The sequence below is a fragment of the Salvelinus namaycush genome, unplaced genomic scaffold (assembly GCF_016432855.1).
Source record: "Salvelinus namaycush isolate Seneca unplaced genomic scaffold, SaNama_1.0 Scaffold303, whole genome shotgun sequence".
In the NCBI taxonomy this organism is placed as follows: Eukaryota; Metazoa; Chordata; class Actinopteri; order Salmoniformes; family Salmonidae; genus Salvelinus; species Salvelinus namaycush.
The window spans coordinates 151,904-223,992 of record NW_024059931.1 but is presented as its reverse complement, the minus strand read 5'-3'; the positions used below and the strand labels follow the sequence as shown (position 1 = coordinate 223,992).

Sequence of the window (72,089 nt, the reverse complement as noted above, 5' to 3'; positions counted from 1 at the left end):
TACACTGTCTGTATGGATACTAATAGTATACACTGTCTGTATAGATACTAATAGTATACACTGTCTGCATGGATACTAATAGTATACACTGTCTGTATGGATACTAATAGTATACACTGTCTGGATGGATACTAATAGTATACACTGTCTGTATGGATACTAATAGTGAACACTGTCTGTATGGATACTAATAGTGTACACTGTCTGTATAGATACTAATAGTATACACTGTCTGTATGGATACTAATAGTGAACACTGTCTGTATGGATACTAATAGTGTACACTGTCTGTATAGATACTAATAGTATACACTGTCTGTATGGATACTAATAGTGTACACTGTCTGGATGGTGGAAATATAGAACTGTATATTTTCTTTCTTTCTCTCTCTCTGTCCATCCCCCTCTCTCTGTCCATCTCTCTCTCTGTCCATTTTCTTTGTCCATCACTCTCTGATCATCTCTCTCTCTCTGTCCACCCCTCTCTCTCTGTCCACCCCTCTCTCTCTGTCCATCCCTCTCTCTCTGTCCATCCCTCTCTCTCTGTTCATCCCCCTCTCTCTGTCCATCTCTCTCTCTGTCCATTTTTCTTTGTCCATCACTCTCTGATCATCTCTCTCTCTCTGTCCACCCCTCTCTCTCTGTCCACCCCTCTCTCTCTGTCCATCCCTCTTTCTCTGTCCACCCCTCTCTCTCTGTCCATCCCTCTTTCTCTGTCCATCTCTCTCTGTCCATCTCTCTCTCTGTCCATCTCTCTCTCTACACAGTTCATTAAAATTCACTATAGCAGCAACACTACTGTCTCCATCATTACTGTTGTTTGTATTTCTGTCTTTATTAGGTTTTATTACACTGACATAAACACTGCATGACAGAAAGACCATGGCCTTCCTGTTTCCCTGCATCTTCTGAGAACAAAAAGGTTGAACGTAGAGGACTAGAAACAGTCCTGTAAATGTTGTTGAAAACACTTGAAATATGGTGAGACTGATGGAGTTTAGATTTGGACCCACAGAAACAAACACACACCCTAATGAACATGTACTAGGTTTTCCCAAGAGAATCCTGGTCAGTCATCGTCTCAGCGGTGTACATTCCCCCTCAAACAGACACCAAGACGGCCCTTAAGGAACTTCACTGGACTCTATGTAAACTGGAAACCATATATCCTGAGGATGCATTTATTGTAGCTGGGGATTTTAACAAAGCAAGTTTGAGAACAAGGCTACCTAAATTCTATCAGCATATTTATTGCACTATACGCCGGGGTAATACACTCTATCACTGCTACTCTAACTTCCACGATGAGTTATGACATTATGACAATAACCGAAGGAGATATCCACACACATGTAGCTGTGTAATATATAGTCCTTATAACTATTCATATTGTCCTAACTATATTTATCTGGTTGATTCTGTATCTACAGACTGTCTACAGACTCTATATCGTTGTATAAGATCACATTCTGTCAGTTCAGGGACTTTTAACCCTTTATGTCCTGGAGTGAATAGGTATTGCAGGGTTTAGTTCCAACCAAGCACCACACCTGACTTCACTAATCATCTCACACATTGTTCTATAGAGAAACTGGTAGCAGGAGTCCACCTTCTGGAAGACAAGTTGATGATGAGTGAGACGAGAGCTGGACAAAAAATACTGGATCAGGTCAAAATGTGTGACGTCTGCTTTTTTGAATATTCAGAAGATAATATTTAGTGTGTTATCTTTCTTCATGGCCAACATGGCAGGTTGATTCGTTAACTCTTTACTTGAAGGGGGTACAGAAGTCATCTGGGCTTCCGAGTGGTGCAGTTGTCTAAGGCACCACATTTCAGTGCAAGAGAGGTCACTACAGTCCCTGGTTCAAATCCAGGCTGCATCACATCTGGCTGTGATTGACAGCACCATAGGGTGATACACAATTGGTCCAGGTTTGACCGGGGTAGGTCGTCGTTGTAAATAAGAATTTGTTCTTAACTGAATAGCCTGGTAAATAAAACATTATTTGAAGTAGAAAGAGGAGGATGTACTCCCTGACGAAGGCCATGCAGCCGAAACGCGTCGGTTTTTAAACAACTTTGTTTCTATTGAACATGCCATACTAATAAAGGCATTTTAATTAATTATATGAAGAGTGCCTTGGTCCTCCTTTCTTTTTGATGACATTATTTGAAGTGTTGTGGTTGCAGGTTCACTTGGCACATCTAAAGCCCATTGTTTTGGGGTGTTGCTATAGGCCACCAGAGCTAACAGTCAGAATCTAAATAATGTGTGTGAAATGCTTGATACTGTATGTGATGTAAACAGAGAGGTCTACTTTCTTGGGGACCTGAATATTGACTGGTTTTCATCAAGCTGTCCGCTTGTGTTTTATACAGAACCCTGTCTAAGGCCTTGTGTTCTATATAGAACCCTGTCTAAGGCATTGTGTTCTATACAGAACCCCGACAACCGGCCTTGTGTTCTATACAGAACCCTGTCAAACAGCATTGTGTTCTTTACAGAACCCTGTCAAACGGCATTGTGTTCTTTACAGAACCCTGACAACCGGCCTTGTGTTCTATACAGAACCCTGACAAACAATCTTGAAATCTATACGGAACACCGACAAAAGGCCTTGTGTTCTATACAGAACCCCGACAAACAGCCTCGTGTTTTACATAGAACCCTAACAAACGTCCTTGTGTTCTATACAGAACACTGTCTAAGGCCTTGTGTTCAATACAGAACCCTGACAAACGGCCTAGTGTACTTTACAGAACCCTGTCAAACGGCCTTGTGTTTTACATAGAACCCTAACAAACGTCCTTGTGTTCTATACAGAACACTGTCAAAGGCCTTGTGTTCTATACAGAACCCTGAAAAATGGCCTTGTGTTATATACAGAAACCTGACAAACGATCTTGAAATCTATACGGAACCCTGACAAAAGGCTGTGTGTTCTATGCAGAACCCTGACAAATGGCCTTCTGTTCTATACAGAAACTAGAAAAAGGCCTTGTTTTCTATACAGAACCCTGACAAACAACCTTGTGTTCTGTACAGAACCCTGACAAACGGCCTTGTGTTCTATTCAGAACCCTGACAAACGGCCTTGTGTTCTATTCAGAACCCTGACAAAAGGCCTTGTGTTCTATTCAGAAACCTGACAAAAGGATGTGTGTTCTTTGCAGAACCCTGACAATTGGCCTTGTGTTCTATACAGAAACCAGAAAAACGGCCTTGTGTTCTATACAGAACCCCAACAAACGGCCTTGTGTTCTATACAGAACCCCAACAAAAGGCCTTGTGTTCTATACAGAACCCCGACAAAAGGCCTTGTGTTCTATACAGAACCCTGACAAATTGCATTGTGTTCTAAACAGAACCCTGACAAACGGATTGTGTTCTATTCAGAACCCTGACAAACGGCCTTGTGTTCTACACAGAACCCTGACAAACGGCATTGTGTTCTATACAGAACCCTGACAAACAGCCTTGTGTTCTATACAGAACCCTGACAAACGGCATTGTGTTCTAAACAGAACCCTGACAAACGGCCTTGTGTTCTATACAGAACCCTGACAAACGGCCTTGTGTTCTATACAGAACCCTGACAAACGGCCTTGTGTTCTATACAGAACCCTGACAAACGGCATTGTGTTCTAAACAGAACCCTGACAAACGGCCTTGTGTTCTATACAGAACCCTGACAAACGGCATTGTGTTCTATACAGAACCCTGACAAACGGCATTGTGTTCTATACAGAACCCTGACAAACGGCCTTGTGTTCTATACAGAACCCTGACAAACGGCCTTGTGTTCTATACAGAACCCTGACAAACGGCATTGTGTTCTAAACAGAACCCTGACAAACGGCCTTGTGTTCTATACAGAACCCTGACAAACGGCCTTGTGTTCTATACAGAACCCTGACAAACGGCCTTGTGTTCTATACAGAACCCTGACAAATGGCCTTGTGTTCTAAACAGAACCCTGACAAATGGCCTTGTGTTCTAAACAGAACCCTGACAAACGGCCTTGTGTTCTATACAGAACCCTGACAAATGGCCTTGTGTTCTAAACAGAACCCTGACAAACGGCCTTGTGTTCTAAACAGAACCCTGACAAACGGCCTTGTGTTCTATACAGAACCCTGACAAATGGCCTTGTGTTCTATACAGAACCCTGACAAATGGCCTTGTGTTCTATACAGAACCCTGACAAACGGCATTGTGTTCTATACAGAACCCTGACAAATGGCCTTGTGTTCTATACAGAACCCTGACAAATGGCCTTGTGTTCTATACAGAACCCTGACAAATGGCCTTGTGTTCTATACAGAACCCTGACAAACGGCCTTGTGTTCTATACAGAACCCTGACAAACGGCCTTGTGTTCTAAACAGAACCCTGACAAATGGCCTTGTGTTCTAAACAGAACCCTGACAAATGGCCTTGTGTTCTAAACAGAACCCTGACAAACGGCATTGTGTTCTATACAGAACCCTGACAAACGGCCTCATGTCAACGATGACATTTGAATGGAAACAGAAGGAAGAGGATCTTTGAGAACTCCAACCTTTGCAGCATCATTATAGACACAGTTAGAAACATGACCTTCTAGATGCCATTTAAATATCTTCTCCAGCTAATATTTATTTCCCCCCCTTTTACAGCAGGTGTGAGTCTTGGTGAATCAAACACTACAGGCAGAAATACTACAGGCAATGTCAACCTGCCTGAAATGTGCAACAGACTGCAAGGGTGCAGTGGGAGGTTCACTGAGCAACGGGAATGAGGGGATGAAAGAGGTCATAAATAGTTAAAAGCATCAAAGCCTTTTTTTGGTTCATTGTATATCCATGTCTTTACTGAAGTCTGTGCTAGAAATGCATGTTGTTGTCTTGTACATCTATTTTATGGTGCAATAAAGGTGTTCATTTAATTGCATATCATCTTTTACACGGACAGAGGTTTACACGATGCTGTTCCACGATACAGCTCTAATTGTGTTACACATCATGACAGTAGCCAACAGTAGTACAGACCCTTAGTCTGGAAGATACATGTTGCATCTTGGGTAGAATGGTATTATACATATCGGGTTTCTTTTCAAGTGTGGGCAACATCAAAGGTCCTGGTTGATACACTACATTACCAAAAGTATGTGGACACCTGTTCGTCGAACATCTCATTTCAAAATCATGGGCATTAATATGGAGTTGGTCCCCCATTTGCTGCTAAAACAGCTTCCACTCTTCTGGGAAGGCTTTCCACTAGATGTTGGAACATTGCTGCAGGGACTTGCTTCCATTCAGCGACAAGAAGTGAGGTTGGGCACTGATGTTGGGCGATTAGGCCTGGCTCACAGTCGGCGTTACAATTCACTCCAAAGTTGTTCCATTGGGTTGAGGTCAGGTTCTTCCACACCGATCTGGACAAACCATTTCTGTATGGACCTCGCCTTGTGCATGGTGGCATTGTCATGTTAAAAAAGGAAAGGGCCCAAACTGTTGCCTCAAAGTTGGAAGCACAGAATCGTCTAGAATGTCATTGGATGCTGTAGCATTAAGATTTCTCTTCGCAATGCCAGATGGTGAAGCGTGATTCATCACTCCAGACAATGCATTTCCACTGCTCCAGAGTCCAATGGCGATGGGCTTTACACCACTCCAGCCGACGCTTGGCATTGAGTGTGGTGATCTTAGGCTTGTGTGCGGCTGCTCGGCCATGGAAACCCATTTCATGAAGCTCCTGACGAACAGTTTTTATGTTGATGTTGCTTCCAGTGGCAGTTTGGAACTCGGTAGTGAGTGTTGCAACCGAGGATGCCTGATGTGTGATGCCTGATGTGACCCATGCCTCAAACAAAAGAGATCTCAGAAGACCTAAGACTAAGAATTGTTGACTTGTATAAAGCTGGAAAGGGTTACAAATGTATCTCTAAAAGCCTTGATGTTCATCAGTCCATGGTAAGACAAATTGTCTATAAATGAAGAAAGTTCAGCACTGTTGCTACTCTCCCTAGGAGTGGCCGTCCTGCAAAGATGACTGCAAGAGCACAGCGCAGAATGCTCAATGAGGTTTAGAAGAATCCTACAGTGTCAGCTGAAGACTTAAAGATATCTCTGGAACATTCTAAAATCTCTGTTGACGAGGCTACGATACGTAAAACACTAAACAAGAATGGTGTTCATGGGAGGACACCACGGAAGAAGCCACTGCTGTACAAAAAAAACATTGCTGCACGTCTGAAGTTTGCAAAAGAGCACCTGGATGTTCCACAGAACTACTGGCAAAATACTCTGTGGACAGATGAAACTACAGTTGAGTTGTTTGGAAGGAACACACAACACTATGTGTGGAGAGAAAAGGCACAGGACATCAACATAAAAAACTCATCCCAACAGTAAAGTATGGTGGAGGGAGCATCATGGTTTGGAGCTGCTTTGCTGCCTCAGGGTCTGGACAGCTCGCTATCATCAACAGAAAAATGAATTCCCGAGTTTATCAAGACATTTTGCAGGATAATGTTCGGCTATCTGTCCACCAATTGAAGCTCGACAGAATTTGGGTGACACAGCAGGACAACGACCCAAAACACAGAAGTAAATCAACAACAGAAGAAAATACACCTTCTGGAGTGGCCCAGCTAGAGTCCTGACCTCAACCCGATTGAGATGCTGTGGCATGATCTCAATATGTCACACCTCAATAAGTGATCTGTTTCACCTGTCCTTGTGATTGTCTCCAGGCAAGAAGGCATCACTTATGTTCCCTGGTGTATATGTCCCTGTGTTTCCTGTCTCTCTGTAACAGTTCGTCTTGTTGTTTTTCATGTCAACCAGCGGTTTTCCCGTTTTCCTGCTTCTATTCTCTTTTTCTAGTCCTCCCAGTTTTGACCCTTGCCTGTTTCTGGACTCTGTACCCACCTGCCGGACCATTCTGCCTGCCCTGACCTCAAGCCTGTCTGCCACTCTGTACCTCCTGGCCTCTGAACTGGTTTTGACCTTTTGCCTGTCCACAACCATTTCCTGCCTACCAATTTTGGATGATTTAATAAATATCAAAGACTCAAACCATCTGCATCTGGGTCTCGTCTTGCGCCCATATACAATAGAGCAGTTCACACCAGACATCCCAAGAATATTGCTGAACTGAAACAGTTTTGGAAAGAAGAATGATCCAAATTTCCTCCTGACCGTTGTGCAGGTCTGATCCACAACTACAGGACATGTTTGGTTGAGGTTATTGCTGCCAAAGGAGGGTCAACCAGTTATTAAATTCAAGGGTTCACATACTTTTCCCACCCTGCACTGTGAATGTTTACACGGTGTGTTCAATAAAGACATGATAACGTATAGTTGTTTGTGTGTTATTAGTTTAAGTAGACTGTGTTAGTCTATTGTTGTGACCTAGATGAAGATCAGATCAAATGTTATGACCAATTCATGCAGAAATCCAGGTATTTCCAAAGGGTTCACATACTTTTTCTAGCCACTGTAGTGTAGTTTGTTTTCTAGTCTTAGCTCAGGTTATTATCCTTATTTTATGTAAAGAAGCCTACATTACAAAATTGAAACTACTTCAAATCATATTGTAATGGGTGTCGTCATCGGATGAAGAGGAATCGGACCAAAGCGCAGTGTGGTAAGTGTTCATGACTTTTTATTTAAACTGAACACTAAACAAAAATAACAAAGTGATTAACCGAAACCGAAACAGTCCTGTCAGGTGCAAAACACTAAACAGAAAACAACTACCACAAAAACCATGTGAGAAAACGCTACCTAAGAATGGTTCCCAATCAATCGTAGTGATGGTAAGAATGCCCACCCAAATCAAACCCTGACCAAACCAAAATAAAGACATAAAAAGCTCTCTACGGTCAGGGCGTGACACATATAATCAACAAACTTCATGGATTGGTGATAATCCCTGTTGAATTCATGGATTGGTGAAAATCCCTGTTGAGTTCATGGATTGGTGATAATCCCTGTTGAGTTCATGGATTGGTGATAATCCCTGTTGAGTTCATGGATTGATGATAATCCCTGTTGAATTCATGGATTTGTGATAATCCCTGTTGAATTCATGGATTGGTGATAATCCCTGTTGAGTTCATGGATTGGTGATAATCCCTGTTGAATTCATGGATTGATGATAATCCCTGTTGAATTCATGGATTGGTGATAATCCCTGTTGAATTCATGGATTGGTGATAATCCCTGTTGAGTTCATGGATTGGTGACAATCCCTGTTGAATTCATGGATTGGTGATAATCCCTGTTGAGTTCATGGATTGATGATAATCCCTGTTGAATTCATGGATTGTGATAATCCCTGTTGAATTCATGGATTGGTGATAATCCCTGTTGAGTTCATGGATTGGTGATAATCCCTGTTGAATTCATGGATTGGTGATAATCCCTGTTGAGTTCATGGATTGGTGACAATCCCTGTTGAATTCATGGATTGGTGATAATCCCTGTTGAGTTCATGGATTGGTGATAATCCCTGTTGAATTCATGGATTGGTGATAATCCAAGTTGAGTTCATGGATTGGTGATAATCCCTGTTGAGTTCATGGATTGGTGTCACGCCCTGGCCTTATTTCTCTTTGTTTTATGTATTATTTTGGTTAGGTCAGGGTGTGACAGGGGGGATGTTTGTGTATAGTTGTCTCGTCTGGGGTGGTTGTATGGATTAGGGGGTGTTGGTAGAGGCTATGGGTTTGTGTAGGTGTCTAGGTAAGTCTATGGTTGCCTGAATGGTTCTCAATCAGAGACAGCTGTCATTCATTGTCTCTGATTGGGAGCCATATTTAAGGCAGCCATAGGCAGTAGGCTTTTGTGGGTAATTGTCTATGTGTAGTGTTTAGTGTCAGCACTATTTGTTTGAATAGCTTCACGGTCGTCTGTTTGTTGTTTTTGTTCATTTGTTTCGTCTTCATAATAAAGAAGATGTCTTTCTATCACGCTGCGCCTTGGTCCACTCTGCATCATTACGACGATCGTGACAATTGGTGATAATCCCTGTTGAATTCATTGATGGATGATAATCCCTGTTGAATTCATGGATGGATGATAATCCCTGTTGAATTCATGGATGGATGATAATCCCTGTTGAATTCATGGATTGGTGATGATTCCTGTTGAATTCATGGATGGATGATAATCCCTGTTGATTTCATGGATTGATGATAATCCCTGTTGAATTAATGGTGTGTTCTGGTCAAATCAGATCACAATGTGTCCTCAATCTCACTCTAATTTTTAAATGTTGTTGCTTATTGATTATTAGTCGAGTACAGTTTTTAAACGGGATATCACCAAAATTAAACTGGCTTGAGTCGGATAAAGTTAATCTCATTGATCAATTTCTCAAGCAAATATTACTCACATTTCCACATTGAATGAGAACTTGTTCTCAACCTGCCTACCTGGTTAAATAAAGGTGAAAATAAATAAATAAATACATTGAATTGACGTGGTATGCACAGTGGTTATCTAATAACATTGGAGTAAACTTGGATGGGCTCAGTGAATTGTTCTTTACTTCCTATGGAATGTAGATAAATGTGACTGCACTAACAAGAAGAAGACGTCTGTTGAAACACTGGTTTGCGCGCTCTTCGTTATTTTTCTTTCCTATTGAATACGCTATTGTCCGGTTGAAATATTATCGTTTATTTAGATATTTGACAACCCGAGGAAACATCGTTTGACTTGTTTCAACGAACTTTACTGGTACTTTTGGAATTTATTTCTCTGCGTGTTTGAACGCCTTTGAACAGGTGGATTACTGAACAAAACGCGCAACCAAACAGAGTTTTTGGGATATAAAGAGGGACTTTATCAAACAAAACAACCATTTATTGTGTAGCTGGGACCCTTGGGTTTGCCAACAGAGGAAGATCTTCAAAGGTAAGTGATTTATTTTATCGCTATTATTGAGATTTGTGACACCTGTGCTGGTTATGAAATTATGTTAATTGAGGAAGTATGCAGGGCGCTGTCTTCAGACAATCAAATGCTAAGTGGGGGTCTGACTTTTTTGGTTTAAGGATCCGCCCTTTTTTTTTTCAATTTTCGCCTAAAACAACCAAATCTAACCGCCTGTACCTCAGGACCTAGGATACGCAGGATATGCGTATTCTTGATACCATTTGATTGGAAACATTTCGAAGTTTGTGGAAATGTGAAATGAATGTAGGAGAATATAGCACATTAGATCTGGTAAAAGATAATACAAAGAAAAAACCATGAGTTTATTTTTAAAAAATTGTTCCATCATCTTTGAAATGCAAGAGAAAGGCCACAATGTATTATTCCAGCCCAGGTGCAATTTAGATTTTGGCCACTAGATGCCAGCAGTGTATTTGCAATGTTTTAGACTGATCCAATGAACCATTTCATTTCTATTCAAAATGTTGTATCAAGACTGCCCAAATGTGCCTATTTGGTTTATTAATAACTTTTCAAGGTCATAACTGTGCACTCTCCTCAAACAATAGCCTGCTATTATTTCACTGTAATAGCTACTGTAAATTGGACAGTGCAGTTAGATTAACAAGAATGTAAGCTTTCTGCCAATATCAGATATGTCTATGTCCTGGGAAATGTTCTTGTTACTTACAACCTCATGCTAAACGCATTAGCCTACGTTAGCACATGTTGGTAGCAACACAGGGTTAACGCTTAGTGACTGTAACATGTTGGTAGTGTGAGAGAAAAATTACATATTTAACTGATTTGTTTGATAATAATAGTTAGCAATTAATACTTAACGAACAGCAAGACATTTCTGTCCTGTTAGTGTCTGTGTTTCATGGTCTCCACTCTAGTTCCCTGCAGCTAATCTGGGCGTATGGTCACCAGAGATGGATTGAGCTGACAAATGGGTTAAAGACTGCATTACGTAGACAATAATGTGTTTTACTAGAGATAGCTTAGGAGTAGAACAATCCCTCATTGCCTCAAAATCATCCTTGCATCTGGGAAACTAAGCCTGGGTAGGATTAACCTCTAATTCCTCCCAATCCCGGATCCGGGAGCACCCCCATCAGTAAAAAAGCTGACTAGCATAGCCTAGCATAGCGTCACAAGTAAATACTAGCATCTAAATATCATTAAATCACAAGTCCAAGACACCAGATGAAAGATACACATCTTGTGAATCCAGCCATCATTTCTGATTTTTAAAATGTTTTACAGGGAGGACACAATATGTAAATCTATTAGCTAACCACGTTAGCAAAAGACACCACTTTTTTTACTCCACCATTTTTTCCCTGCATAGGTAGCTATCACAAATTCGACCAAATAAAGATATAAATAGCCACTAACCAAGAAACAACTTCATCAGATGACAGTCTGATAACATATTTATTGTATAGCATATGTTTTGTTAGAAAAATGTGCATATTTCAGGTATAAATCATAGTTTACCATTGCAGCCACCATCACAACTCTCACCAAAGCGACTAGAATAACTACAGAGAGCAACGTGAATTACCTAAATACTCATCATAAAACATTTCTGAAAAATACACAGCGTACAGCAAATGAAAGACCAACATCTTGTGAATCCAGCCAATATTTCAGATTTTTTAAGTGTTTTACAGCGAAAACACAATATAGCATTATATTAGCTTACCACAATAGCCAGAAACACAAGCCATTAACCAGCAGCAAAGGTTAGCGATCGTAAGAAACAAGCAAAAGATATATAATTTTTGACTAACCTTCATAAACTTCTTCAGATGACAGTCCTGTAACATCATATTACACAATGCATATAGGGTTTGTTCGAAAATGTGCATATTTAGCGGCACAAATCGTGGTTATACAATGTGATTAGTGGCCAAACTTCAAGCAATCTGTCCGGCGCCATCTTGGAGAGGCACCTAATCTAATCGATAACTATTCATAAACTTGACAAAAAAATACAGGTTGGACAGCAAATGAAAGATACATTAGTTCTTAATGCAACCGCTGTGTTAGATTTTTTAAATTAACGTTACTATGCATACAGCATGCGCTAAAGCGAGACCGCACCGAAATTCATGGCGGAATTATTGTTTAACATTTGTCAACATAAATACGAATTAACAGCATAAAGACTTCTTACTATTTGCTGAGCTTCCATCAGAATCTTGGGCAAGGTGTCCTTTCTCCAGAACAATCGTCTTTTGGTTGAAAGATGTCCTCTTCTCCTGTAGAAATAGCAGCTAATGCTAGCCATGTGCCGGAGAGGTGTCCAACTAGCGATAGCGCGTGACAAAGAAATTCCAGAAAATCGCAATAAACTGATATAAACTGCTATAAGTCAGTTTAAATGAACTACCTTATGAAGTTTTTAAGACAAAAATCAAATTAAATCAGAGCCGGAGATATAGAACTGCTAAAACGAAAGCTTTTCAGGACGCCATTGTAATGTCCCTCCTGCGTCAGGCGCCCCGTTGAAAAGAACGGACCTTCCGTTCCAAGAGCTTTTATAGTGCCCCAGATGGTGCAATCCACTCCATTCAAATGCTCACCGCTTACTGACATCTAGAGGAAGGCGTATGCAGTGCATGTAGCCCCATAGCTTACATGGGAATTTATAAACTGACCCTAGAACAGAGACCTCGATTTCAGAAATCTCACTCCTTGACAGGAAGTGTGCTGCAGAATGAGTTCTGTTTCACTCAGAGAAATAATTCAAACGGTTTTAGAAACTAGAGAGTGTTTTCTATCCAATAGTAATAATAATATGCATATTGTACGAGCAAGAATTGAGTACGAGGCAGTTTAATTTGGGAACGAATTGTTACAAAGTCGAAATGGCGCCCCCCTAATGACAAGAAAGACAGCAACTCACAGGCAGATAACGACAAGATGAAGCCAGAGTGGTTATGATGCTCCTTGGTCTGCATGAAGGGGGTTGAACCAACCATGACTGAGCATTGTTAGTGTCAGCTATATATAGAACTCTGCATTTGTGTGAAGGTTAGGTTACTCGGTCCAACACCCAAAGGTGGGGGGTCGACCAGCCTCATTATTGCAATAATTAATCGATATTGAATAAAGGTGATTTTTTGAAGAAATGACAAAGTCTCTCTCACTTGGTTAAAATTTCTAACACAGGAGCAACATGGGTTAACAGTTAGTGACTGTAACATGTTGGTATCAGCACAGGGTTACCAGTTTGTGACTGTAACATGTTGGTAGCAACACAGGGTTAACTGTTACTGACTGTAACATGTTGGTGTCAACACAGGGTTATTGGTTAGTGACTGTAACATGTTGGTAGCAACACAGGGTTAATGGTTAGTGACTGTAACATGTTGGTAGCAACACAGGGTTAATGGTTAGTGACTGTAACATGTTGGTATCAACACAGGGTTAATGGTTAGTGACTGTAACATGTTGGTATCAACACAGGGTTAATGGTTAGTGACTGTAACATGTTGGTAGTAACACAGGGTTAACAGTTAGTGACTGTAACATGTTGGTAGTAACACAGGGTTAACGGTTAGTGACTGTAACATGTTGGTAGCAACACAGGGTTAATGGTTAGTGACTGTAACATGTTGGTAACAACACAGGGTTAATGGTTAGTGACTGTAACATGTTGGTATCAACACAGGGTTAATGGTTAGTGACTGTAACATGTTGGTATCAACACAGGGTTAATGGTTACTGACTGTAACATGTTGGTATAAACACGGGGTTATTGGTTAGTGACTGTAACATGTTGGTATCAACAAAGGGTTAACAGTTAGTGACTGTAACATGTTGGTATCAACACAGGGTTAACAGTTAGTGACTGTAACATGTTGGTATCAACACAGGGTTAATGGTTAGTGACTGTAACATGTTGGTAGCAACACAGGGTTAGAGGTTAGTGACTGTAACATGTTGGTATCAACACAGGGTTAATGGTTAGTGACTGTAACATGTTGGTATCAACACAGGGTTAACAGTTAGTGACTGTAACATGTTGGTAGCAGCACAGGGTTAAAGGTTAGTGACTCTAACATGTTGGTATCAACACAGGGTTAACTGTTAGTGACTGTAACATGTTGGTGTCAACACAGGGTTATTGGTTAGTGACTGTAACATGTTGGTAGCAACACAGGGTTAATGGTTAGTGACTGTAACATGTTGGTAGCAACACAGGGTTAATGGTTAGTGACTGTAACATGTTGGTATCAACACAGGGTTAATGGTTAGTGACTGTAACATGTTGGTATCAACACAGGGTTAATGGTTAGTGACTGTAACATGTTGGTAGTAACACAGGGTTAACAGTTAGTGACTGTAACATGTTGGTAGTAACACAGGGTTAACGGTTAGTGACTGTAACATGTTGGTAACAACACAGGGTTAATGGTTAGTGACTGTAACATGTTGGTATCAACACAGGGTTAATGGTTAGTGACTGTAACATGTTGGTATCAACACAGGGTTAATGGTTAGTGACTGTAACATGTTGGTATAAACACGGGGTTATTGGTTAGTGACTGTAACATGTTGGTATCAACAAAGGGTTAACAGTTAGTGACTGTAACATGTTGGTATCAACACAGGGTTAACAGTTAGTGACTGTAACATGTTGGTATCAACACAGGGTTAATGGTTAGTGACTGTAACATGTTGGTAGCAACACAGGGTTAAAGGTTAGTGACTGTAACATGTTGGTATCAACACAGGGTTAATGGTTAGTGACTGTAACATGTTGGTATCAACACAGGGTTAACAGTTAGTGACTGTAACATGTTGGTAGCAGCACAGGGTTAAAGGTTAGTGACTCTAACATGTTGGTATCAACACAGGGTTAATGGTTAGTGACTGTAACATGTTGGTAGCAACACAGGGTTAATGGTTAGTGACTGTAACATGTTGGTAGCAACACAGGGTTAATGGTTAGTGACTGTAACATGTTGGTAGCAACACAGGGTGAAAGGTTAGTGACTGTAACATGTTGGTAGCAACACAGGGTTAACGGTTAGTGACTAACATGTTGGTAACAACACAGGGTTAACAGTTAGTGACTGTAACATGTTGGTATCAACACAGGGTTAACAGTTAGTGACTGTAACATGTTGGTAGTAGCACAGGGTTAAAGGTTAGTGACTGTAACATGTTGATAGCAACACAGGGTTAATGGTTAGTGACTGTAACATATTGGTAGTAACACAGGGTTAATGGTTAGTGACTGTAACATATTGGTATCAACACAGGGTTAATGGTTAGTGACTGTAACATATTGGTATCAACACAGGGTTAATGGTTAGTGACTGTAACATGTTGTTAACAACACAGGGTTAACGGTTAGTGACTATAATGTGTTTGTAGCAACACAGTGTTAATGGTTAGTGACTGTAACATGCTGTTAGCAACACAGGTTTAAAGTTAGTGACTGTAACATGTTGGTATTAACACAGGGTTAATGGTTACTGACTGTAACATGTTGATATTAACACAGGGTTAATGGTTAGTGACTGTAACATGTTGGTAGCAACACAGGGTTAACTGTTAGTGACTGTAACATGTTGGTAGCAACACAGGTTTAACAGTTAGTGACTGTAACATGTTGGTAGCAACACAGGGTTAATGGTTAGTGACTGTAACATGTTGGTAGCAACACAGGGTTAATGGTTAGTGACTGTAACATGTTGGTAACAACACAGGGTTAATGGTTAGTGACTGTAACATGTTGGTAGCAACACAGGGTTAACAGTTAGTGACTGTAACATGTTGGTATCAACACAGGGTTAACAGTTAGTGACTGTAACATGTTGGTAGCAACACAGGGTTAACAGTTAGTGACTGTAACATGTTGGTAGCAACACAGGGTTAACAGTTAGTGACTGTAACATGTTGGTAGCAACACAGGGTTAATGGTTAGTGACTGTAACATGTTGGTAGCAACACAGGGTTAAAGGTTAGTGACTGTAACATGTTGGTAACAAGACAGGGTTAATGGTTAGTGACTGTAACATGTTGGTAACAACACAGGGTTAATGGTTAGTGACTGTAACATGTTGGTAACAACACAGGGTTAATGGTTAGTGACTGTAACATGTTGGTAGCAACACAGGGTTAATGGTTAGTGACTAACATGTTGGTATCAACACAGGGTTAATGGTTAGTGACTGTAACATGTCGGTATCAAGACAGGGTTAATGGTTAGTGACTGTAACATGTTGGTATCAACACGGGGTTAACAGTTAGTGACTGTAACATGTCGGTATCAACACAGGGTTAATGGTTAGTGACTGTAACATGTTGGTATCAACACAGGGTTAATGGTTAGTGACTGTAACATATTGGTATCAACACAGGGTTAACAGTTAGTGACTGTAACATGTTGGTAGCAACACAGGGTTAATGGTTACTGACTGTAAAATGTTGGTATCAACACAGGGTTAATGGTTAGTGACTGTAACATATTGGTATCAACACAGGGTTAACAGTTAGTGACTGTAACATGTTGGTAGCAACACAGGGTTAATGGTTAGTGACTGTAACATGTTGGTATCAACACAGGGTTAACAGTTAGTGACTGTAACATGTTGGTAGTAACACAGGGTTAATGGTTAGTGACTGTAACATGTTGGTATCAACACAGGGTTAACAGTTAGTGACTGTAACATGTTGGTAACAACACAGGGTTAATGGTTAGTGACTGTAACATGTTGGTATCAACACAGGGTTAATGGTTAGTGACTGTAACATGTTGGTAGCAACACAGGGTTAATGGTTAGTGACTGTAACATGTTGGTATCAACACAGGGTTAACAGTTAGTGACTGTAACATGTTGGTAGTAACACAGGGTTAATGGTTAGTGACTGTAACATGTTGGTATCAACACAGGGTTAACAGTTAGTGACTGTAACATGTTGGTAACAACACAGGGTTAATGGTTAGTGACTGTAACATGTTGGTATCAACACAGGGTTAATGGTTAGTGACTGTAACATGTTGGTAGCAACACAGGGTTAATGGTTAGTGACTGTAACATGTTGGTAGCAACACAGGGTTAATGGTTAGTGACTGTAACATGTTGGTATCAACACAGGGTTAATGGTTAGTGACTGTAACATGTTGGTACCAACACAGGGTTAATGGTTAGTGACTGTAACATATTGGTATCAACACAGGGTTAATGGTTAGTGACTGTAACATGTTGGTATCAACACAGGGTTAATGGTTAGTGACTGTAACATGTTGGTATCAACACAGGGTTAATGGTTAGTGACTGTAACATGTTGGTATCAACACAGGGTTAATGGTTAGTGACTGTAACATGTTGGTATCAACACAGGGTTAACGGTTAGTGACTGTAACATGTTGGTATCAACACAGGGTTAATGGTTAGTGACTGTAACATGTTGGTAGCAACACAGGGTTAATGGTTAGTGACTGTAACATGTTGGTAGTAACACATGGTTAATGGTTAGTGACTGTAACATGTCGGTATCAACACAGGGTTAATGGTTAGTGACTGTAACATGTTGGTAGTAACACAGGATTAACGGTTAGTGACTGTAACATGTTGGTAGCAACACAGGGTTAATGGTTAGTGACTGTAACATGTTGGTAGTAACACATGGTTAATGGTTAGTGACTGTAACATGTCGGTATCAACACAGGGTTAATGGTTAGTGACTGTAACATGTTGGTAGTAACACAGGATTAACGGTTAGTGACTGTAACATGTTGGTAGCAACACAGGGTTAATGGTTAGTGACTGTAACATGTTGGTAGTAACACATGGTTAATGGTTAGTGACTGTAACATGTTGGTAGCAACACAGGGTTAATGGTTAGTGACTGTAACATGTTGGTAGTAACACATGGTTAATGGTTAGTGACTGTAACATGTCGGTATCAACACAGGGTTAATGGTTAGTGACTGTAACATGTTGGTAGTAACACAGGATTAACGGTTAGTGACTGTAACATGTTGGTAGCAACAGGGTTAACAGAGACTACTGTTCTGTCCTGCTGATAGAGTGTATAACCCACCACCCCGTGTCTTACCAGAGACTGCTGTTCTGTCCTGCTGATAGAGTGTATAACCCACCACCCCGTGTCTTACCAGAGGCTGCTGTTCTGTCCTGCTGATAGAGTGTATAACCCACCACCCCGTGTCTTACCAGAGGCTGCTGTTCTGTCCTGCTGATAGAGTGTATAACCCACCACCCCGTGTCTTACCAGAGGCTGCTGTTCTGTCCTGCTGATAGAGTGTATAATCCGACAGCTGTGTGTTCTTAGAATCGTCGTTCAGCCACGACTTGGTGAAACACAAGATATTACAGTTTTTAATGTCCCGTTGGTAGTATATACGTGCTTTCAGTCATGTGGTCAGGTGCCACAAAGAGGGACTTTTGCTAATTGCAATTTGCTCAGAACAGAGCTACACGGATTGCCCTTGGATGTACACAGAGAGATAACATTAATAATATGCATGTCAATCTCTCCTGGCTCAAAGTGGAGGAGAGATCGACTTCATCACTACTTGTATTTGTAGCTGTCTGTTTAAACGACTAGCGCTCAGCTCAGACACCCATGCATATCCCACAAGACATGCCACCAGGGGTCTCTTCACAGTCCCCAAGTCCAGAACAGACTATGGGAGGCGCACAGTACTACATAGAGCCATGACTACATGGAACTCTAATCCAAATCAAGTAACTGATGCAGCAGTAGAATCAGATTTAAAAAACAGAAAATACACCTTATGGAACAGAGGGGACTGTGAAGCAACACTAACATAGGCACAGACACGTACACACACGCACGATAGCATACGCACTATACACACACGTACACATTGATTTTGTAGTGTAGATATGTGGCAGTGGAGTATGGACCTGAGGACACACACTTAGTATGTTATGTAATGTTTTTAAAATTGTATAACTGCTGTAATGCCCGGGGTGTAGTGGAGGAAGGAGTCAGACGCAGGAGACAGAGAGTTCAGAGTAGCGTTCCAAATTGAATTCCCCACACGGGTGAAAACACGACGCTACTCTAAAAGTAATGCTCCACCACAAATAAAGTGAGAAACACGAAAATCACAAGAACCAACGTACACGTACCGTGACACACAAGAATGTACTACCTGTACACACAACAATCCCGCACACCCAGCAGGCCGGGCTGCTGGGTAATAAAGCCCCGCAAATCACCCTAACCACAAACAGGTGTAACCACTAAACAAAAAGGGAGGGGGAGGAAAAGTCAGTAGCAGCTAGTAGGCCGGTGACGACGACCGCCGAGCGCCACCCTAACAGGAAGGGGAGCCACCTTCGGTGGGAGTCATTACAACTGCCTTAATTTTGCCAGACCCCAGGAAGAGTAGCTGCTGCCTTAGAAGGAACTAATGGGGGTCCATAATAAATACAAATACAAATACAAATGCAGGGTTAATGGTTAGTGACTGTAACATGTTGGTAGCAACACAGGGTTAATGGTTAGTGACTGTAACATGTTGGTAGCAACACAGGGTTAATGGTTAGTGACTGTAACATGTTGGTAACAACACAGGGTTAACAGTTAGTGACTGTAACATGTTGGTATCAACACAGGGTTATTGGTTAGTGACTGTAACATGTTGGTATCAACACAGGGTTATTGGTTAGTGACTGTAACATGTTGGTATCAACACAGGGTTAACAGTTAGTGACTGTAACATGTTGGTATCAACACAGGGTTAATGGTTAGTGACTGTAACATGTTGGTATCAACACAGGGTTAATGGTTAGTGACTGTAACATGTTGGTATCAACACAGGGTTAACGGTTAGTGACTGTAACATGTTGGTAACAACACAGGGTTAATGGTTAGTGACTGTAACATGTTGGTAGCAACACAGGGTTAACGGTTAGTGACTGTAACATGTTGGTAGCAACACAGGGTTAATGGTTAGTGACTGTAACATGTTGGTATCAACACAGGGTTAATGGTTAGTGACTGTAACATGTTGGTAGCAACACAGGGTTAATGGTTAGTGACTGTAACATGTTGGTAGCAACACAGGGTTAACGGTTAGTGACTGTAACATGTTGGTAGCAACACAGGGTTAATGGTTAGTGACTGTAACATGTTGGTATCAACACAGGGTTAATGGTTAGTGACTGTAACATGTTGGTAGCAACACAGGGTTAATGGTTAGTGACTGTAACATGTTGGTAGCAACACAGGGTTAATGGTTAGTGACTGTAACATGTTGGTATCAACACAGGGTTAATGGTTAGTGACTGTAACATGTTGGTATCAACACAGGGTTAATGGTTAGTGACTGTAACATGTTGGTAGCAACACAGGTTTAACAGTTAGTGACTGTAACATGTTGGTATCAACACAGGATTAATGGTTAGTGACTGTAACATGTTGGTAGCAACACAGGGTTAATGGTTAGTGACTGTAACATGTTGGTAGCAACACAGGGTTAATGGTTAGTGACTGTAACATGTTGGTAGCAACACAGGGTTAATGGTTAGTGACTGTAACATGTTGGTAACAACACAGGGTTAACAGTTAGTGACTGTAACATGTTGGTATCAACACAGGGTTATTGGTTAGTGACTGTAACATGTTGGTATCAACACAGGGTTATTGGTTAGTGACTGTAACATGTTGGTATCAACACAGGGTTAACAGTTAGTGACTGTAACATGTTGGTATCAACACAGGGTTAATGGTTAGTGACTGTAACATGTTGGTAGCAACACAGGGTTAATGGTTAGTGACTGTAACATGTTGGTAGCAACACAGGGTTAATGGTTAGTGACTGTAACATGTTGGTATCAACACAGGGTTAATGGTTAGTGACTGTAACATGTTGGTAGCAACACAGGGTTAATGGTTAGTGACTGTAACATGTTGGTAGCAACACAGGGTTAACGGTTAGTGACTGTAACATGTTGGTAACAACACAGGGTTAATGGTTAGTGACTGTAACATGTTGGTAGCAACACAGGGTTAACGGTTAGTGACTGTAACATGTTGGTAGCAACACAGGGTTAATGGTTAGTGACTGTAACATGTTGGTATCAACACAGGGTTAATGGTTAGTGACTGTAACATGTTGGTAGCAACACAGGGTTAATGGTTAGTGACTGTAACATGTTGGTAGCAACACAGGGTTAACGGTTAGTGACTGTAACATGTTGGTAGCAACACAGGGTTAATGGTTAGTGACTGTAACATGTTGGTATCAACACAGGGTTAATGGTTAGTGACTGTAACATGTTGGTAGCAACACAGGGTTAATGGTTAGTGACTGTAACATGTTGGTAGCAACACAGGGTTAATGGTTAGTGACTGTAACATGTTGGTATCAACACAGGGTTAATGGTTAGTGACTGTAACATGTTGGTATCAACACAGGGTTAATGGTTAGTGACTGTAACATGTTGGTAGTAACACAGGGTTAACAGTTAGTGACTGTAACATGTTGGTAGTAACACAGGGTTAACGGTTAGTGACTGTAACATGTTGGTAGCAACACAGGGTTAATGGTTAGTGACTGTAACATGTTGGTAGCAACACAGGGTTAACAGTTAGTGACTGTAACATGTTGGTAGCAACACAGGGTTAATGGTTAGTGACTGTAACATGTTGGTATCAACACAGGGTTAATGGTTAGTGACTGTAACATGTTGGTATCAGCACAGGGTTAATGGTTAGTGACTGTAACATGTTGGTAGCAACACAGGGTTAATGGTTAGTGACTGTAACATGTTGGTAACAACACAGGGTTAATGGTTAGTGACTGTAACATGTTGGTAGCAACACAGGGTTAATGGTTAGTGACTGTAACATGTTGGTAGCAACACAGGGTTAACGGTTAGTGACTGTGTGCATTAAGTGCGGTGTATCCTGTCTTGTGATCTTTCAATGTTGCATGACGTTACTTGGTAAACAGTTCTTAGATTTATTGTGAATTTCTAAGTGAATAATGACGTTTTAATTCCGTAGAAGACAGAAGAAGGCGGGTCTCAAGTAAACAGAGTGTATTTGGAAAGTATTCATACCCCTCCAGTGTTTACACATGTTGTTTCGTTACAGCCTTATTCTAAAATTAATGTAATTTTTATATATATACACATTTGCTAACATTTTCTAAAAAACTGCTTTGTCATTAGGTTTTATTGTATGTAGATTTACAAAAAAAAAAACAATTTAATCAATTTTAGAATAAGTCTGAAACATAACAACATGTGGAAAATGTCAAGGGGTCTGAATACTTTCTAAATGCATTGTTCCTGTCCCGTTGGCTAGTGCAGTGATCCTTTAGAGAACATGTCATGAACCTCTCTCTAAATGCACTGTTCCTGTCCCGTTGGCTAGTGCAGTGATCCTTTAGAGAACATGTCATGAACCTCTCAAAATGCACTGTATATTTCACTCCCATCTTTAATGTTTATTGTACTGTTTCCCCCCTTGTTGGTGCTGTTGGAATGATGTATTTGTATTCATGTATGTTTGTGCAGAGGACCATAATGGAAAAGAAGTTGTAAAACATTATTGTGTTATCCTCAATAATTTAAATGCAGTGTATCACTTGTCCACCAATGGTTAGTGGTTGATCATTCTTAAATTGAAGAATCTTGGAACCACCAAGATTCTTCCTAGAGCTGGTCACCCAGCCAAACGGAGCAATCGGGGTTAGAAGGGCCTTGGTCAGGGAGGTGACCAAGAACCCGATGGTCACTCTGACAGAGCTCTAGAATTCTGCTGTGGAGATGGGAGAACCTTCCCGAAGGACAACCATCTCTGCAGCACTCTGCCGATCAGGCCATTATGGTAGAGTGGCCAGACAAAAGACACTCCTCAGTAAAAGGCACATGACAGCCTGCTTGGAGTTTGCCAAAAGGCACCTAAAGACTCTCAGACGTGAGAAACAAGATTCTCTGGTCTGGTGAAACCAAGATTGAACCCTTTGGCCTGAATGCCAAGAGTCACATCTGGAGGAAACCTGGCACCACCCTGACGGTGAAACATTGGGGTGGCAGCATCAGTCTGTGGGGATGTATTTCAGCGGCAGGGACTGGGAGACTAGTCAGGATCGAGGGAAAGATGAAGCAAAGTATAGAAAGATCCTTGATGAAAACCTGCTCCAGAGCTCTCAGGACCTCAGACTGGGGCGAAGGTTCCCCTTCCAACAGGACAACGACCCTAAACACACAGCCAAGACAATGCTGGAGTTGCTTCGGGACAAGTCTCTGAATGTCCTTGAGTGGCCCAGCCAGAGCTCAGACTTGATCGCGATCAAACATCCCTGGAGAGACAATAACTGTGCAGCAACACTCCCCATCCAACCTGAGACCTTGAGAGGATCCGCAGAGAAGAATGGGAGAAACTCCCCAAATACAGGTGTGCCAAGCTGGTAGTGTCAAACCCAAGACGACTCAATGCTGTAATCACTGCCAATGTTTCTTTAATAAAGCACTGAGTAAAGGGTCTGGAGGTCTTTATTTCTAATACATTTGCAAACATTTCTAAAAAAACAGTTTTTGCTTTGTCATTAGGGGTTATTGTGTCTAGATTGATGAGGGGAAAAAACAAGTTAATCCATTTTAGATGTGAAATACTTTCCTAAGGCACCGTATATATAATTTATTTCTAAGTGGCAGACCTGGCATTTTACTTGGAGGTACATAAGGCTGTCATGTTTTTATTAACCATTTCATATTAAACATATAAATAACTCCTGGGATTGACAGAGACAATAGACTTTACATTCAACATATTTTGCAGATGTATGAAAGAGATAATATATGAATAAAACAAAACATAAATCAAAAGAAACTAGCAAGAAATGAACAGCAACGATGTGAACAGGTCAATTTATTTATTTTATTTATTTACCCTTTATTGATCTAGAACAAATTCAGGGTCAATAATAACAGTCTATTTCCAGTAAAGTTATTGCATCACCTGTCCCTCCCTCTGCCCTCCCTGGATAAATATGGTAATGATGCCAGCAGCCTCTGTCTCTCCCTCTGTCCTCCCTGGATAAATATGGTAATGATACCAGCAGCCTCTGTCTCTCCCTCTGTCCTCCCTGGATAAATATGGTAATGATACCAGCAGCCTCTGTCTCTCCCTCTGCCCTCCCTTCTACTGGATAAATATGGTAATGATGCCAACAGCCTCTGTCTCTCCCTCTGTCCTCCCTGGATAAATATGGTAATGATGTCAGCAGCCTCTGTCTCTCCCTCTGCCCTCCCTTCTACTGGATAAATATGGTAATGATGCCAGCAGCCTCTGTCTCTCCCTCTGTCCTCCCTGGATAAATATGGTAATGATGCCAGCAGCCTCTGTCTCTCCCTCTGCCCTCCCTTCCCCTGATTAATATTAACACATAAATCCCTATAAAGCGCTGCTCACATGGACATAGCAACAACACTTCAACAGGTACCTGGTGAATTAGTACCTTCTCTCCTAACTAAATGTGATAACTGTTGTTCTGCTGATTTAAATAAAGTAAATGTCTAAGTTTGTTTTAGATGTTTTCCATAACTTGAGTTAATTAACCTTTATCTGTTTTGTCTTGGATAGAGGACATAAACCAGCCATCTACAACCTAGAGGACATCAGCCAGCCATCTACAATCTAGAGGACATAAACCAATCATCTACAACCTAGAGGACATAAACCAGCCATCTACAATCTAGAGGACATAAACCAGCCATCTACAATCTCTGTAAGTGTCTTCTACTTGACTTGTATCTAATGTTATTTTCTACTGCTCATCAACATTGTTGATTTTATATAATCAAGACCTTTGTAGCCCTCCATGAGCTCCTAAACAGAATACGTAAATACTGAGTATACAAAACATTAAGAACACCTTAATACTGAGTTACCCCGGTTTCCCTCAGAACAGCCTCAATTCATCAGGACATGGACTCTACAAGGTGGCAAAAGCGTTCCACAGGGATGCTGGCCCATGTTGACTCCAATGCTTCCCAGAGTTGTGTCAAGTTGGCTGGATGTCCTTTGGGTGGTGAACCATTCTTGATAGACACAGGAAACTGTTGAGTGTGAAAAACCCAGCAGCGTTGAAGTTCTTGACACACTCAAACCAGTGTGCCTGGCAACTACTACCATACCCTGTTTAAAGGCACTTCATCTGAATGGCACAGATACACAATCCATGTCTCAATTGTCTCAAGGTTTAAAAATCCTTCCTTCTTAACCTGACTCCTCCCCTTCATCTACACTGATTGGATTTAACAGGTGACATCAATTAAGGGATCATAGCTTTCAGCTGGATTCACCTGGTCAGTCTGTGGTCAGTCTGTGGTCAGTCTGTGGTCAGTCTGTGGTCAGTCTGTGGCCAGTCTGTGGTCAGTCTGTGGTCAGTCTGTGGCCAGTCTGTGGCCAGTCTATGGTCAGTCTGTGGTCAGTCTGTGGTCAGTCTGTGGTCAGTCTGTGGCCAGTCTGTGGTCAGTCTATGGTCAGTCTGTGGTCAGTCTGTGGTCAGTCTGTGGTCAGTCTGTGGTCAGTCTATGTGGTGGAAGGAGTAGGTGTTCATAATGTTTTGTATTGTCGGTGTGTATATAGTGTGTTTCAGCTGTGTGTGTATATATAGTGTGTTCCTGTGTGTTTCAGCTGTGTGTGTGTATATATAGTGTGTTCCTGTGTGTTCCTGTGTGTGTATATATAGTGTGTTCCTGTGTGTTTCAGCTGTGTGTATATATAGTGTGTTCCTGTGTGTTTCAGCTGTGTGTATATATAGTGTGTTCCTGTGTGTTCCTGTGTGTGTATATATAGTGTGTTCCTGTGTGTTTCAGCTGTGTGTATATATAGTGTGTTCCTGTGTGTTTCAGCTGTGTATATATAGTGTGTTCCTGTGTAATATGTCGTGGAAAATCATCTCAGAAATATAACACTCGTAAGAACTTGTGAAATCAAATAGACTTTTTAATACAATTTGTATAGCAAGCCGGAATGTCCCGCGGAACACCCAATTTCCCAGCACCCTAGCTGTTATATTTATACACACATAGTATTATGTCCATCCCTTATGCAAATGACCTTTCTTTTCTTAAGTCTTTCACCACCATTATCTTTTAGTTCAAGCTTCCTACTTGTTCACGCCCCAATAACGCCCATATCTGTTTTCAGTTAGATTATAATGGTGGCTGGACCCTCTATCTTTTAGTGTGTCATCATAATGTCTCAATTCCTTTCATTAATGTGTCAATGTACTCTTTGTTCAGTTTGCCTTTATTGGAATCAGCAGATTCGGTCCTAGAAACCTCTGTTTAGAAGCAGCTGACTATGAATCTCTTTATCATTAGTGCCAGGTCATCAGACCATGTGTCTCTTTATCATTAGTGTCAGGTCAGCTGTTCATGTGTTTCTCTATCCTTAGTGTCAGGTCAGCTGTTCATGTGTTTCTCTATCCTTAGTGTCAGGTCATCAGACCATGTGTCTCTTTATCATTAGTGTCAGGTCAGCTGTTCAGTTTGCCTTTATTGGAATCAGCAGATTCGGTCCTAGAAGCCTCTGTTTAGAAGCAGCTGACTATGAATCTCTTTATCATTAGTGTCAGGTCAGCAGACCATGTGTCTCTCCCTTTCATTACTGTGATCTATTTTTAATGTTCAGCCATTTTATACATCTATGTGCTGTCCTATACATCTCATTTACTCCTACAGTTTCAGCTGTGTGTGTATATAGTGTGTTCCTGTGTGTTTCAGCTGTGTATATATATAGTGTGTTCCTGTGTGTTTCAGCTGTGTGTGTAGCTATGAGGGGAGTTGTCATTCTCTTTCTGCTGTCTCTCTGGCCTGGAGGCCAGGTGGATGCTATCGATCAAGAGGTCTTGGCTAATGTGGTACAAGAGATGAGAAGGTGGGTGTTTCTCTGTTCATTCAGACTCTAAGAACTCCTAAATTACTTTTAGACAGAATTATTAGCCATTATTAGAAACATTTTTGGGGAACATTTGAAGTTTATATTCCTCTTAATTAACATTCGTACGATATTTTTGTTCTGTCCTGACTCTTTGATCGACTGTTAAAAACACTGGTTCAAACCGTGTACACGGGACAAACGCTTAGCCTAGTAAATGAAGTCCCTGGACTGCAGACAAGACAAGATGCTAGTATAGACTATATTGTTAGTATAGACTGTATTGTTAATATAGACTGTATTGCTAGTAAAGACTGTATTGTTAGTATAGACTGTATTGTTAATATAGACTGTATTGCTAGTAAAGACTGTATTGTTAGTATAGACTGTATTGCTAGTATAGACTGTATTGCTAATATAGACTATATTGCTAGTATAGACTGTATTGTTAGTATAGACTGTATTGTTAGTATAGACTGTATTGTTAGTATAGACTGTATTGCTAGTATAGACTGTATTGCTAGTGTAGCCTGTATTGTTAGTATAGACTGTATTGCTAGTATAGACTGTATTGTTAGTATAGCCTGTATTGCTAGTATAGACTGTATTGCTAATCTAGACTGTATTGCTAGTATAGACTGCATTGCTAGTATAGACTGTATTGCTAGTATAGACTGTATTGCTAGTATAGACTGTATTGCTAATATAGACTGTATTGTTAGTATAAACTGTATTGCTAGTATAGACTGTATTGCTAGTATAGACTGTAGCATTTTGAATATTATAATAATTACAGAGGGCACTATCTCAGACCTCTCTTAACTTTGTCCATGAGATGGCGGTGATAATTTATGCAAAAGTAACAGTGCACATATTCATATCTTCAAACTTTAGTTTCTGTCAAATAGTTGGGAGTTTCCTCCTCCTGTCTGTTTCTACTGTTTCAGAAAGATCCCGTGTTTCTGATCCTCTGTGTTCTGTCTCTTCTGTCTCCTGTCTGTTTGTAATGTTTCTGATCCTGTGTTCTGTCTCTTCTGTCTCCTGTCTGTTTGTAATGTTTCTGATCCTCTGTGTTCTGTCTCTTCTGTCTCCTGTCTGTTTATAATGTTTCTGATCCTGTGTTCTGTCTCTTCTGTCTCCTGTCTGTTTGTAATGTTTCTGATCCACTGTGTTCTGTCTCCTGTCTGTTTGTAATGTTTCTGATCCTCTGTGTTCTGTCTCTTCTGTCTCCTGTCTGTTTGTAATGTTTCTGATCCTCTGTGTTCTGTCTCTTCTGTCTCCTGTCTGTTTGTAATGTTTCTGATCCTCTGTGTTCTGTCTCTTCTGTCTCCTGTCTGTTTGTAATGTTTCTGATCCTCTGTGTTCTGTCTCTTCTGTCTCCTGTCTGTTTGTAATGTTTCTGATCCTCTGTGTTCTGTCTCTTCTGTCTCCTGTCTGTTTGTAATGTTTCTGATCCTCTGTGTTCTGTCTCTTCTGTCTCCTGTCTGTTTGTAATGTTTCTGATCCTGTGTTCTGTCTCTTCTGTCTCCTGTCTGTTTGTAATGTTTCTGATCCTCTGTGTTCTGTCTCTTCTGTCTCCTGTCTGTTTATAATGTTTCTGATCCTGTGTTCTGTCTCTTCTGTCTCCTGCCTGTTTGTAATGTTTCTGATCCACTGTGTTCTGTCTCCTGTCTGTTTGTAATGTTTCTGATCCTCTGTGTTCTGTCTCTTCTGTCTCCTGTCTGTTTATAATGTTTCTGATCCTCTGTGTTCTGTCTCTTCTGTCTCCTGTCTGTTTATAATGTTTCTGATCCTGTGTTCTGTCTCTTTTGTCTCCTGTCTGTTTGTAATGTTTCTGATCCTCTGTGTTCTGTCTCTTCTGTCTCCTGTCTGTTTGTAATGTTTATGATCCTCTGTGTTCTGTCTCTTCTGTCTCCTGTCTGTTAGTAATGTTTCTGATCCTGTGTTCTGTCTCTTCTGTCTCCTGTCTGTTTATAATGTTTCTGATCCTGTGTTCTGTCTCTTCTGTCTCCTGTCTGTTTGTAATGTTTCTGATCCTCTGTGTTCTGTCTCTTCTGTCTCCTGTCTGTTTATAATGTTTCTGATCCTCTGTGTTCTGTCTCTTCTGTCTCCTGTCTGTTTGTAATGTTTCTGATCCTCTGTGTTCTGTCTCTTCTGTCTCCTGTCTGTTTGTAATGTTTCTGATCCTGTGTTCTGTCTCTTCTGTCTCCTGTCTGTTTGTAATGTGTCTGATCCTCTGTGTTTCTGTCTCTTCTGTCTCCTGTCTGTTTGTAATGTTTCTGATCCTGTGTTCTGTCTCTTCTGTCTCCTGTCTGTTTATAATGTTTCTGATCCTGTGTTCTGTCTCTTCTGTCTCCTGTCTGTTTGTAATGTTTCTGATCCTCTGTGTTCTGTCTCTTCTGTCTCCTGTCTGTTTATAATGTGTCTGATCCTCTGTGTTCTGTCTCTTCTGTCTCCTGTCTGTTTGTAATGTTTCTGATCCTCTGTGTTCTGTCTCTTCTGTCTCCTGTCTGTTTGTAATGTTTCTGATCCTCTGTGTTCTGTCTCTTCTGTCTCCTGTCTGTTAGTAATGTTTCTGATCCTGTGTTCTGTCTCTTCTGTCTCCTGTCTGTTTATAATGTTTCTGATCCTGTGTTCTGTCTCTTCTGTCTCCTGTCTGTTTGTAATGTTTCTGATCCTCTGTGTTCTGTCTCTTCTGTCTCCTGTCTGTTTGTATTGTTACTGATCCTGTGTTCTGTCTCTTCTGTCTCCTGTCTGTTTATAATGTTTCTGATCCTCTGTGTTCTGTCTCTTCTGTCTCCTGTCTGTTTGTAATGTTTCTGATCCTCTGTGTTCTGTCTCTTCTGTCTCCTGTCTGTTTGTAATGTTTCTGATCCTCTGTGTTCTGTCTCTTCTGTCTCCTGTCTGTTTGTAATGTTTCTGATCCTCTGTGTTCTGTCTCTTCTGTCTCCTGTCTGTTTGTATTGTTACTGATCCTGTGTTCTGTCTCTTCTGTCTCCTGTCTGTTTGTAATGTTTCTGATCCTCTGTGTTCTGTCTCTTCTGTCTCCTGTCTGTTTGTAATGTTTCTGATCCTGTGTTCTGTCTCTTCTGTCTCCTGTCTGTTTGTAATGTTTCTGATCCTCTATGTTCTGTCTCTTCTGTCTCCTGTCTGGTTGTAATGTTTCTGATCCTGTGTTCTGTCTCTTCTGTCTCCTGTCTGTTTGTAATGTTTCTGATCCTCTATGTTCTGTCTCTTCTGTCTCCTGTCTGTTTGTAATGTTACTGATCCTGAGTTCTGTCTCTTCTGTCTCCTGTCTGTTTGTAATGTTTCTGATCCTCTGTGTTCTGTCTCTTCTGTCTCCTGTCTGTTTGTAATGTTTCTGATCCTCTGTGTTCTGTCTCTTCTGTCTCCTGTCTGTTTGTAATGTTTCTGATCCTCTGTGTTCTGTCTCTTCTGTCTCCTGTCTGTTTGTAATGTTTCTGATCCTCTGTGTTCTGTCTCTTCTGTCTCCTGTCTGTTTGTAATGTTTCTGATCCTCTGTGTTCTGTCTCTTCTGTCTCCTGTCTGTTTGTAATGTTTCTGATCCTCTGTGTTCTGTCTCTTCTGTTTCCTGTCTGTTTGTAATGTTTCTGATCCTGTGTTCTGTCTCTTCTGTCTCCTGTCTGTTTGTAATGTTTCTGATCCTCTGTGTTCTGTCTCTACTGTCTCCTGTCTGTTTATAATGTTTCTGATCCTGTGTTCTGTCTCTTCTGTCTCCTGCCTGTTTGTAATGTTTCTGATCCACTGTGTTCTGTCTCCTGTCTGTTTGTAATGTTTCTGATCCTCTGTGTTCTGTCTCTTCTGTCTCCTGTCTGTTTGTAATGTTTCTGATCCTCTGTGTTCTGTCTCTTCTGTCTCCTGTCTGTTTGTAATGTTTCTGATCCTCTGTGTTCTGTCTCTTCTGTCTCCTGTCTGTTTGTAATGTTTCTGATCCTCTGTGTTCTGTCTCTTCTGTCTCCTGTCTGTTTGTAATGTTTCTGATCCTCTGTGTTCTGTCTCTTCTGTCTCCTGTCTGTTTGTAATGTTTCTGATCCTGTGTTCTGTCTCTTTTGTCTCCTGTCTGTTTGTAATGTTTCTGATCCTCTGTGTTCTGTCTCTTCTGTCTCCTGTCTGTTTGTAATGTTTCTGATCCTCTGTGTTCTGTCTCTTCTGTCTCCTGTCTGTTTATAATGTTTCTGATCCTCTGTGTTCTGTCTCTTCTGTCTCCTGTCTGTTTATAATGTTTCTGATCCTGTGTTCTGTCTCTTTTGTCTCCTGTCTGTTTGTAATGTTTCTGATCCTCTGTGTTCTGTCTCTTCTGTCTCCTGTCTGTTTATAATGTTTCTGATCCTCTGTGTTCTGTCTCTTCTGTCTCCTGTCTGTTAGTAATGTTTCTGATCCTGTGTTCTGTCTCTTCTGTCTCCTGTCTGTTTATAATGTTTCTGATCCTGTGTTCTGTCTCTTCTGTCTCCTGTCTGTTTGTAATGTTTCTGATCCTCTGTGTTCTGTCTCTTCTGTCTCCTGTCTGTTTATAATGTTTCTGATCCTCTGTGTTCTGTCTCTTCTGTCTCCTGTCTGTTTGTAATGTTTCTGATCCTCTGTGTTCTGTCTCTTCTGTCTCCTGTCTGTTTGTAATGTTTCTGATCCTCTGTGTTCTGTCTCTTCTGTCTCCTGTCTGTTTGTAATGTTTCTGATCCTGTGTTCTGTCTCTTCTGTCTCCTGTCTGTTTGTAATGTGTCTGATCCTCTGTGTTTCTGTCTCTTCTGTCTCCTGTCTGTTTGTATTGTTTCTGATCCTGTGTTCTGTCTCTTCTGTCTCCTGTCTGTTTATAATGTTTCTGATCCTGTGTTCTGTCTCTTCTGTCTCCTGTCTGTTTGTAATGTTTCTGATCCTCTGTGTTCTGTCTCTTCTGTCTCCTGTCTGTTTATAATGTGTCTGATCCTCTGTGTTCTGTCTCTTCTGTCTCCTGTCTGTTTGTAATGTTTCTGATCCTCTGTGTTCTGTCTCTTCTGTCTCCTGTCTGTTTGTAATGTTTCTGATCCTCTGTGTTCTGTCTCTTCTGTCTCCTGTCTGTTTGTAATGTTTCTGATCCTCTGTGTTCTGTCTCTTCTGTCTCCTGTCTGTTTGTAATGTTTCTGATCCTCTGTGTTCTGTCTCTTCTGTCTCCTGTCTGTTTGTATTGTTACTGATCCTGTGTTCTGTCTCTTCTGTCTCCTGTCTGTTTGTAATGTTTCTGATCCTCTGTGTTCTGTCTCTTCTGTCTCCTGTCTGTTTGTAATGTTTCTGATCCTGTGTTCTGTCTCTTCTGTCTCCTGTCTGTTTGTAATGTTTCTGATCCTCTATGTTCTGTCTCTTCTGTCTCCTGTCTGTTTGTAATGTTTCTGATCCTGTGTTCTGTCTCTTCTGTCTCCTGTCTGTTTGTAATGTTTCTGATCCTCTATGTTCTGTCTCTTCTGTCTCCTGTCTGTTTGTAATGTTACTGATCCTGAGTTCTGTCTCTTCTGTCTCCTGTCTGTTTGTAATGTTTCTGATCCTCTGTGTTCTGTCTCTTCTGTCTCCTGTCTGTTTGTAATGTTTCTGATCCTCTGTGTTCTGTCTCTTCTGTCTCCTGTCTGTTTGTAATGTTTCTGATCCTCTGTGTTCTGTCTCTTCTGTCTCCTGTCTGTTTGTAATGTTTCTGATCCTCTGTGTTCTGTCTCTTCTGTCTCCTGTCTGTTTGTAATGTTTCTGATCCTCTGTGTTCTGTCTCTTCTGTCTCCTGTCTGTTTGTAATGTTTCTGATCCTCTGTGTTCTGTCTCTTCTGTTTCCTGTCTGTTTGTAATGGTTCTGATCCTGTGTTCTGTCTCTTCTGTCTCCTGTCTGTTTGTAATGTTTCTGATCCTCTGTGTTCTGTCTCTTCTGTCTCCTGTCTGTTTATAATGTTTCTGATCCTGTGTTCTGTCTCTTCTGTCTCCTGCCTGTTTGTAATGTTTCTGATCCACTGTGTTCTGTCTCCTGTCTGTTTGTAATGTTTCTGATCCTCTGTGTTCTGTCTCTTCTGTCTCCTGTCTGTTTGTAATGTTTCTGATCCTCTGTGTTCTGTCTCTTCTGTCTCCTGTCTGTTTGTAATGTTTCTGATCCTCTGTGTTCTGTCTCTTCTGTCTCCTGTCTGTTTGTAATGTTTCTGATCCTCTGTGTTCTGTCTCTTCTGTCTCCTGTCTGTTTGTAATGTTTCTGATCCTCTGTGTTCTGTCTCTTCTGTCTCCTGTCTGTTTGTAATGTTTCTGATCCTGTGTTCTGTCTCTTTTGTCTCCTGTCTGTTTGTAATGTTTCTGATCCTCTGTGTTCTGTCTCTTCTGTCTCCTGTCTGTTTGTAATGTTTCTGATCCTCTGTGTTCTGTCTCTTCTGTCTCCTGTCTGTTTATAATGTTTCTGATCCTCTGTGTTCTGTCTCTTCTGTCTCCTGTCTGTTTATAATGTTTCTGATCCTGTGTTCTGTCTCTTTTGTCTCCTGTCTGTTTGTAATGTTTCTGATCCTCTGTGTTCTGTCTCTTCTGTCTCCTGTCTGTTTATAATGTTTCTGATCCTCTGTGTTCTGTCTCTTCTGTCTCCTGTCTGTTAGTAATGTTTCTGATCCTGTGTTCTGTCTCTTCTGTCTCCTGTCTGTTTATAATGTTTCTGATCCTGTGTTCTGTCTCTTCTGTCTCCTGTCTGTTTGTAATGTTTCTGATCCTCTGTGTTCTGTCTCTTCTGTCTCCTGTCTGTTTATAATGTTTCTGATCCTCTGTGTTCTGTCTCTTCTGTCTCCTGTCTGTTTGTAATGTTTCTGATCCTCTGTGTTCTGTCTCTTCTGTCTCCTGTCTGTTTGTAATGTTTCTGATCCTCTGTGTTCTGTCTCTTCTGTCTCCTGTCTGTTTGTAATGTTTCTGATCCTGTGTTCTGTCTCTTCTGTCTCCTGTCTGTTTGTAATGTGTCTGATCCTCTGTGTTTCTGTCTCTTCTGTCTCCTGTCTGTTTGTAATGTTTCTGATCCTGTGTTCTGTCTCTTCTGTCTCCTGTCTGTTTATAATGTTTCTGATCCTGTGTTCTGTCTCTTCTGTCTCCTGTCTGTTTGTAATGTTTCTGATCCTCTGTGTTCTGTCTCTTCTGTCTCCTGTCTGTTTATAATGTGTCTGATCCTCTGTGTTCTGTCTCTTCTGTCTCCTGTCTGTTTGTAATGTTTCTGATCCTCTGTGTTCTGTCTCTTCTGTCTCCTGTCTGTTTGTAATGTTTCTGATCCTCTGTGTTCTGTCTCTTCTGTCTCCTGTCTGTTAGTAATGTTTCTGATCCTGTGTTCTGTCTCTTCTGTCTCCTGTCTGTTTATAATGTTTCTGATCCTGTGTTCTGTCTCTTCTGTCTCCTGTCTGTTTGTAATGTTTCTGATCCTCTGTGTTCTGTCTCTTCTGTCTCCTGTCTGTTTGTATTGTTACTGATCCTGTGTTCTGTCTCTTCTGTCTCCTGTCTGTTTATAATGTTTCTGATCCTCTGTGTTCTGTCTCTTCTGTCTCCTGTCTGTTTGTAATGTTTCTGATCCTCTGTGTTCTGTCTCTTCTGTCTCCTGTCTGTTTGTAATGTTTCTGATCCTCTGTGTTCTGTCTCTTCTGTCTCCTGTCTGTTTGTATTGTTACTGATCCTGTGTTCTGTCTCTTCTGTCTCCTGTCTGTTTGTAATGTTTCTGATCCTCTGTGTTCTGTCTCTTCTGTCTCCTGTCTGTTTGTAATGTTTCTGATCCTGTGTTCTGTCTCTTCTGTCTCCTGTCTGTTTGTAATGTTTCTGATCCTCTATGTTCTGTCTCTTCTGTCTCCTGTCTGTTTGTAATGTTTCTGATCCTGTGTTCTGTCTCTTCTGTCTCCTGTCTGTTTGTAATGTTTCTGATCCTCTATGTTCTGTCTCTTCTGTCTCCTGTCTGTTTGTAATGTTACTGATCCTGAGTTCTGTCTCTTCTGTCTCCTGTCTGTTTGTAATGTTTCTGATCCTCTGTGTTCTGTCTCTTCTGTCTCCTGTCTGTTTGTAATGTTTCTGATCCTCTGTGTTCTGTCTCTTCTGTCTCCTGTCTGTTTGTAATGTTTCTGATCCTCTGTGTTCTGTCTCTTCTGTCTCCTGTCTGTTTGTAATGTTTCTGATCCTCTGTGTTCTGTCTCTTCTGTCTCCTGTCTGTTGTTCAGGTTCGGCCTGGAGAACCACCAGTATGCCATGGCTGTCTTACTCACCCAACAGCAGTGCACCCAAAATGGAGCTATCTTTGATGTAGGTGTGCAACCTCAGGTTGTCCAGAACAGACTACAGCATTATAGTGTCTACATAGGAGACCGGCTCATCGCAGCCATACCTGACACCTTCCATGCTGAGTACCTTCTGTTGGGGCATGATAAAACCAACCCCAGCAAAATGCAGACTCTGTTAACAGCAGCAAAGCCTAATGACTGCATCGTCTTCTTCTCCAACTACTCTCCCTGTCTGGAGAGATGCAACTTCCCTGATGGAGCAACAAGCATTCTCCCCTTCATGACCGTCTTCAACGGCTGGAACGCCAACCGGAAGGCCTTTGTCTTCTCCTCGGTTTGGGACCCTACAAGGCACCATCCAGGAGTGACCAACCCCTCTAAGCAGCAGGTGTTTGACTCCTTCAGGAGGATAGATGGATACCTGCCTTTATATCGCTGTGTCAGATTCCAGGGACGAAACACATGTTACCGTTGTGTCACTGCCAACACAAATCCTGAGACCAATGACTGTCTGTATGGATACTAATAGTGTACACTGTCTGTATGGATACTAATAGTGTACACTGTCTGCATGGATACTAATAGTGTACACTGTCTGTATGGATACTAATAGTGTACACTGTCTGGATGGTGGAAATATAGAACTGTATATTTTCTTTCTTTCCCTCTCTCTGTTCATCTCTCTCTCTCTGTCCATCCCTCTCTCTCTGTCCATCCCTCTCTCTCTGTCCATCCCCCTCTCTCTGTCCATCCCTCTCTCTCTGTCCATCCCCCTCTCTCTGTCCATCACTCTCTGATCATCTCTCTCTCTGTCCATCTCTCTCTCTACACAGTTCATTAAAGTTCACCATAGCATAAACACTAGTGTCTCCATCATTACTGTTGTTTGTATTTCTGTCTTTATTAGGTTTTATTACACTGACATAAACACTGCATGACAGAAAGACCATGGCCTTCCTGTTTCCCTGCATCTTCTGAGAACAAAAAGGTTGAACGTAGAGGACTAGAAACAGTCCTGTAAATGTTGTTGAAAACACTTGAAATATGGTGAGACTGATGGAGTTTAGATTTGGACACACGGAAACAAACACACGCCCTACTGAACATGTACTAGGTTTTCCCAAGAGAATTCTGGTCAGTCATCGTCTCAGCGGTGTACATTCCCCCTCAAGCAGACACCAAGACGGCCCTTAAGGAACTTCACTGGACTCTATGTAAACTGGAAACCATTTATCCTTAGGCTGCATTTATTGTAGCTGGGGATTTTAACAAAGCAAATTTGAGAACAAGGCTACCTAAATTCTATCAGCATATTTATTGCACTATACGCCGGGGTAATACATTCGATCACTGCTACCCTTACTTCCACGATGTGTTATGACTGTTAGGTATGCGTCACTGGCTGTAAGGGAGTCAGGCGCAGGAGAGCAGAATTTTGGTAGCAAACGGAGCCTTTTATTTAGGAGAACAAAACACACGGCACTAAGAACAGTAAACACAGTACGGGTAGACATAACCCAGCGCAACCAGTCTAACGTGCGCATACACCAAACACTGAACCATTTCACACACAGACATGGGGGGAACAGAGGGTTAAATACACAACAAGTAATGAGGGAAAGGTACACCAGGTGTGTGGGAAAACAAGACAAAACAAATGGAAAATGAACGGTGGATCGGCGATGGCTAGAAGACCGGTGACGTCGACCGCCGAACAAGGAGAGGAACCGACTTCGACGGAAGTCGTGACAATGACGTTATGACAATAACCGAAGGAGATATCCACACACATGTAGCTGTGTAATATATAGTCCTTATAACTATTCATATTCTCCTAACTATATTTATATGGTTGATTCTGTATCTACAGACTGTCTACAGACTCTATATCGTTGTATAAGATCACATTCTGTCAGTTCAGGGACTTTTAACCCTTTATGTCCTGGAGTGAATAGGTATTGCAGGGTTTAGTTCCAACCAAGCACCACACCTGTCTTCACTAATCATCTCACAAATTGTTCTATAGAGAAACTGGTAGCAGGAGTCCACCTTCTGGAAGACAAGTTGATGATGAGTGAGACAAGAGCTGGACAAAAAATACTGGATCAGGTCAAAATGTGTGACGTCTGCTTTTTTTAATATTCAGAACATAATATTTTGTGTGTTATCTTTCTTCATGGCCAACATGGCAGGTTGATTGGTTAACTCTTTACTTGAAGGGGGTACATAAGTCATCTGGGCTTCCGAGTGGTGCAGTTGTCTAAGGCACCACATTTCAGTGCAAGAGAGGTCACTACAGTCCCTGGTTCAAATCCAGGCTGCATCACATTTGGCTGTGATTGACAGTACCATAGGGTGATACGTAGAGAACGTCACTTCCTGTTGAATCTGCAGACGTGTTGCTGTGCGTTTTGTTGCTGTGCGTTTTGCTGCCAACTTTGCTTTACTTTGCTAGCTGACAACTTTACGTTTTTTTGTTTTGTTTTTGTTTTTAATTACCGTTTATATTTTTAGTTTTTCCATCGCAACTTTTTTCCCTCATTCAACTTTTTCACTCCGGACGCTTTATCTGGACATGGTTCGTCAACACCTTCAACAGCCGAAGCTAAGTAGTAACATTAACATGATGTCTTCTAATTGCAGTCGCTGTACTCATAATATACAGGAGAACGATCGCCTTACGGCGAGAATAGCTGTGCTGCAAGCCCAGCTTCAGACGCAATCGTTAGGCAAGGGTAATTTCAGTGTAGGAAAGGAAGAAACAGCGTCTGTGCCACCAGTAAGTACAGATAGTAACGTTAGTATAAACCCCCCCGCACAGTCCCCGCAGCCGGACAACTTTCTCATGGCTTCTGGAGGGAAATGCTGTTGGAATGCTCAACCGGTGTCGCTCATTCAGCCGACAGAAACTTTCAACCGGTTCTCCCCATTATGTAGCGAGTCGGAGTCTGAGTCTGAGTCTTCTCTTGTCTCTACTCCTCCCGTTACGGGGTCTGAGACGCCGAAGGCTCCCACCATTAGCTCTGACAAATTGAAAACCCTAGTCACCCCTCCATTACCCGCAGTATTAGACTTAAAACGAATCACCCAGCGATCATACACTGTTTACCAGGGGGCAGGGCTACCGACGTTAAGGCTAATCTAAAGATGGTGCTGGCTAAAGCTAAATCTGGCGAGTGTAGAGAGTATAGAGATATTGTTATCCACGTCGGCACCAACGATGTTAGAATGAAACAGTCAGAGGTCACCAAGTGCAACATAGCTTCAGCGTGTAAATCAGCTAGAAAGATGTGTCGGCATCGAGTAATTGTCTCTGGCCCCCTCCCAGTTAGGGGGAGTGACGAGCTCTACAGCAGAGTCTCAGCACTCAATCGCTGGTTGAAAACTGTTTTCTGCCCCTCCCAAAAGATAGAATTTGTAGATAATTGTCCCTCTTTCTGGGACTCACCCACAAACAGGACCAAGCCTGACCTGCTGAGGAGTGACGGACTCCATCCTAGCTGGAGGGGTGCTCTCATCTTATCTACCAACATAGATAGGGCTCTATTTCCTCTAGCCCCACAATGAAATAGGGTGCAGGCCAGGCAGCAGGCTGTTAGCCTACCTGCCAGCTTAGTGGAGTCTGCCAATAGCACAGTCAGTGTAGTCAGCTCAGCCATACCCATTGAGACTGTGTCTGTGCCTCGACCTAGGTTGGGCAAAACTAAACATGGCGGTGTTCGCCTTAGCAATCTTATTAGGATAAAGACCTCCTCCATTCCTGCCATTATTGAAAGAGATCGTGATACCTCACATCTCAAAATAGGGTTACTTAATGTTAGATCCCTCACTTCAAAGGCAGTCATAGTCAATGAACTAATCACTGATCATAATCTTGATGTGATTGGCCTGACTGAAACATGGCTTAAGCCTGATGAATTGACTGTGTTAAATGAGGCCTCACCTCCTGGTTACACTAGTGACCATATCCCCCGTGCATCCCGCAAAGGCGGAGGTGTTGCTAACATTTACGATAGCAAATTTCAATTTACAAAAAAAAAAAATGGCGTTTTCGTCTTTTGAGCTTCTAGTCATGAAATCTTTGCAGCCTACTCAATCACTTTTTATAGCTACTGTTTACAGGCCTCCTGGGCCATATACAGCATTCCTCTCTGAGTTTCCTGAATTCCTATCAGACCTTGTAGTCATAGCAGATCATATTCTAATTTTTGGTGATTTTAATATTCACATGGAGAAGTCCACAGACCCACTCCAAAAGTCTTTCGGAGCCATCATCGACTCAGTGGGTTTTGTCCAACATGTCTCTGGACCTACTCACTGCCACAGTCATACTCTGGACCTAGTTTTGTCCCATGGAATAAATGTTGTAGATCTTAATGTTTTTCCACATAATCCTGGACTATCGGACCACCATTTTATTACGTTTGCAATCGCAACAAATAATCTGCTCAGACCGCAACCAAGAAGCATCAAAAGTCGTGCTATAAATTCTCAGACAACACAAAAATTCCTTGATGCCCTTCCAGACTCCTTCTGCCTACCCAAGGACGTCAGAGGACAAAAATCAGTTAACCACTTAACTGAGGAACTCAATTTAACCTTGCGCAATACCCTAGATGCAGTTACACCCCTAAAAACGAAAAACATTTGTCATAAGAAACTAGCTCCCTGGTATACAGAAAATACCCGAGCTTTGAAGCAAGCTTCCAGGAAATTGGAACGGAAATGGCGCCACACCAAACTGGAAGTCTTCCGACTAGCTTGGAAAGACAGTACCGTGCAGTACCGAAGAGCCCTCACTGCTGCTCGATCATCCTACTTTTCCAACTTAATCGAGGAAAATAAGAACAATCCAAAATTTCTTTTTGATACTGTTGCAAAGCTAACTAAAAAGCAGCATTCCCCAAGAGAGGATGGCTTTCACTTCAGCAGTAATAAATTCATGAACTTCTTTGAGGAAAAGATCATGACCATTAGAAAGCAAATTACGGACTCCTCTTTGAATCTGCGTATTCCTCCAGGGCTTAGCTGTCCTGGATCTGCACAGCTCTGCGAGGGCCTGGGATCGGGAGAGACACTTAAGTGTTTTAGTACTATATCTCTTGACACAATGATGAAAATAATCATGGCCTCTAAACCTTCAAGCTGCATACTGGATCCTATTCCTACTAAACTGCTGAAGGAGCTGCTTCCTGTGCTTGGCCCTCCTATGTTGAACATAATAAACAGCTCTCTATCCACTGGATGTGTACCAAACTCACTAAAAGTGGCAGTGATAAAGCCTCTCTTGAAAAAGCCAAACCTTGACCCGGAAAATATAAAAAACTATCGGCCTATATCGAATCTTCCATTCCTCTCAAAAATTTTAGAAAAAGCTGTTGCGCAGCAACTCACTGCCTTCCTGAAGACAAACAATGTATACGAAATGCTTCAGTCTGGTTTTAGACCCCATCATAGCACTGAGACTGCACTTGTGAAGGTGGTAAATGACCTTTTAATGGCGTCAGACCGAGGCTCTGCATCTGTCCTCGTGCTACTAGACCTTAGTGCTGCCTTTGACACCATCGATCACCACATTCTTTTGGAGAGACTGGAAACCCAAATTGGTCTACACGGACAAGTTCTGGCCTGGTTTAGATCTTACCTGTCGGAAAGATATCAGTTTGTCTCTGTGAATGGTCTGTCCTCTGACAAATCAACTGTACATTTCGGTGTTCCTCAAGGTTCCGTTTTAGGACCACTATTGTTTTCACTATATATTTTACCTCTTGGGGATGTTATTCGAAAACATAATGTTAACTTTCACTGCTATGCGGATGACACACAGCTGTACATTTCAATGAAACATGGTGAAGCCCCAAAATTGCCCTCGCTAGAAGCCTGTGTTTCAGACATAAGGAAGTGGATGGCTGAAAACTTTCTACTTTTAAACTCGGACAAAACAGAGATGCTTGTTCTAGGTCCCAAGAAACAAAGATTCATCTTGATGGTTGTAAAGTCGTCTCAAATAAAACTGTGAAGGACCTCGGCGTTACTCTTGACCCTGATCTCTCTTTTGACGAACATATCAAGACTGTTTCAAGGACAGCTTTTTTCCATCTACGTAACATTGCAAAAATCAGAAATTTTCTGTCCAAAAATGATGCAGAAAAATTAATCCATGCATTTGTTACTTCTAGGTTAGACTACTGCAATGCTCTACTTTCCGGCTACCCGGATAAAGCACTAAATAAACTTCAGTTAGTGCTAAATATGGCTGCTAGAATCCTGACTAGAACCAAGAAATTTGATCATATTACTCCAGTGCTAGCTTCCCTACACTGGCTTCCTGTTAAGGCAAGGGCTGATTTCAAGGTTTTACTGTTAACCTATAAAGCGTTACATGGGCTTGCTCCTACCTATCTTTCCGAGTTGGTCCTGCCGTACATACCAATACGTACGCTACGGTCACAAGACGCAGGCCTCCTAATTGTCCCTAGAATTTCTAAGCAAACAGCGGGAGGCAGGGCTTTCTCCTATAGATCTCCATTTTTATGGAACAGTCTGCCTACCCATGTGAGAGACGCAGACTCGGTCTCAACCTTTAAGTCTTTACTGAAGACTTATCTCTTCAGTAGGTCATATGATTGAGTGTAGTCTGGCCCAAGAGTGTGAAGGTGAACGGAAAGGCTCTGGAGCAACGAACCGCCCTTGCTGTCTCTGCCAGGCCGGTTCCCCTCTCTCCACTGGGATTCTCTGCCTCTAACCCTGTTACAGGGGCTGAGTCACTGGCTTGCTGGTGCTCTTTCATGCCGTCCCTAGGAGGGGTGCGTCACTTGAGTGGGTTGAGTTACTGACGTGATCTTCCTGTCTGGGTTGGCGCCCCCCCTTGGTTTGTGCTGTGGTGGAGATCTTTGTGGGCTATACTCGGCCTTGTCTCAGGATTGTAAGTTGGTGGTTGAGGATATCCCTCTAGTGGTGCGGGGGCTGTGCTTTGGCAAAGTGGGTGGGGTTATATCCTTCCTGTTTGGCCCTGTCCGGGGGTTTCTTCGGATGGGGCCACAGTGTCTCCTGACCGCTCCTGTCTCAGCCTCCAGTATTTATGCTGCAGTAGTTTATGTGTCGGGGGGCTAGGGTCAGTTGGTTATACCTGGAGTACTTCTCCTGTCTTATCCAGTGTCCTGTGTGAATTTAAGTATGCTCTCTCTAATTCTCTCGTTCTCTCTTTCTCTCTGAGAACCTGAGCCCTAGGACCATACGTCAGGACTACCGGGCATGATGACACCTTGCTGTCCCCAGTCCGCCTGGCCTTGCTGCTATTCCAGTTTCAACTGTTCTGCCTGCGGTTACGGAACCCCTACCTGTCCCAGACCTGCTGTTTTCAACTCTTAATGATCGGCTATGAAAAGCCAACTGAGATTTATTCCTGATTATTATTTGACCATGCTTGTCATTTATGAACATTTTGAAAATCTTGGCTCTCTCTAATTTTCTCCTTCTCTCTTTCTTTCTCTCGGAGGACCTGAGCCCTAGGACCATACGTCGGGACTACCGGCCGTGGTGACTCCTTGCTGTCCCCAGTCCGCCTGGCCTTGCTGCTATTCCAGTTTCAACTGTTCTGCCTGCGGTTATGGAACCCCTACCTGTCCCAGACTTGCTGTTTTCAACTCTTAATGATCGGCTATGAAAAGCCAACTGAGATTTATTCCTGATTATTATTTGACCATGCTTGTCATTTATGAACATTTTGAAAATCTTGGCTCTCTCTAATTTTCTCCTTCTCTCTTTCTTTCTCTCGGAGGACCTGGGCCCTAGGACCATGCGTCGGGACTGCCGCCCGTGGTGACTCCTTGCTGTCCCCAGTCCGCCTGGCCTTGCTGCTATTCCAGTTTCAGCTGTTCTGCCTGCGGTTATGGAACGCCACCTGTCCCAGACCTGTTGTTTTTCAACTCTTAATGATCAGCTATGAAAAGCCAACTGAAAATTATTCATGATTATTATTTGAACATGCTTGTCACTTATGAACATTTTTGAACATCTTGGCATAGTTCTGTTATAATCTCCACCCGGCACAGCCAGAAGAGGACTGGCCACCCCTCATAGCCTGGTTCCTCTCTAGGTTTCTTCCTAGGTTTTGGCCTTTCTAGGGAGTTTTTCCTAGCCACCGTGCTTCTACACCTGCATTACTAGCTGTTTGGGGTTTTAGGCTGGGTTTCTGTACAGCACTTCGAGATATTAGCTGATGTACGAAGGGCTATATAAAATAAAATTGATTGATACACAATTGGTCCAGGTTTGACCGGGGTAGGTCGTTGTTGTAAATAAGAATTTGTTCTTAACTGAATTGCCTGGTAAATAAAACATTATTTGAAGTGTTGTGGTTGCAGGGTCACTTGGCACTAAAGCCACTTGTTTTGGGGTGTTGCTATAGGCCACCAAGTGCTAACAGTCAGAATCTAAATAATGTGTGTGAAATGCTTGATAGTGTATGTGATGTAAACAGAGAGGTCTACTTTCTTGGGGACCTGAATATTGACTGGTTTTCACAACACAATTTCACGCTTGTGTTCTATACAGAACCCTGTCAAAGGCCTTGTGTTCTATACAGAACCCTGTCTAAGGCCTTGTGTTCAATACAGAACCCCGACAAATGGCCTTGTGTTCTTTACAGAAGTCTGACAAACGATCTTGAAATCTATACGGAACCCCGACAAAAGGCCTTGTGTTCTATACAGAACCCCGACAAACGGCCTTGTGTTCTATTCAGAACACTGTCAAAGGCCTTGTGTTCTATACAGAACCTTGACAATTGGACTTGTTTTTTACATAGAACCCTAACAAACGTCCTTGTGTTCTATACAGAACCCTGACAAATGGCCTTGTGTTATATACAGAAACCTGACAAACGATCTTGAAATCTTTACGGAACCCTGACAAAAGGCTGTGTGTTCTATGCAGAACCCTGACAAATGGCCTTGTGTTCTATACAGAAACCAGAAAAACGGTCTTGTTTTCAATACAGAACCCTGACAAACAACCTTGTGTTCTATACAGAACCCTGACAAACAACCTTGTGTTCTATACAGAACCCTGACAAACGGCCTTGTGATCTGTATAGAACCATTACAATCGGCCATGTGTTCTGTACAGAACCCTGACAAAAGGCCTTGTGTTCTATACAGAACCCTGACAAACGGCCTTGTGTTCTAAACAGAACCCTGATAAAGGGCCTTGTGTTCTATACAGAACCCTGACAAAAGGCCTTGTGTTCTATACAGAACCCCGACAAAAGGCCTTGTGTTCTACACAGAACCCTGACAAAAGGCTGTGTGTTCTATGCAGAACCCTGACAAAAGGCCTTGTGTTCTATACAGAACCCCGACAAAAGGCCTTGTGTTCTACACAGAACCCTGACAAAAGGCTGTGTGTTCTACACAGAACCCTGACAAAAGGCCTTGTGTTCTATACAGAACCCTGACAAACAGCATTGTGTTCTAAACAGAACCCTGACAAACGGCATTGTGTTCTATACAGAACCCTGACAAACGGCATTGTGTTCTAAACAGAACTCTGACAAAAGGCATTGTGTTCTACACAGAACCCTGACAAATGGCATTGTGTTCTATACAGAACCCTTACAAATGGCCTTGTGTTCTATACAGAACCCTGACAAACGGCCTTGTGTTCTATACAGAACCCCGACAAAAATCCTTGTGTTCTACACAGAACCCTGACAAATGGCCTTGTGATCTATACAGAACCCTGACAAATGGCCTTGTGTTCTATACAGAACCCTGACAAATGGCCTTGTGTTCTATACAGAACCCTGACAAATGGCCTTGTGTTCTATACAGAACCCCATCAAAAGGCCTTGTGTTCTATACAGAAACCAGAAAAACAGCTTGTGTTCTATACAGAACCCCAACAAAAGGCCTTGTGTTCTATACAGAAACCAGAAAAACGGCCTTGTTTTCTATACAGAACCCTGACAAACGGCATTGTGTTCTATACAAAACCCTGACAAATGGCATTGTGTTCTAAACAGAACCCCGACAAGCGGCCTTGTGTTCTATACAGAACCCTGACAAATGGCATTGTGTTCTATACAGAACCCTGACAAACGGCATTGTGTTCTATACAGAACCCTGACAAACGGCATTGTGTTCTAAACAGAACCCTGACAAATTGCCTTGTGTTCTAAACAGAACCCTGACAAACGGCCTTGTGTTCTATACAGAACCCTGACAAACGGCATTGTGTTCTATACAGAACCCTGACAAACGGCATTGTGTTCTATACAGAACCCTGACAAACGGCATTGTGTTCTATACAGAACCCCAACAAAAGGCATTGTGTTCTATACAGAACCCTGACAAATGGCCTTGTGTTCTAAACAGAACCCTGACAAACGGCCTTGTGTTCTATACAGAACCCTGACAAATTGCCTTGTGTTCTATACAGAACCCCGACAAGCGGCCTTGTGTTCTATACAGAACCCTGACAAACGGCATTGTGTTCTATACAGAACCCCAACAAAAGGCATTGTGTTCTATACAGAACCCTGACAAATGGCCTTGTGTTCTAAACAGAACCCTGACAAATGGCCTCATGTCAACGATGACATTTGAAAGGAAACAAAAGGAAGAGGGTCTTTGAGAACTCCAACCTTTGCAGCATCATTATAGACACAGTTAGAAACATGACCTTCTAGATGCCATTTAAATATCTTCTCCAGCTAATATTTATTTCCCCCCCTTTTACAGCAGGTGTGAGTCTTGGTGAATCAAACACTACAGGCAGAAATACTACAGGCAATGTCAACCTGCCTGAAATGTGCAACAGACTGCAAGGGTGCAGTGGGAGGTTCACTGAGCAACGGGAATGAGGGGATGAAAGAGGTCATAAATAGTTAAAAGCATCAAAGCCTTTTTTTGGTTCATTGTATATCCATGTCTTTACTGAAGTCTGTGCTAGAAATGCATGTTGTTGTCTTGTACATCTATTTTATGGTGCAATAAAGGTGTTCATTTAATTGCATATCATCTTTTACACGGACAGAGGTTTACACGATGCTGTTCCACGATACAGCTCTAATTGTGTTACACATCATGACAGTAGCCAACAGTAGTACAGACCCTTAGTCTGGAAGATACATGTTGCATCTTGGGTAGAATGGTATTATACATATCGGGTTTCTTTTCAAGTGTGGGCAACATCAAAGGTCCTGGTTGATACACTACATGGCCAAAAGTATGTGGACACCTGCTCGTCGAACATCTCATTTCAAAATCATCAAAAATCATGGGTATTAATATGTTGTTGGTCCCCCATTTGCTGCTAAAACAGCATCCACTCTTCTGGGAAGGCTTTCCACTAGATGTTGGAACATTGCTGCAGAGACTTGCTTCCATTCAGCGACAAGAAGTGAGGTTGGGCACTGATGTTGGGCGATTAGGCCTGGCTCACAGTCGGCGTTACAATTCACTCCAAAGTTGTTCCATTGGGTTGAGGTCAGGTTCTTCCACACCGATCTGGACAAACCATTTCTGTATGGACCTCGCCTTGTGCATGGTGGCATTGTCATGTTAAAAAAGGAAAGGGCCCAAACTGTTGCCTCAAAGTTGGAAGCACAGAATCGTCTAGAATGTCATTGTATCTTGTAGCATTAACATTGGCCAGATGGTGAAGCGTGATTCCACTGCTCTTCCACTGCTCTTCCATTTCCACTGCTCTTCCATTTCCACTGCTCCAGAGTCCAATGGCGGTGAGGCTTTACACCACTCCGGCCGACGCTTGGCATTGAGCATGGTGATTTTAGTCTTGTGTGCGGCTGCTCGGCCATGGAACCCATTTCATGAAGCTCCCGACGAACAGTTTTTGTGTTGACGTTGCTTCCAGAGGCAGTTTGGAACTTGGTAGTGAGTGTTGCAACCGAGGACAGACGAGTTTTACGCGCTACAGCACTCTGCAGTCCCTTTCTGTGAGCTTGTGTGGCCTACCACTTCGCGGCTGAGCCATTTTTGCTCCTAGACATTTCCATTTCAGAATAACAGCACGTACAGTTGACCAGGGCAGCTCTAGCAGGGCAGAAATATGATGAACTGACTTGTTGGAAAGGTGGCATCCTTTCACGTTGTCATGTTGAAAGTCACTGAGCTCTTCAGTAAGGCCATTATACTGCATATTTGTGTCTATGGAGATGGCTGTGTGCTCGATTTTATACACCTGTCAGCAACAGGTGTGTCTGAAATAGACTAAGCGTACTTTTGTATATATACAGTGGCAAGAAAAAGTATGTGAACCGTTTGGAATTACCTGAACTTCTGCATTTATTGGTCATTACATTTGATCTGATCTTCATTTAAGTCACACAATAGACAAAGATTTTTTGCTTTCTTGAATAAGGCAGCTCCAAAATGTTTCAGTAATGATGGGTGACAGGCTGCCCTTCATTACGCACACTAGTCACCATCATTACGCGTAGACACAGTTTGTTCCCTCTGTCTGCATTAATGTCGGTATGTGTTTTTGTCCAGACGCTGTTCTGTTCCGATCCATGTCCGTTGAAAATTAAATGTTCATTCCCTGTTCCTGTTTCTCCTCAAAATCCAGGTTGTAATGAAAACTAATGAGACTGTAGCGACTGTATTGGCATCAAAATTTGGGGTGTAAACTAAGTTTGTATTCAAGCGTTGATTGACATGGTAATCTACCAACAGTATTGGAGAAAAGTTGAAAAGACTGACCCCTCTGACGTTGTACGTTACATTGTGGCGTGTCACGAAGTAACGTACTGCATGCATTATTCAACTCATTGTGTGCCATACAACCTCTGTCCACCAGGGGAAGCTCTTCTCTCGTAGATTATAAACAAGAAATTATCAATCGTGAGTGTAATGGTGAGTGTAAAGTTATTTACTTGTGAGTAATTGTTAATTTTTTGTATCATCACTGCGAGCCATCATGACTCTCAGACAGCCGCAGTTTACTTGTGAAGAGTAATTTTGCGCCGCCCTATTAACCATATTCAAATTTGACACAAACCTTCAAATAGGTATGTAAATGAGACATATAAACTCTTTGTAGATTTATTTACAATTTAGAGGTGATAAATTGGACAAATCGAGTGAAAAATTGGAAAAGTAATTTCCCCAAACAACATATCTCCCCCTTTCAGTATCACTCAGTAGCTTTCGCTTCCCTCTCCGCTATTTTTAAAAAGACCAGGCGGAGCTCGATTGTCTTCTTCAATCATGCAGAGACGGTATGAAGGTCTCGTCAATGGTTTTACTGGGAAGGGGAGAGATTGTGCTTTACAATGGTATTCATATTACAGTTGACCTGGAAGTATTACATTCTTTTGGCCGCTAAAATTAAGTCAAGTGTGTTAGGGCTAGGGGGCAGTGTTCGGAAGTTCAGAGAGTCTGACATGCCCAAAGTAAACTGCCTGTTACTCAGGCCCAGAAGCTAGGATATGCATATCATTGGTTGTATTCGATAGCAAACACTTTGAGGTTTCTAAAACTGTTAACATAATGTCTGTGAGTATAACAGAACTGATATGCCAGGTCAAAAACCCGATTAAAATCCATCCAGAAAATGTGATTTTTTTGTTGTCACCATTTTTCCATTGACTTGCTATTGACTATAGAGGGATTTAGCTCCCAGATTGCAGTTCCTATGGCTTCCACTAGATGTCAACAGTCTTTAGACATGGTTTCAGGCTTGTTATTTGAAAAACTAACAAGAAGAAGACGTCTGTTGAAACACTGGTTTGCGCGCTCTTCGTTATTTTTCTTTCCTATTGAATACGCTATTGTCCGGTTGAAATATTATCGTTTATTTAGATATTTGACAACCCGAGGAAACATCGTTTGACTTGTTTCAACGAACTTTACTGGTACTTTTGGAATTTATTTCTCTGCGTGTTTGAACGCCTTTGAACAGGTGGATTACTGAACAAAACGCGCAACCAAACAGAGTTTTTGGGATATAAAGAGGGACTTTATCAAACAAAACAACCATTTATTGTGTAGCTGGGACCCTTGGGTTTTCCAACAGAGGAAGATCTTCAAAGGTAAGTGATTTATTTTATCGCTATTATTGAGATTTGTGACACCTGTGCTGGTTATGAAATTATGTTAATTGAGGAAGTATGCAGGGCGCTGTCTTCAGACAATCAAATGCTAAGTGGGGGTCTGACTTTTTTGGTTTAAGGATCCGCCCTTTTTTTTTCAATTTTCGCCTAAAACAACCAAATCTAACCGCCTGTACCTCAGGACCTAGGATACGCAGGATATGCGTATTCTTGATACCATTTGATTGGAAACATTTCGAAGTTTGTGGAAATGTGAAATGAATGTAGGAGAATATAGCACATTAGATCTGGTAAAAGATAATACAAAGAAAAAACCATGAGTTTATTTTAAAAAAATTGTTCCATCATCTTTGAAATGCAAGAGAAAGGCCACAATGTATTATTCCAGCCCAGGTGCAATTTAGATTTTGGCCACTAGATGCCAGCAGTGTATTTGCAATGTTTTAGACTGATCCAATGAACCATTTCATTTCTATTCAAAATGTTGTATCAAGACTGCCCAAATGTGCCTATTTGGTTTATTAATAACTTTTCAAGGTCATAACTGTGCACTCTCCTCAAACAATAGCCTGCTATTATTTCACTGTAATAGCTACTGTAAATTGGACAGTGCAGTTAGATTAACAAGAATGTAAGCTTTCTGCCAATATCAGATATGTCTATGTCCTGGGAAATGTTCTTGTTACTTACAACCTCATGCTAAACGCATTAGCCTACGTTAGCACATGTTGGTAGCAACACAGGGTTAACGCTTAGTGACTGTAACATGTTGGTAGTGTGAGAGAAAAATTACATATTTAACTGATTTGTTTGATAATAATAGTTAGCAATTAATACTTAACGAACAGCAAGACATTTCTGTCCTGTTAGTGTCTGTGTTTCATGGTCTCCACTCTAGTTCCCTGCAGCTAATCTGGGCGTATGGTCACCAGAGATGGATTGAGCTGACAAATGGGTTAAAGACTGCATTACGTAGACAATAATGTGTTTTACTAGAGATAGCTTAGGAGTAGAACAATCCCTCATTGCCTCAAAATCATCCTTGCATCTGGGAAACTAAGCCTGGGTAGGGTTAACCTCTAATTCCTCCCAATCCCGGATCCGGGAGCACCCCCATCAGTAAAAAAGCTGACTAGCATAGCCTAGCATAGCGTCACAAGTAAATACTAGCATCTAAATATCATTAAATCACAAGTCCAAGACACCAGATGAAAGATACACATCTTGTGAATCCAGCCATCATTTCTGATTTTTAAAATGTTTTACAGGGAAGACACAATATGTAAATCTATTAGCTAACCACGTTAGCAAAAGACACCACTTTTTTTACTCCACCATTTTTCCCCTGCATAGGTAGCTATCACAAATTCGACCAAATAAAGATATAAATAGCCACTAACTAAGAAACAACTTCATCAGATGACAGTCTGATAACATATTTATTGTATAGCATATGTTTTGTTAGAAAAATGTGCATATTTCAGGTATAAATCATAGTTTACCATTGCAGCCACCATCACAACTCTCACCAAAGCGACTAGAATAACTACAGAGAGCAACGTGAATTACCTAAATACTCATCATAAAACATTTCTGAAAAATACACAGCGTACAGCAAATGAAAGACCAACATCTTGTGAATCCAGCCAATATTTCAGATTTTTTAAGTGTTTTACAGCGAAAACACAATATAGCATTATATTAGCTTACCACAATAGCCAGAAACACAAGCCATTAACCAGCAGCAAAGGTTAGCGATCGTAAGAAACAAGCAAAAGATATATCATTTTTGACTAACCTTCATAAACTTCTTCAGATGACAGTCCTGTAACATCATATTACACAATGCATATAGGGTTTGTTCGAAAATGTGCATATTTAACGGCACAAATCGTGGTTATACAATGTGATTAGTGGCCAAACTTCAAGCAATCTGTCCGGCGCCATCTTGGAGAGGCACCTAATCTAATCGATAACTATTCATAAACTTGACAAAAAAATACAGGTTGGACAGCAAATGAAAGATACATTAGTTCTTAATGCAACCGCTGTGTTAGATTTTTTAAATTAACGTTACTATGCATACAGCATGCGCTAAAGCGAGACCGCACCGAAATTCATGGCGGAATTATTGTTTAACATTTGTCAACATAAATACGAATTAACAGCATAAAGACTTCTTACTATTTGCTGAGCTTCCATTAGAATCTTGGGCAAGGTGTCCTTTCTCCAGAACAATCGTCTTTTGGTTGAAAGATGTCCTCTTCTCCTGTAGAAATAGCAGCTAATGCTAGCCATGTGCCGGAGAGGTGTCCAACTAGCGATAGCGCGTGACAAAGAAATTCCAGAAAATCGCAATAAACTGATATAAACTGATATAAGTCAGTTTAAATGAACTACCTTATGAAGTTTTTAAGACAAAAATCAAATTAAATCAGAGCCGGAGATATAGAACTGCTAAAACGAAAGCTTTTCAGGACGCCATTGTAATGTCCCTCCTGCGTCAGGCGCCCCGTTGAAAAGAACGGACCTTCCGTTCCAAGAGCTTTTATAGTGCCCCAGATGGTGCAATCCACTCCATTCAAATGCTCACCGCTTACTGACATCTAGAGGAAGGCGTATGCAGTGCATGTAGCCCCATAGCTTACATGGGAATTTATAAACTGACCCTAGAACAGAGACCTCGATTTCAGAAATCTCACTCCTTGACAGGAAGTGTGCTGCAGAATGAGTTCTGTTTCACTCAGAGAAATAATTCAAACGGTTTTAGAAACTAGAGAGTGTTTTCTATCCAATAGTAATAATAATATGCATATTGTACGAGCAAGAATTGAGTACGAGGCAGTTTAATTTGGGAACGAATTGTTACAAAGTCGAAATGGCGCCCCCCTAATGACAAGAAAGACAGCAACTCACAGGCAGATAACGACAAGATGAAGCCAGAGTGGTTATGATGCTCCTTGGTCTGCATGAAGGGGGTTGAACCAATCATGACTGAGCATTGTTAGTGTCAGCTATATATAGAACTCTGCATTTGTGTGAAGGTTAGGTTACTCGGTCCAACACCCAAAGGTGGGGGGTCGACCAGCCTCATTATTGCAATAATTAATCGATATTGAATAAAGGTGATTTTTTGAAGAAATGACAAAGTCTCTATCACTTGGTTAAAATTTCTAACACAGGAGCAACATGGGTTAACAGTTAGTGACTGTAACATGTTGGTATCAGCACAGGGTTACCAGTTTGTGACTGTAACATGTTGGTAGCAACACAGGGTTAACTGTTAGTGACTGTAACATGTTGGTAGCAACACAGGATTAACAGTTAGTGACTGTAACATGTTGGTATCAGCACAGGGTTATTGGTTAGTGACTGTAACATGTTGGTAGCAACACAGGGTTAATGGTTAGTGACTGTAACATGTTGGTATCAACACAGGGTTAACAGTTAGTGACTGTAACATGTTGGTATCAACACAGGGTTAATGGTTAGTGACTGTAACATGTTGGTAGCAACACAGGGTTAATGGTTAGTGACTGTAACATGTTGGTAGTAACACAGGGTTAATGGTTAGTGACTGTAACATGTTGGTATCAACACAGGGTTAACAGTTAGTGACTGTAACATGTTGGTAGCAACACAGGGTTAACAGTTAGTGACTGTAACATGTTGGTAGCAACACAGGGTTAATGGTTAGTGACTGTAACATGTTGGTATCAACACAGGGTTAACAGTTAGTGAATGTAACATGTTGGTAACAACACAGGGTTAATGGTTAGTGACTGTAACATGTTGGTAGCAGCACAGGGTTAACGCTTAGTGACTGTAACATGTTGGTAACAACACAGGGTTAACAGTTAGTGACTGTAACATGTTGGTATCAACACAGGGTTAACAGTTAGTGACTGTAACATGTTGGTATCAACACAGGGTTAACAGTTAGTGACTGCAACATGTTGGTATCAACACAGGGTTAATGGTTAGTGACTGCAACATGTTGGTATCAACACAGGGTTAACAGTTAGTGACTGCAACATGTTGGTATCAACACAGGGTTAACAGTTAGTGACTGCAACATGTTGGTATCAACACAGGGTTAATGGTTAGTGACTGTAACATGTTGGTATCAACACAGGGTTAACAGTTAGTGACTGCAACATGTTGGTATCAACACAGGGTTAATGGTTAGTGACTGTGTGCATTGAGTGCTGTGTATCCTGTCTTGTGATCTTCCAATGTGGCTTGATGTTACTTGGCAAACATTCCTTGGAACTTTTGTGAATTTCTTATTGAATGATGTCATTTAAATTCCGTAGAAGACGGATGAAGGCGTGTCTCAAGTAAACAGAGTATATATCCTGTTAGCTAGTGCAGTGATCCTTTAGAGAACATGTCATGAACCTCTCACACTGCACTATATATTTCACTCCCATCGTTAACGTTTCTAGTACTGTTTCCCCCCTTGTTGGTGCTGTTGGAATGATGTATTTGTATTCATGTATGTGTGTACAGAGGACCATAATGGAAATTAAATTGTAAAACAGTTTTGTGCCCAAGCGTTTCTCTGTTCTTGCCATAAAATAGACTTTTACCAAATTCCAAATTCTTTTGTATAACCCCCCCCCCCCTACCTTGTCACAGCACAACTGATTGGCTAGAAAATAGTCAAAATAAAGAACCCCTATAATGAGTAGGTATGTCCAAACTTTTGACTGGTACAGTATTTATAAGAAAATGTATTGACAAAGTTGTATTAAACATATAAAGAAATATTGTGAATGACAGAGACAATAGACTTTACATTCAACATATTTTGCAGATGTATGAAAGAGATAATATGAATAAAACAAAGCATTAATCAAAAGAAAGTAGCAAGAAATTAACAACGCTGTGACCAGGTCAATAATAACAGTCTATTTCCTGTATAGCTATTGCATCACCTGTCTCTCCTTCTGCCCTCCCTGGATAAATATGGTAATATGGTAATGATACCAGCAGCCTCTGTCCCTCTCTCTGCCCTCCCTTCCCCTGGTTAAATATTAACACGTAAATCCCTATAAAGCGCTGCTCACATGGACACAGCAACAACACTTCAACAGGTACCTGGTGAATTAGTATCTTCTCTCTGAACTAAATGTGATAACTGTTGTTCTGATGATTTAAATAAAGAAAATGTCTAAGTTTGTTTTAGATGTTTTCCATAACTTGAATTAAACTTTATCTGTTTTGTCTTGGTTAGAGGACATCAGCCAGCCATCTACAATCTAGAGGACATGAGCCAGCCATCTACAATCTAGAGGACATAAACCAGCCATCTACAATCTAGAGGACATAAACCAGCCATCTACAATCTAGAGGACATCAACCAGCCATCTACAATCTAGAGGACATCAGCCAGCCATCTACAATCTAGAGGACATCAACCAGCCATCTACAATCTAGAGGACATCAACCAGCCATCTACAATCTAGAGGACATAAACCAGCCATCTACAATCTAGAGGACATCAGCCAGCCATCTACAATCTAGAGGACATGAGCCAGCCATCTACAATCTAGAGGTCATCAACGATGCCATCTACAACCTAGAGGACATCAGCCAGCCATCTACAATCTAGAGGTCATCAGCCAGCCATCTACAATCTAGAGGACATCAGCCAGCCATCTACAATCTAGAGGTCATCAACCAGCCATCTACAATCTAGAGGTCATCAACCAGCCATCTACAACCTAGAGGACATCAGCCAGCCATCTACAACCTAGAGGACATCAGCCAGCCATCTACATTCTAGAGGACATAAACCAGCCATCTACAATCTAGAGGTCATCAACCAGCCATCTACAATCTAGAGGTCATCAACCAGCCATCTACAACCTAGAGGACATCAGCCAGCCATCTACAATCTAGAGGTCATCAGCCAGCCATCTACAACCTAGAGGTCATAAACCAGCCATCTACAATCTCTGTAAGTGTCTTCTACTTGACTTATATCTAATGTTATCTTTACTGCTTACCAACATAGTTTATTTTATATAATTAGGACCTTTGTAGCCCTCCATGGGCTCCTAAACAGAATAATTAAACATTGAGTATACAAAACATTAAGAACACCTTAATACTAAGTTACCCACGTTTCCCTCAGAACAGCCTCAATTTGTCAGGGCATGGACTCGACAAGGGGTTGAAAGCGTTCCACAGGGATGCTGGCCCATGTTGACTCCAATGCTTCCCACAGTTGTGTCAAGTTGCCTGGATATCCTTTGGGTGGTGGACCATTCTTGATACACACGGGAAACTGTTGAGCGTGAAAAACCCAGCAGCGTTGCAGTTCTTGACACAAACCGGTGCGCCTGTCACCTACTATTATACCCCGTTCAAAGGCACTTAAATAATTTGTCTTCCCCATTCAGCCTCTGAATGACACACAGATACACAATCCATGTCTCAATTGTCTCAGGGTTTAAAAATCCTTCCTTATTAACCTGACTCCTCCCCTTCATCTACACTGATTGAAGTGGATTTAACAGGTGACATCAATTAAGGGATCATAGCTTTCACCTGGATTCACCTGGTCAGTCTGTGGTCAGTCTGTGGTCAGTCTATGGTCAGTCTATGGTCAGTCTGTGGTCAGTCTGTGGTCAGTCTATGGTCAGTCTGTGGTCAGTCTGTGGTCAGTCTGTGGTCAGTCTGTGTGATGGAAGGAGTAGGTGTTCATAATGTTTTGTATGGTCAGTCTTTATATAGTGTGTTCCTGTGTGTTTCAGCTGTGTGTGTATATATAGTGTGTTCCTGTGTGTTTCAGCTGTGTATATATAGTGTGTTCCTGTGTGTTTCAGCTGTGTGTGTATATAGTGTGTTCCTGTGTGTTTCAGCTGTGTGTATATATAGTGTGTTCCTGTGTGTTTCAGCTGTGTGTGTAGCTATGAGGGGAGTTGTCCTTCTCTTTCTGCTGTCTCTCTGGCCTGGAGGCCAGGTGGATGCTATCAATCAAGAGGTCTTGGCTAATGTGGTACAAGAGATGAGAAGGTGGGTGTTTCTCTGTTCATTCAGACTCTAAGAACTCCTAAATGTCTGTTAGACAGAATCCTTAGACATTATTTCAAACATTTCATTTTTGGGGGACACATGTATGAATAATGACAGGTAACTTTCCCACTCATCTTTATTCACGATTCATTCAGGACTATCCTTAATCCTGGTAGAATCCACATTAATGTAGAAGTGTTTAGAGACATATTCTATTCTTATTTACAATAAAAGTTACTCAAAAATGACACAATACATTATTTACCATTAATTTCTATTCTGCACAAAATAATCTGAAACACAACCAAAACAAACAGGAAATGCATCCAACAAGTTTAAAAAGTCACAAGCTTGATGTAGTCATTGTGTGCTAAGAATATGGCATGAAATACTTAACGTTTGACTACTTATATACACATAAGTGAATTTGTTCCAATAATTTTGGTCCCCTAAAATGGGGGGACTATGTACAAAAAGTGTTGTAATTTCTAAATGATTAACCCGATACGGATGAAAATATCCTCAAATTAAAGCTGACAGTCTGCAATTTAACCTCACAGTCATAGTCGACACCTGGAGGGGGTGGAGACAATCACAAGGACAGGTGACTCAGATCAGGGCGTGACAGTGTGCACTTTAACCTCATAGTCATTGTATCATTTCAAATCCAAAGTGCTGTAGTACAGAGCCAAAACAACAAACAATGTGTCAATGTCATAATAATTACAGAGGGCACTATCTCAGACCTCTCTAAACTTTGTCCATGAGATGGTGATGATAATTTATGCATAAGTAACAGTGCACATATTCATATATTCAAACTTTAGTTTTAGTCAAATAGTTGGGAGTTTCCTCCTCCTGTCTGTTTCTACTGTTTCAGAAAGATCCCGTGTTTCTGATCCTCTGATCCTGTGTGGTCTGTCTCTTCTGTCTCCTGTCTGTTTGTAATGTTTCTGATCCTCTGTGTTCTGTCTCCTGTCTGTTTGTAATGTTTCTGATCCTCTGTGTTCTGTCTCTTCTGTCTCCTGTCTGTTTGTAATGTTTCTGATCCTCTGTGTTCTGTCTCTTCTGTCTCCTGTCTGTTTGTAATGTTTCTGATCCTCTGTGTTCTGTATCTTCTGTCTCCTGTCTGTTTGTAATGTTTCTGATCCTGTGTTCTGTCTCTTCTGTCTCCTGTCTGTTTGTAATGTTTCTGATCCTCTGTGTTTATGTCTCTTCTGTCTCCTGTCTGTTTGTAATGTTTCTGATCCTGTGTGTTCTGTCTCTTCTGTCTCCTGTCTGTTTGTAATGTTTCTGATCCTCTGTGTTCTGTCTCTTCTGTCTCCTATCTGTTTGTAATGTTTCTGATCCTCTGTGTTCTGTCTCTTCTGTCTCCTGTCTGTTTGTAATGTTTCTGATCCTGTGTGTTCTGTCTCTTCTGTCTCCTGTCTGTTTGTAATGTTTCTGATCCTCTGTGTTTGTCTCTTCTGTCTCCTGTCTGTTTGTAATGTTTCTGATCCTCTGTGTTCTGTCTCCTGTCTGTTTGTAATGTTTCTGATCCTCTGTGTTCTGTCTCTTCTGTCTCCTGTCTGTTTGTAATGTTTCTGATCCTCTGTGTTCTGTCTCCTGTCTCCTGTCTGTTTGTAATGTTTCTGATCCTCTGTGTTCTGTCTCTTCTGTCTCCTGTCTGTTTATAATGTTTCTGATCCTCTGTGTTCTGTCTCTTCTGTCTCCTGTCTGTTTGTAATGTTTCTGATCCTCTGTGTTCTGTCTCTTCTGTCTCCTGTCTGTTTGTAATGTTTCTGATCCTCTGTGTTCTGTCTCTTCTGTCTCCTGTCTGTTTGTAATGTTTCTGATCCTCTGTGTTCTGTCTCTTCTGTCTCCTGTCTGTTTATAATGTTTCTGATCCTCTGTTTTCTGTCTCTTCTGTCTCCTGTCTGTTTGTAATGTTTCTGATCCTCTGTGTTCTGTCTCTTCTGTCTCCTGTCTGTTTATAATGTTTCTGATCCTCTGTGTTCTGTCTCTTCTGTCTCCTGTCTGTTTATAATGTTTCTGATCCTGTGTTCTGTCTCTTCTGTCTCCTGTATGTTTGTAATGTTTCTGATCCTCTGTGTTCTGTCTCTTCTGTCTCCTGTCTGTTTGTAATGTTTCTGATCCTCTGTGTTCTGTCTCTTCTGTCTCCTGTCTGTTTGTAATGTTTCTGATCCTCTGTGTTCTGTCTCTTCTGTCTCCTGTCTGTTTGTAATGTTTCTGATCCTCTGTGTTCTGTCTCCTGTCTGTTTGTAATGTTTCTGATCCTCTGTGTTCTGTCTCTTCTGTCTCCTGTCTGTTTATAATGTTTCTGATCCTCTGTGTTCTGTCTCTTCTGTCTCCTGTCTGTTTGTAATGTTTCTGATCCTCTGTGTTCTGTCTCTTCTGTCTCCTGTCTGTAATGTTTCTGATCCTCTGTGTTCTGTCTCTTCTGTCTCCTGTCTGTTTGTAATGTTTCTGATCCTCTGTGTTTATGTCTCTTCTGTCTCCTGTCTGTTTGTAATGTTTCTGATCCTGTGTGTTCTGTCTCTTCTGTCTCCTGTCTGTTTGTAATGTTTCTGATCCTCTGTGTTCTGTCTCTTCTGTCTCCTGTCTGTTTGTAATGTTTCTGATCCTGTTGTTCTGTCTCTTCTGTCTCCTGTCTGTTTGTAATGTTTCTGATCCTCTGTGTTTATGTCTCTTCTGTCTCCTGTCTGTTTGTAATGTTTCTGATCCTCTGTGTTCTGTCTCTTCTGTCTCCTGTCTGTTTGTAATGTTTCTGATCCTCTGTGTTCTGTCTCTTCTGTCTCCTGTCTGTTTGTAATGTTTCTGATCCTCTGTGTTCTGTCTCCTGTCTGTTTGTAATGTTTCTGATCCTCTGTGTTCTGTCTCCTGTCTGTTTGTAATGTTTCTGATCCTCTGTGTTCTGTCTCTTCTGTCTCCTGTCTGTTTGTAATGTTTCTGATCCTCTGTTTTTCTGTCTCTTCTGTCTCCTGTCTGTTTGTAATGTTTCTGATCCTCTGTGTTCTGTCTCTTCTGTCTTCTGTCTGTTTGTAATGTTTCTGATCCTCTGTGTTCTGTCTCCTGTCTGTTTGTAATGTTTCTGATCCTCTGTGTTCTGTCTCTTCTGTCTCCTGTCTGTTTGTAATGTTTCTGATCCTCTGTGTTCTGTCTCCTGTCTGTTTGTAATGTTTCTGATCCTGTGTGTTCTGTCTCTTCTGTCTCCTGTCTGTCTGTAATGTTTCTGATCCTCTGTGTTCTGTCTCTTCTGTCTCCTGTCTGTTTGTAATGTGTCTGATCCTCTGTGTTCTGTCTCTTCTGTCTCCTGTCTGTTTGTAATGTTTCTGATCCTGTGTGTTCTGTCTCCTGTCTGTTTGTAATGTTTCTGATCCTCTGTGTTCTGTCTCTTCTGTCTCCTGTCTGTTTATAATGTTTCTGATCCTCTGTTTTCTGTCTCTTCTGTCTCCTGTCTGTTTGTAATGTTTCTGATCCTCTGTGTTCTGTCTCTTCTATCTCCTGTCTGTTTGTAATGTTTCTGATCCTCTGTGTTTATGTCTCTTCTGTCTCCTGTCTGTTTATAATGTTTCTGATCCTCTGTGTTCTGTCTCTTCTATCTCCTGTCTGTTTGTAATGTTTCTGATCCTCTGTGTTCTGTCTCTTCTGTCTCCTGTCTGTTTATAATGTTTCTGATCCTCTGTGTTCTGTCTCTTCTGTCTCCTGTCTGTTTGTAATGTTTCTGATCCTGTGTGTTCTGTCTCTTCTGTCTCCTGTCTGTTTGTAATGTTTCTGATCCTCTGTGTTTATGTCTCTTCTGTCTCCTGTCTGTTTGTAATGTTTCTGATCCTCTGTGTTCTGTCTCTTCTGTCTCCTGTCTGTTTGTAATGTTTCTGATCCTCTGTGTTCTGTCTCTTCTGTCTCCTGTCTGTTTATAATGTTTCTGATCCTCTGTGTTCTGTCTCTTCTGTCTCCTGTCTGTTGTTCAGGTTCGGCCTGGTGGGACAACAGTATGCCATGGCTGTCATACTCACCCAAGATCAGTGCAACCAAAATCAAGTAAAGTTTGACCTAAATACTGAGGAGATCCAGAACACACTTAATGGTAACAATATCTACACGGGAGACTGGCTCATTGCAGCCACACCTCTTAAAACACCTCTTTACACAGAACATGCTGAGTACCGTCTCTTGAGTCGTGGTAAAACCAAAATCAGCCCAATGGAGACTCTGATAAATAAAGCTGGTCATAATGCTGGTCAATGTATCGTCTTCTTCTCCACCTACTCTCCCTGTCTGGAGAAATGCAACGGCCCTGATGGAGGACGATACAATATTATCCCCTTAATGAACGTCTTTCAAGGCTTTGACAACAACCGTAAGGCCTTTGTCTTCTCCTCGGTTTGGGACCCTTCAAGGAACCATCCAGGAGTGACCAACCCCTCTAGACAGTGGGTGTTGGAATCCTTCAAGAGAATAGATGGACACCTCCCTGTATATCGATGTGACAGATTCAAGGAAAACAATAAATGGGTCAACAGATGTTACCGTTGTGTCACTGCCAACACAAATCCTGACACCAATGACTGTCTGTACGGATACTAATAGTGTACACTGTCTGTATGGATACTAATAGTGTACACTGTCTGTATGGATACTAATAGTGTACACTGTCTGTATGGATACTAATAGTGTACACTGTCTGTATGGATACTAATAGTGTCCACTGTCTGTATGGATACTAATAGTGTACACTGTCTGTATGGATACTAATAGTGTACACTGTCTGTATAGATACTAATAGTGTACATTGTCTGTATGGATACTAATAGTGTCCACTGTCTGTATGGATACTAATAGTGTACACTGTCTCAATGGTGGAAATATAGAACTGTATATTGTATTTCTTTCCCTCTCTCTGTCCATCTCACTGTCCATCCCTCTCTCTCTCTGTTCATCCCCCTCTCTCTGTCCATCACTCTCTGATCATCTCTCAATTCAATTCAATTCAATTCAATTCAAGGGGCTTTATTGGCATGGGAAACATGTGTTAACATTGCCAAAGCAAATGAGGTAGACAATACACAATACACAAAAGTGAAACAAACAAAACAAACTCTCTCTCTCTGTCCACCCCTCTCTCTCTATCCACCCCTCTCTCTCTGTCCATCTCTCTCTCTCCGTCCACCCCTCTCTTTTTTGCCCATCTCTCTCTGTCCATCTCTCTCTCTGTCCATCTCTCTCTCTACACAGTTCATTAAAATTCACTATAGCAGCAACACTACTGTCTCCATCATTACTGTTGTTGGTATTTCTGTCTTTATTAGGTTTTATTCCACTGACATAAACACTGCATGACAGAAAGACCATGGCCTTCCTGTTTCCCTGCATCTTCTGAGAACAAAAAGGTTGAACGTAGAGGACTAGAAACAGTCCTGTAAATGTTGTTGAAAACACTTGAAATATGGTGAGACTGACGGAGTTTAGATTTGGACCCAAGGAAACAAACACACGCCCTACTGAACATGTACTAGGTTTTCCCAAGAGAATCCTGGTCAGTCATCGTCTCAGCGGTGTACATTCCCCCTCAAACAGACACCAAGACGGCCCTTAAGGAACTTCACTGGACTCTATGTAATCTGGAAACCATATATCCTGAGGATGCATTTATTGTAGCTGGGGATTTTAACAAAGCAAGTTTGAGAACAAGGCTACCTAAATTCTATCAGCATATTTACTGCTCTATGCGCCGGGGTAATACACTCTATCACTGCTACTCTAACTTCCGCAATGTGTTATGACATTATGACAATAACCGAAGGAGATATCTACACACATGTAGCTGTAATATATAGTCCTTATTACTATTCATATTCTCCTAGCTATATTTATATGGTTGATTCTGTATCTACAGACTGTATGTTACGGATACAAGTATTCTGTGTGTATCCTTAGTATTGTTTTGGTTATGGTGTTTGAGTGTTTGTTTGATGGTGGGAAAAGGGAGTAACCAGATAGTCGCCCATGGACATGAACAACCCGTAGGTAAACTTTGTTAAATACACCTGTCATAGGTGAACCATTCGAACATGTGGTGGTTGATTGTGTTGGACCATTACCGAAGACAAAATCGGGTAACCAGTTTCTGTTAACGGTTATGTGTATGGCAACAAGATACCCCGAGGCCATTCCTCTGCGAAGGATTACAGCCCCGGTAGTGAGTAAAGCCTTAATTAAATTCTTCACGACATTCGGATTACCTAAGGTGGTACAAAGTGATCAAGGTACCAATTTCCTATCAAAGCTCTTCAAGCAGGTGTTAAAATCCTTGTCAATTACGCACCGTGTGTCAAGCGCATATCACCCAGAGTCTCAGGCTTGAACGATGGCATCAGACACTGAAGTCTATGCTACGTAAATATTGTTTGGAATCTGAGAAAGATTGGGATGAGGGAGTTCCTCCTGTTTTGTTTGCTGCTCGTGAAACTGTACAGGAGTCCCTAGGTTTCAGCCCGGCTGAACTAGTGTTTGGTCACACAGTGAGAGGACCAATGAAAGTCCTTAAAGAACAGTTTTTGTCCCAAAACTTGTGTGCAGGAGATGAAAATGTGTTGGCAGATACTTTGTCTCGAGTGTGAAAATAATGATTTTTGTATGTTTTGCAAATACTGTGTTCGCAATCCCCCCTAGGGTTGCTCTTTTAAGGGTGGGAGTGTTACGGATACAGGTATCCTGTGTTTCTTTTCTCTCCTTCGCCCCTACTCACAGGTGACAATCATCATTCCCCAATCAGTCATCAATCAGCTGCTAATCAGAAGACACCTGCTCCTTTACTCCTACCCAATCACAGTCCCTTTCCCTTGGTTTAAAAACCCTGTCAGTTGTTTTGTCTGGAGCTCCATCTCTCTGTAAATGCCATATGTCTGTAGATCTCTTGTGTGATTTAGGATACATGTCACTTTGTCCCCACCTGTGAGTATTGTTTTGGTTATGGTGTTTGAGTGTTTGTTTGATGGTGGGAAAATGGAGTAACCAGATAGTTGCCCATGGGCATACACTACCCGTAGGTAAACTTTGTTAAATACACTAGTTAGAACTGGGCGGACCACCCACTGTATTTTTGGTTAGTTAGTTAGCTGTTGTTGAAATAGGCTAGTCTAGCTTAGGGGTGTTTTGGGATATTTGTTTCTTTCCTTGGGTCCAGCTCAGCCCTTTTTCCTGCCCCCTCCCCCTGAGTTTGACGGTAGAATGCAGTTGTCTGTGGTTATTTCGTTCTCACCGTTACTTTGTCACTATTACACTTTGCGTGAGTTATGTTACGGGTCCCATTACCATCCCCCCCCCTAGACTGTCGGGCCAAAGGGATTCGTAACACTCTATATAAATAAAGGACCTTGAATGACCAATCCTCTATTCACCTGGAGACTTTGTGCCGCTGACCTCTGGGCCTTTACTAGTCCTGTATTTACAGACTGATATAGCCTTCTGTAACACTGGGCCTTTACTAGTCCTGTATAAACAGACTGATATAGCCTTCTGTAACACTGGGCCTTTACTAGTCCTGTATTAGAGGACTGATATAGCCTTCTGTAACACTGGGCCTTTACTAGTCCTGTATTAGAGGACTGATATAGCCTTCTGGAACACTGGGCCTTTACTAGTCCTGTATTAAGACTGGTATAGCCTTCTGTAACACTGGGCCTTTACTAGTCCTGTATTTACAGACTGATATAGCCTTCTGGAACACTGGGCCTTTACTAGTCCTGTATAAACAGACTGATATAGCCTTCTGTAACACTGGGCCTTTACTAGTCCTGTATTAGAGGACTGATATAGCCTTCTGTAACACTGGGCCTTTACTAGTCCTGTATTAGAGGACTGATATAGCCTTCTGTAACACTGGGCCTTTACTAGTCCTGTATTAGAGGACTGATATAGCCTTCTGTAACACTGGGCCTTTACTAGTCCTGTATTAGAGGACTGATATAGCCTTCTGTAACACTGGACCTTTACTAGTCCTGTATTAGAGGACTGATATAGCCTTCTGTAACACTGGGCCTTTACTAGTCCTGTATTAGAGGACTGATATAGCCTTCTGTAACACTGGGCCTTTACTAGTCCTGTATCAGAGGACTGATATAGCCTTCTGTAACACTGGGCCTTTACTAGTCCTGTATTAACAGACTGATATAGCCTTCTGTAACACTGGGCCTTTACTAGTCCTGTATTAACAGACTGATATAGCCTTCTGTAACACTGGGCCTTTACTAGTCCTGTATTAGAGGACTGATATAGCCTTCTGTAACACTGGGCCTTTACTAGTCCTGTATTTACAGACTGATATAGCCTTCTGTAACACTGGGTCTTTACTAGTCCTGTATTGACATACTGTTATAGCCTTCTGTAACACTGGGCCTTTACTAGTCCTGTATTAGAGGACTGATATAGCCTTCTGTAACACTGGGCCTTTACTAGTCCTGTATTAGAGGACTGATATAGCCTTCTGTAACACTGGGCCTTTACTAGTCCTGTATTAGAGGACTGATATAGCCTTCTGTAACACTGGGCCTTTACTAGTCCTGTATTAGAGGACTGATATAGCCTTCTGTAACACTGGGCCTTTACTAGTCCTGTATTAGAGGACTGATATAGCCTTCTGTAACACTGGGCCTTTACTAGTCCTGTATTAGAGGACTGATATAGCCTTCTGTAACACTGGGCCTTTACTAGTCCTGTATTAGAGGACTGATATAGCCTTCTGTAACACTGGGCCTTTACTAGTCCTGTATTAGAGGACTGATATAGCCTTCTGTAACACTGGGCCTTTACTAGTCCTGTATTAGAGGACTGATATAGCCTTCTGTAACACTGGGCCTTTACTAGTCCTGTATTAGAGGACTGATATAGCCTTCTGTAACACTGGGCCTTTACTAGTCCTGTATTAGAGGACTGATATAGCCTTCTGTAACACTGGGCCTTTACTAGTCCTGTATTTACAGACTGTTATAGCCTTCTGTAACACTGGGCCTTTACTAGTCCTGTATTAGAGGACTGATATAGCCTTCTGTAACACTGGGCCTTTACTAGTCCTGTATTAGAGGACTGATATAGCCTTCTGTAACACTGGGCCTTTACTAGTCCTGTATTAACATACTGATATAGCCTTCTGTAACACTGGGCCTTTACTAGTCCTGTATTAACATACTGATATAGCCTTCTGTAACACTGGGTCTTTACTAGTCCTGTATTAGAGGACTGATATAGCCTTCTGTAACACTGGGCCTTTACTAGTCCTGTATTAACAGACTGATATAGCCTTCTGTAACACTGGGCCTTTACTAGTCCTGTATTAGAGGACTGATATAGCCTTCTGTAACACTGGGCCTTTACTAGTCCTGTATTAGAGGACTGATATAGCCTTCTGTAACACTGGGCCTTTACTAGTCCTGTATTAACAGACTGATATAGCCTTCTGTAACACTGGGCCTTTACTAGTCCTGTATTAGAGGACTGATATCGCCTTCTGTAACACTGGGCCTTTACTAGTCCTGTATTAACAGACTGATATAGCCTTCTGTAACACTGGGCCTTTACTAGTCCTGTATTTACAGACTGATATAGCCTTCTGTAACACTGGGCCTTTACTAGTCCTGTATTAGAGGACTGATATAGCCTTCTGTAACACTGGGCCTTTACTAGTCCTGTATTAACATACTGTTATAGCCTTCTGTAACACTGGGCCTTTACTAGTCCTGTATTAACAGACTGATATAGCCTTCTGTAACACTGGGCCTTTACTAGTCCTGTATTAGAGGACTGATATAGCCTTCTGTAACACTGGGCCTTTACTAGTCCTGTATTAAGACTGATATAGCCTTCTGTAACACTGGGCCTTTACTAGTCCTGTATTAACAGACTGATATAGCCTTCTGTAACACTGGGCCTTTACTAGTCCTGTATTAACAGACTGATATAGCCTTCTGTAACACTGGGCCTTTACTAGTCCTGTATTAACAGACTGATATAGCCTTCTGTAACATTGGACCTTTACTAGTCCTGTATTAAATACATTTAATTTCATTAATGCTTTACAATAAAATACATTTACATTTTTGTTTGAGACTTTACATGGTGTTCCCTCGGTTATGTCACAGAAGAAGATTGACAGCCGAACGGACCAATAGCAGCATAGACATATCCCACAGCACCTACCAATAGGACTTTGTGATTGACGCCTAAAACTATAAAACCATAGACCCCTTATAGTCAGAGCCTGAGAGAATCATGGTGCACGTCTCTGTTTCAACCCTGTATTATAATAATATGTTACAACATTCATATGCTTTTATTCAGTTGCGGACATATATATTGTCACCCTTGCACTTTTCTTAAATAGTTCCCTATTTCTTCTGAAATGAGTTAAAAAAAAAAAAAAAATTAAATGTTTGTTCTCCACTCATTATTGGATGTTCAACATTGTTGAACCAATTGTATTTTTCTCAACTTAATTTGACACAGAAAATAAAGCACCCCAGAGGTAGTACTTGGATTTCAGCCGCTGGTCCGTGAACGTGCGCAAGGCATCATGGAATCATCAGATTATCAGGTGTTTTGTAGTCCAACGTTCAACGCAGTGTCTACAAACTGGGTCTCCATTGAAGGTTGAGTGTCTTCCAGCAGGACAACGACCCCAAAACGACCAGGAACGGTTCAAGAAGAGTTGCTGGACTGTTTCAACTTAATCTAGAAGAAATATGGAATGATTTTTTTTTTTAAGTGCAAAAGATGCCAATATATTTTTCTACAACTGCATATTCAAATGCTTCGTTCTAAACAACATGTCCATCCTGTTTCAATATATCCACCCATACATATGTCCCCTATACCCATACATATGTCCACTATATCCATACATATGTCCCCTATACCCATACATATGTCCCCTATATCCATACATATGTCCCCTATATCCATACATATGTCCACTATATCCATACATATGTCCCCTATACCCATACATATGTCCCCTATACTCATACATATGTCCCCTATATCCATACATATGTCCCCTATACTCATACATATGTCCCCTATACCCATACATATGTCCCCTATACCCATACATATGTCCCCTATACCCATACATATGTCCCCTATACCCATACATATGTCCCCTATACCCATACATATGTCCCCTATACCCATACATATGTCCCCTATATCCATACATATGTCCACTATATCCATACATATGTCCCCTATAACCATACATATGTCCACTATATCCATACATATGTCCCCTATATCCATACATATGTCCCCTATAACCATACATATGTCCCCTATAACCATACATATGTCCACTATATCCATACATATGTCCCCTATATCCATACATATGTCCACTATATCCATACATATGTCCACTATACCCATACATATGTCCACTATATCCATACATATGTCCACTATATCCATACATATGTCCCCTATACCCATACATATGTCCCCTATATCCATACATATGTCCCCTATACCCATACATATGTCCACTATATCCATACATATGTCCCCTATAACCATACATATGTCCACTATACCCATACATATGTCCCCTATATCCATACATATGTCCCCTATACCCATACATATGTCCACTATATCCATACATATGTCCACTATACCCATACATATGTCCCCTATATCCATACATATGTCCCCTATAACCATACATATGTCCACTATATCCATACATATGTCCCCTATATCCATACATATGTCCCCTATAACCATACATATGTCCACTATACCCATACATATGTCCCCTATACCCATACATATGTCCCCTATATCCATACATATGTCCCCTATACCCATACATATGTCCACTATATCCATACATATGTCCACTATACCCATACATATGTCCCCTATATCCATACATATGTCCCCTATACCCATACATATGTCCACTATATCCATACATATGTCCACTATATCCATACATATGTCCCCTATAACCATACATATGTCCCCTATACCCATACATATGTCCACTATACCCATACATATGTCCACTATACCCATACATATGTCCCCTATACCCATACATATGTCCACTATATCCATACATATGTCCCCTATAACCATACATATGTCCCCTATACCCATACATATGTCCCCTATACCCATACATATGTCCCCTATACCCATACATATGTCCCCTATACCCATACATATGTCCACTATAACCATACATATGTCCCCTATAACCATACATATGTCCCCTATAACCCCTATAAACATACTTATGTCCACTATAACCATACATATGTCCCCTATAACCATACATATGTCCACTATATCCATACATATGTCCACTATAACCCCTATAACCATACTTATGTCCACTATACCCATACATATGTCCCCTATACCCATACATATGTCCACTATATCCATACATATGTCCCCTATAACCATACATATGTCCCCTATAACCATACATATGTCCCCTATACCCATACATATGTCCCCTATACCCATACATATGTCCCCTATACCCATACATATGTCCACTATATCCATACATATGTCCACTATATCCATACATATGTCCCCTATAACCATACATATGTCCCCTATAACCCCTATAAACATACTTATGTCCACTATAACCATACATATGTCCCCTATAACCATACATATGTCCACTATATCCATACATATGTCCACTATAACCCCTATAACCATACTTATGTCCACTATAACCATACATATGTCCCCTATACCCATACATATGTCCACTATATCCATACATATGTCCACTATATCCATACATATGTCCCCTATAACCCCTATAACCATACTTATGTCCACTATAACCATACATATGTCCCCTATAACCATACATATGTCCACTATATCCATACATATGTCCACTATAACCCCTATAACCATACTTATGTCCACTATAACCATACATATGTCCCCTATAACCCCTATAACCATACATATGTATACAGTAGAGAATATACACCCCTCTATACAGTAGAGAATATACACCTCTCTATACAGTAGAGAATATACACCTCTCTATACAGTAGAGAATATATATCCCTCTATACAGTAGAGAATATACACCCCTCCAGACAGGAGAATATACACCCTCTATACAGTAGAGAATATACACCCCTCTATACAGTAGATAATATACACCCCTCTATACAGTAGAGTATTTACACCTCTCTATACAGTAGAGAATATACACCCCTCCAGACAGGAGAATATACACCCCTCTATACAGTAGAGAATATACACCCCTCTATACAGTAGAGAATATACACCCCTCTATACAGTAGAGAATATACACCCCTCCAGACAGGAGAATATACACCCCTCTGTACAGTAGAGAATATACACCTCTCTATACAGTAGAGAATATACACCCCTCTATACAGTAGAGAATATACACCCCTCTATACAGTAGAGAATATACACCCCTCTATAAAGTAGAGAATATACACCCCTCTATACAGTAGAGAATATACACTCCTCTATACAGTAGAGAATATACAACCCTCTATACAGTAGAGAATATACACCCCTCTATACAGTAGAGAATATACACCCCTCTATACAGTAGAGAATATACACCCCTCCAGACAGGAGAATATACACCCCTCTATACAGTAGAGAATATACACCCCTCTATACAGTAGAGAATATACACCCCTCTATACAGTAGAGAATATACACTCCTCTATACAGTAGAGAATATACACCCCTCTATACAGTAGAGAATATACACTCCTCTATACAGTAGAGAATATACACCCCTCTATACAGTAGAGAATATATATCCCTCCATACAGTAGAGAATATACACCCCTCTATACAGTAGAGAATATACACCCCTCTATACAGTAGAGAATATACACCCCTCTATACAGTAGAGAATATACACCCCTCTATACAGTAGAGAATATACACCCTCTATACAGTAGAGAATATATATCCCTCCATACAGTAGAGAATATACACCCCTCTATACAGTAGAGAATATACACCCCTCTATACAGTAGAGAATATACACTCCTCTATACAGTAGAGAATATATATCCCTCCATACAGTAGAGAATATATATCCCTCCATACAGTAGAGAATATACACCCCTCTATACAGTAGAGAATATACACTCCTCTATACAGTAGAGAATATACATCCCTCTATACAGTAGAGAATATACACCCTCTATACAGTAGAGAATATATATCCCTCCATACAGTAGAGAATATACACCCCTCTATACAGTAGAGATTATACACCCCTCTATACAGTAGAGAATATACACCCCTCTATACAGTAGAGAATATACACCCCTCCATACAGTAGAGAATATACACCCCTCCAAACAGTAGAGAATATACACCCCTCCAGACAGTAGAGAATATACACCCCTCTATACAGTAGAGAATATACACCATCTATACAGTAGAGAATATATTTCCCTCCATACAGTAGAGAATATACACCCCTCTATACAGTAGAGAATATACACCCCTCTATACAGTAGAGAATATACACCCCTCCATACAGTAGAGAATATACACCCCTCCAAACAGTAGAGAATATACACCCCTCCAGACGGTAGAGAATATACACCCCTCCAAACGGTAGAGAATATACACCCCTCCATACGGTAGAGAATATACACCCCTCTATACGGTAGAGAATATACACCCCTCTATACAGTAGAGAATATACACCCCTCTATACAGTAGACAATATACACCCCTCTATACAGTAGAGAATATACACCCCTCTATACAGTAGAGAATATACAACCCTCTATACAGTAGAGAATATACACCCCTCTATACAGTAGAGAATATACACCCCTCTATACAGTAGAGAATATACACCCCTCCATACAGTAGAGAATATACACCCCTCTATACAGTAGAGAATATACACCCCTCCAGACAGTAGAGAATATACACCCCTCTATACAGTAGAGAATATACACTCCTCTATACAGTAGAGAATATACACCCCTCTATACAGTAGATAATATACACCCCTCTATACAGTAGAGAATATACACCCCTCTATACAGTAGAGAATATACACCCCTCTATACAGTAGAGAATATACACTCCTCTATACAGTAAAGAATATACACCCCTCTATACAGTAGAGAATATACACCCCTCTATACAGTAGAGAATATACACCCCTCTATACAGTAGAGAATATACACCCCTCTATACAGTAGAGAATATACACCCCTCTATACAGTAGAGAATATACACCCCTCTATACAGTAGAGAATATACACCCCTCTATACAGTAGAGAATATACACTCCTCTATACAGTAGAGAATATACACCCCTCCATACAGTAGAGAATATACACCCCTCCATACAGTAGAGAATATACACCCCTCTATACAGTAGAGAATATACACCCCTCTATACAGTAGAGAATATACACCCCTCCATACAGTAGAGAATATACACCCCTCTATACAGTAGAGAATATACACACCTCCATGAAAATAAAATCATACATACATATAATTTGTTTCTTGAAATATATAAATATACATTTCACATGATATCTTATGATTTGTATAATACTATGATTGTTTCTAGTTTCAGTTAAAACCTTAGATTAAAATAACGAGTATATGCTACTCTGACCTGGCAGAAACCTGTGCAATACCTCCCGTATAGATATGCCTAACCCAGAGAGGAGATTATAAAGTGCTTTCTGTGACTCAGTCTGTTCTGTGAGGGTTACAGGGATCTAGGACGTCCAGTTCTATGTCCTGTGACGGTTACATATCTAGGACGTCCCGTTCTATGTCCTGTGAGGGTTACAGATCCAGGACATCCAGTT

General features: G+C 41.3%; 1 protein-coding gene and 1 long non-coding RNA gene across 5 annotated transcripts; both read left to right on the top strand.

The window, feature by feature from the left end:
* The first annotated feature begins 24,392 nt into the window (after nucleotides 1-24,392).
* LOC120039826 lies at nucleotides 24,393-60,988 on the top strand. 3 transcript variants are annotated; one of them, XM_038985197.1, is made up of 5 exons: nucleotides 24,413-24,697; nucleotides 26,739-26,856; nucleotides 35,040-35,729; nucleotides 37,141-37,142; nucleotides 43,519-43,530. In XM_038985197.1, exons 2-3 carry the CDS (start codon nucleotides 26,753-26,755, stop codon nucleotides 35,623-35,625), a joined length of 690 nt encoding a protein of 229 aa, XP_038841125.1. In that variant the 5' UTR covers nucleotides 24,413-24,697; nucleotides 26,739-26,752; the 3' UTR covers nucleotides 35,626-35,729; nucleotides 37,141-37,142; nucleotides 43,519-43,530. The 3 variants fall into 3 exon arrangements, with proteins under 3 accessions (XP_038841124.1, XP_038841125.1, XP_038841123.1); XM_038985195.1 differs by lacking the exons at nucleotides 24,413-24,697; nucleotides 26,739-26,856; nucleotides 35,040-35,729; nucleotides 37,141-37,142; nucleotides 43,519-43,530 and adding exons at nucleotides 54,937-54,998; nucleotides 55,115-55,141; nucleotides 56,085-56,202; nucleotides 60,174-60,988; XM_038985196.1 differs by lacking the exons at nucleotides 26,739-26,856; nucleotides 35,040-35,729; nucleotides 37,141-37,142; nucleotides 43,519-43,530 and adding exons at nucleotides 56,085-56,202; nucleotides 60,174-60,988 and having other exon boundaries at nucleotides 24,393-24,697.
* On the top strand, nucleotides 54,252-54,854 carry LOC120039827. Of its 2 annotated transcripts, none has more exons than XR_005475519.1 (3): nucleotides 54,252-54,275; nucleotides 54,416-54,736; nucleotides 54,767-54,854. It is a non-coding gene; the product is annotated as an uncharacterized LOC120039827 (long non-coding RNA). The 2 variants fall into 2 exon arrangements; XR_005475520.1 differs by having other exon boundaries at nucleotides 54,273-54,312.
* Nucleotides 60,989-72,089: the final 11,101 nt, after the last annotated feature.

Excerpts from the sequence above, each read along its gene's own strand:
- LOC120039826 (XM_038985196.1), top strand. The coding sequence starts at position 56,099 with ATGAGGGGAGTTGTCCTTCTCTTTCTGCTGTCTCTCTGGCCTGGAGGC. Across the intron at positions 56,203-60,173 it reads GTGGTACAAGAGATGAGAAG|GTTCGGCCTGGTGGGACAAC; the intron begins GTGGGTGTTTCT and ends TCTGTTGTTCAG.